At 42.1% G+C, this 71,463-nt stretch overlaps 5 protein-coding genes across 23 annotated transcripts in view; 1 reads left to right on the forward strand and 4 right to left on the reverse strand.

The window, feature by feature from the left end:
• The window catches only part of ppfia1 (PTPRF interacting protein alpha 1), a 38,390-nt gene extending 35,251 nt beyond the window's left edge, over positions 1-3,139 (reverse strand). For all 17 annotated transcript variants that reach the window (XM_079157819.1, XM_079157818.1, XM_079157814.1 and 14 more), the window contains exons 1-2: positions 2,165-3,139; positions 350-607 (exon numbers count right to left, since the gene is read on the reverse strand). In XM_079157819.1, the coding sequence (XP_079013945.1) occupies positions 350-607 (258 nt within the window). In that variant the 5' untranslated portion in view covers positions 2,165-3,139. The remainder of the gene's footprint in view (positions 1-349; positions 608-2,164) is intronic.
• Positions 3,140-6,377: 3,238 nt separating this feature from the next.
• On the reverse strand, positions 6,378-14,048 carry LOC306696488 (uncharacterized protein). Of its 3 annotated transcripts, XM_079160120.1 has the most exons (17): positions 13,903-14,048; positions 13,000-13,205; positions 12,735-12,872; positions 12,036-12,174; positions 11,675-11,947; positions 11,477-11,491; positions 11,219-11,236; positions 11,008-11,056; positions 10,405-10,546; positions 10,150-10,299; positions 9,952-10,005; positions 9,734-9,792; positions 8,961-9,145; positions 8,456-8,856; positions 8,071-8,170; positions 7,059-7,260; positions 6,378-6,957 (listed from the first exon to the last, which is right to left on the reverse strand). In XM_079160120.1, exons 1-17 carry the CDS (start codon positions 14,017-14,019, stop codon positions 6,821-6,823), a joined length of 2,385 nt encoding a protein of 794 aa, XP_079016246.1. In that variant the 5' UTR covers positions 14,020-14,048; the 3' UTR covers positions 6,378-6,820. The 3 variants fall into 3 exon arrangements, with proteins under 3 accessions (XP_079016246.1, XP_079016245.1, XP_079016244.1); XM_079160119.1 differs by lacking the exon at positions 11,477-11,491 and having other exon boundaries at positions 11,008-11,385; positions 11,782-11,947; XM_079160118.1 differs by having other exon boundaries at positions 11,008-11,947.
• Positions 14,049-22,573: 8,525 nt separating this feature from the next.
• On the reverse strand, positions 22,574-36,919 carry LOC306700168 (uncharacterized protein). Its single transcript, XM_079165097.1, has 13 exons — positions 36,792-36,919; positions 36,140-36,342; positions 33,784-33,921; positions 31,079-31,196; positions 30,723-30,909; positions 30,383-30,524; positions 29,692-29,847; positions 29,270-29,325; positions 28,437-28,612; positions 27,372-27,772; positions 27,192-27,288; positions 26,054-26,279; positions 22,574-24,868 (listed from the first exon to the last, which is right to left on the reverse strand). The coding sequence occupies exons 1-13, from the start codon at positions 36,915-36,917 to the stop codon at positions 24,660-24,662; spliced, it is 2,235 nt and encodes a 744-aa protein (XP_079021223.1). The 5' UTR covers positions 36,918-36,919; the 3' UTR covers positions 22,574-24,659.
• Positions 36,920-40,099: 3,180 nt separating this feature from the next.
• On the reverse strand, positions 40,100-46,886 carry dhcr7 (7-dehydrocholesterol reductase). The gene is made up of 8 exons (XM_079163795.1): positions 46,800-46,886; positions 45,939-46,047; positions 44,881-45,103; positions 44,652-44,742; positions 44,317-44,530; positions 43,300-43,504; positions 42,181-42,312; positions 40,100-41,854 (listed from the first exon to the last, which is right to left on the reverse strand). Exons 2-8 carry the CDS (start codon positions 46,043-46,045, stop codon positions 41,390-41,392), a joined length of 1,437 nt encoding a protein of 478 aa, XP_079019921.1. The 5' UTR covers positions 46,046-46,047; positions 46,800-46,886; the 3' UTR covers positions 40,100-41,389.
• A 15,062-nt stretch (positions 46,887-61,948) lies between these two features.
• The window catches only part of mtss1lb (MTSS I-BAR domain containing 2b), a gene marked incomplete at its 5' end in the record, with an annotated part of 60,380 nt that continues 50,865 nt past the window's right edge, over positions 61,949-71,463 (forward strand). The window contains one exon of the mRNA XM_079164449.1: positions 61,949-62,035. Within this exon, the coding sequence (XP_079020575.1) occupies positions 61,949-62,035 (87 nt within the window). The remainder of the gene's footprint in view (positions 62,036-71,463) is intronic.

Here is a 71,463-nt window from a genome sequence, read left to right on the forward strand (position 1 = left end):
CTTCAAATGTTTACATTACAAATGCACAGACACAGACTTGACAAGTATTACAGTTTTGTATTTTTCTTTTGCTACGTTTTGCGCCTCGCGTCCACGCTACTTTTAGAACCCTTTAAACAAAGACGTTTGAAAAAACGCTGCAGAGAACGCTTTAGTTTGAAACCTTCAGGGCTGCGTTTTTATTTTACGGAGACCTTTGAAAACACCAACGTCGGCTACTTGATCGGGTTGATTATCGAGCGACTACGAGAGGTTAATTCAACATGGAAAACAGATTACAGGTGCTGCTGCTCTCGTATCATCTCACTGTATATAATACATCATCACATCATCGGTCTCTCTCACTCACCTGTGGTAAAGCAGTGTTAAGTTGTCGCTGGAGCGAGTCCCTTTCGTGGCTGACTTCGTGCAGTTTGCCCTGAGTCAGGCCCAGATTCTCCTGCGTCTCTCTCAGGGTCTCCAGCAGACGATCCCTCTCCTCCAGCATGGACACCATCAGCGACTCAAAGTGACCCTCGGAGTCCGACTGCAGCGGGGAGCCGGAGCCCCGACGACCGCCGCCGGGCCCCTCGGCCTCGCTGATGGTGGGCATCACCTCGCACATCATCTACAACATATGGAAAAGTATGGAGCTGTCAGTACAAACAGGTTGTGAACAGCAACAACACTGAAAACTCTTTATAACGAGGTCAATGGATTGTCCAGCGTAACACACACCTTCTTTCTGAATAATGTGCGTTATGTAAATGTCAATTATCAGTACATTGACAACCACAAGCAACATTTTACAGCAACTGTAGTTTGCCACCCAAAATACATCCGCTGTAGCTGGGTGGTAGGAAAAAAAGATCTCATTTCAAATCCAAAGCCACTGTCATCTCCTAATTCATGCTCAATATTCAATTTAAAGCACAAGTTTAATGGACTTGGAAAAAACATTATTCCTCCCAAGAGTTCAGTTTGTATTGGTTGTCTTTCAGTCGTTCTCCTGTTCAAAAGACAAACCACTGTACACCAGTAAAAGTGTTAAAAGATGGTAACCAAATAATTAAACATCCTTTCCTCAGAATTATAAATATATCTGACTATAGAGCTCAACAGGCAGTAAGAAACACTGGGGCCGAATTGGACATTTAAGTGGTATTACATCTGGTGTTAAAGCTCTAAAGTTGACAGATCTGAGATGAAACAGAAGACAAGTTTAAAGTCACCTCTGTGGTGATTTAATCAGCATTCTTTACAGACACCAAAGCATCGGCCGTTACAACAGTTTATTGACAAAGCAGAAGGGACAACAGAGCCAAATCAGCTGAGCCTGCTAACTGATTACTACTACCAATGGTTAACTACCACTGGAATATGAAGTAGAGACTAGATAGATACTTTATTAGACTAGTACAGCTGTGTTGTCTGGACCTCATTGAGCTACGCTGCATCTAACAGCAGCTGTGCAGGAAGGTCTAGAGCGTTAGAGCCACTCTCCACACCAAGGAGCTTAGGTCCTGTGGACGGACTGCCAGACAAAAAAAAGCCAAAGAATCATGTGAGCTGGATTTAACATACCTACAAAAGGAACAACAACTTACAAACTGGAACACGTCGAGTAGGAACTAAGCATCAGCCGGTAGCTGTAACCCCCTTCCTCTTGTTCTTTGCATCGCCAGAGATGCCAAAAAGCCATTTGCTTTTAGAAAACTACTGTACTACTGGTGGACAGAGGCGAACTCATTTATCAGAAGCAAATGAAAATACAAAAGCAACGCTGCACATCGAGGTCAAGCCATGTTTATGAGGTCACACAGCATCCACGGAGGAGAGTGACAGATGGTGACATCACATACGTCAACAACAACAATAAATAAAAGTAAAGATGACAAACCAACCCCTGGAGGCGGGACACTTGAATACAACTTTTAAATCTCTTTAGTATTTCTTCACATGACACAAAAACAACAGCAGTTTGTGAAAATATAATTAGCAAATTAATCAAATGGACTTTTGGAATAGTTTGACCAATTACATTTCCTGTAATGGAGAATAAAGTATTTTTTGAGAGAGAGAGAGAGAGAGAGCGAGAGAGAGATCAGTGTTATCCTCTTTGATGCATAACTTCTTAAGTTATAGCTTTAAAGTTGTGTAATGGTCACGTGCGTCTGTACCTCACCTTTGACGGATATTGTAATCCACGTTACTTTATGACGTAAACGTCAACACAGCCCAAGAACTCCAACAGTTTGTTACAACGTCGTCAAAACTTGACAAATATATCCAGAATTATTCAGAATATAAATTCCATTCAGAGACTCTGAGATGCATTAAGGCTGTAAAAAAAAAAAAAAGGTCTTCCCGGTGAAAAAAAAAAAGTGGTATAGTTTCCTAAAGGCCTCAAAGCCGGGGGGTAGATTTCCAAAGTTTGTCCTGCTAACTCAACGTTAGCATTGGCTAGCATTAGCTAGCATTAAGTAAGCTGGTGATTCGATGTTTGCATATCTAGATTTTGGAAGAAAAGTGTGTTTACTCAGCGACAATAACATGTCACAACAGGTAGCGATAGGTGACGTGGAAACAGATGTAGCATAGTGCTAGCGTTAGCTAATTTGAAGCAGAACTCTTTGGCTTGAAGTCTGTTTAAAGTCGTCGGCTAGCTAACGTTAGCTAACTAGCCTGCTAGGTAGCTAACGCTCGCTAGTTTCATACGTTACTAATGTAGCTAAGATAACGCCAGGTTGTCTTAGCATTCGCTCTATTCTATATAAAAAGTAGACAACATGACACAATATCTCATTTCTATTTAAATTACATTATCGAAAAACACTAAAAACAAGTTTAAGAAAAAGCACTCCAAAAAAAGCTCTGCTGAAATAATTAACGTTAATCTATCAAGTATCGTTAGCTCATCGGCTAGCGTTAGCTAGCGTTAGCTTCCAGAGTCGCGTCAACACATCGCTCTGCTCGACTCGTAAAACTTCCAGCTAACATTGAACGTTTAGCGACGTTTTGATCCATTTGGTTAAAAAATAAAAAATAAAAAAACCCAAACCGCTAAACGTTATATTCCCTTTCGTTCTTTCGGTATTTCCTCCAGTTTAAAAAAAAAAAAAAAGAGGCGTCTGTCGGTCCTTTCCTCGTCTCCACTACCAGACAGCCTCGACGGTCGGGACAACCAATGGTGGGTTAGTGTAGCGAGCTAGCTCCTCTCGTTAGCATGGGAGGAGAGGGGAGGGAGAGGGAGAGAGAGAGAGAGAGAGCGAGAGAGAGAGACATTATATTTATCGTATTGACTGTTTTTTAAAATGTTTTTCTGTTTAATCTGTTGTGTTTTATCAGGTTTAACTCTCACTATAGTTGTGTTGCTTTGTTGATCCTCACTGTATTGTCGCCTTAAAGGTGTTATACATAAATAAAGTTATTATTATTATTATTATTACAATTCATTTCTTCCTACAACAAAAAATACAATATAATTTTACTGAAAATCAAATTTTACATTTCCCTTCTTTTTGGATTAACATTGAAATAACAAAAAGTATGAATTCATCCTCAAATCCACAAGTGACACTAAACTAATTATGTGAGGGAATAAAGAATGTATTATTATAATATTTGTAATACAATATTTGAATTATTTCACAGAGTGACCTACATTCAGCTGTTGCAGATGAAATTGCTGATGTTGGACTCACAATAAACATAATAGCTGCGCCACCTTGTGGTGTATCAACGCAACTACACTTTATTAATTATGCAGAATATACAGTAGCATATTATAACGTGATGCTTACCAGATTAATACAACTTTCTTTATAACTTAAAATATACTCAATAAGTGTGGGACAACATTATGATAATTTCTTTTAATGTACACATATTTTTAATTGTCACTCAATTATTTTCCTTTTGACTGCTTTTGTTCCAGAGCCATGAATAAATGTATTCTAAAGGTGATTGAATGTAATCTCATTACATGTAGGGATGTTGAAAGAGACTTTATGATTAATAATACACAAGTTAAAGGAGCACAAAAAATACAAGAATACATATTTTGTTGACAATATGGAGAAGACTTTAAAACATGTAGACCCTTAGATTAGAAAATAAAATCTAGTAAAAATGATGCTAAATATCGATGTCACTTGGACTTGGAGTGGACGACGCCATCATCTACCTGCTGCAACGAGCTCACCTGGATGAACCGCTGGCTCTGTGAGAATCTTTCTTTGATTTCTCCAGTGCATTCAACACCATCCAACCAGTGCTGCTGAGTGAGAAGCTGCGGGTGGTGGGGGTTAACGCGTCCACCGTCTCCTGGATCTCTGACTACCTCACAGGCAGACCACAGTTTGTCTGACTGGGCCTTGAGCTGTCTGATACGGTGGTCAGTGATACTGGAGTCCCACAGGGAACGGTTCTGTCTCCCTTCCTGTTCACCTTGTTCACCACTGACTTCCAGGACAACTCTGGGTCATGCCATTTGCAGAAGTTCTCTGATGACTCTGGAGGAAGACGACGGCTCCACAACCGCTGAGAGTTCTGGGAGACGACTCTTTTTCTTGAGGAAACTTCGATCCTTCAACGTGTGCAGCAAGATGTTGGAGATGTTCTGCCAGTCTGTTGTGGCCAGCAGCATCGGAGCCGGAGACACCAACAGACTTAACAAACTGGTTAAGAAGGCCGGCTCCATCATTGGCTGCAAACAAGACATTCTGGAACAGGTGGTGGAGGAGGAGGACACTGAAGAAACTATTATCCATACTGGATAACAAGGACCACCCTCTCCACCACCTACTGCAGGGACAGACTGATCCAGATACAGGAGATCATTCTGCAATAAGACTTTATAATAAATCACCTCAGGCCAGATCATTCACAAGACTATAACACCACTACACTACTGTTTAGTTTAGTTATAATATAATATTATTCTATTTCATTGTATATATCGTGCATTTTTAAATCTAATATTTTTACTCTTTTATTCTTATTTTATATATTGTGCATTTGATATTTGCATTTAAAATTTAAGATTTTTATTCTGTTATTTTTATCTGTACCACAATTACTGCTGTAGCCTCGCAGGATTAATAAAGTATCCATCCATCCATCTATTTATCCATCCATCTATCCATCCATCCATCCATCCATCTATCCATCCATCTATTTATCTATCCATCCATCTATCTATCATCCATCTATCCATCCATCTATCCATCCATCTATTTATCTATCCATCTATCATCCATCTATTTATCTATCCATCCATCCATCTATCCATCTATCCATCCATCTATCCATCCATCTATTTATCTATCCATCTATCATCCATCTATCCATCCATCTATTTATCTATCCATCCATCTATTTATCTATCCATCTATCATCCATCTATCCATCCATCTATTTATCTATCCATCTATCTATCTATCTATCCATCCATCTATCCATCTATTTATCTATCCATCCATCCATCTATCCATCCATCTATCATCCATCTATCCATCCATCTATCCATCCATCTATTTATCTATCCATCTATCTATCTATCTATCCATCCATCTATCCATCTATTTATCTATCCATCCATCCATCTATCCATCCATCTATCATCCATCTATCCATCCATCTATCCATCCATCTATTTATCTATCCATCTATCTATCTATCTATCCATCCATCTATCCATCTATTTATCTATCCATCCATCCATCTATCCATCCATCTATCATCCATCTATCCTTCTATCTATTTATCTATCCATCTATCATCCATCTATTTATCTATCCATCCATCCATCTATCCATCTATCCATCCATCTATCCATCCATCTATTTATCTATCCATCTATCTATCCATCTATCCATCCATCCATCCATCCATCCATCCATCCATCCATCCATCCATCCATCCATCTATCCATCCATCCATCCATCCATCCATCCATCCATCCATCCATCCATCCATCTATCCATCTATCCATCCATCCATCCATCCATCCATCCATCCATCCATCCATCCATCCACCCATATTTTTTGGGGCTATAGTAAAATACCCAAATCTATAATTTAAAAGATATCTTTTGTGATTCTTCAAATGTCCAGTCTGTTCTCAGAACATTAATCAGTATTTTGATGAGTGTTTCATTGTTTACGAATGGGACATTTTTTTCCGCTTTTCTCTGTTTTTAAACAAAGTGAAGTGAATATCTTTTGATTTTTGACTGCTGATCAGACAAAACGCTAGAAGTTTGATGACGTTAATCAGTGAGCTGCATGTTTGGAGCTCCAGACTTAATTTACCACTCTTGATAGATTACTGTAGTCAGAAAAAAGAGAAGTGTGTTTGTATGTAAGAGAGAAAAATGAGTTAAAGCAAAAACATATGCATGAGAATATATCTTTTTATTGATCCATTAAATGTTTCATAAATGACAAGGTCCAGCCCTGAAGGGCTTTTGACATGTGATGATAACATTTGACACAATGATTATGATTAGGGCGGCACATATTAATTAAATCATGTCATACATAATAATAGAAGAGTTTGTAAAGCTACATGATTAGATTACTGAACTGAAACCTTCTGGTTTCCTGTTTGCACGGACACAGAGTTTTCCTCGCTGAAGTATTTCCACCTATAAAGCTGTAGACATGTATAAAGGATTTAATATAAAGCTGTAGACATGTATAAAGGATTTAATATAAAACTCATTCATTTAAATGGGCACAGAATATATATGAGCACTCAATATCTGACAGCAAAACTAATCAACAGCTTTACGTAGTCAAATGTAATTAATGCAGAACTGCTATTCTGCATACTGTCTTAACGTTCCTCTGTGGACAAAGGTTGGTATTTGACCTTTGACATCCTGGCCTTGTAGATGACCACGGCACTGATCATGCCAACAGCTGCGAGAAGACATCCAGCGATGAACACCAGGTTCAGATTCAGGTGGAGCGCTGGAGAAACAACAAGCACCATGTTTTAACTTGATCTGGTCCAAAGTGGCTCAAACAAGTGAAGTGTGCTGGTAACAAATAACCTTTCTCTGTTTTCATACCTGAGCTTTCGCTGCTCTCCGCTGATCTCTTTAAGCGCAGGGGACCCTGGGAAACGAAGTGCCTGGCACTCTCCACGGCAACCTCTCTCTTTCTGTGGTGGTGATGCGGAGTGGCTGGCGTTGTGGAGCTGATGCATCCCTCAGAGAACCTGGTGTTGGGTGACCCTGCTTGACACATCAGGACTGTGCAGCTGATGTACACCTGAATGAAACAGAACACGCTGTCATCACACCAGCAGACGGAGCGACAGCAGAGCTGTGCTCAGATCCAGTTAAAACCTCCGCTCCACTTTGCATCTCCACGACAGTCAGTGACGTCCACCTCGTCCTCAAGTCCATCCGTGTCAAGTGGTTCAAGTTTATTTCTTAAAACGTCGTCAGCGCTGAGTTTATTAGAGACGCACTTTTTCTGTCACGATCGTTAGACATCAGATTCACAATGTGAAGCCACAGGTTGTAACAACCAATCAAGTTCATGATAACCACATTCAAACATGAATTTAAAAATAAATACAATGTTGTTCTATAAAAGGTGAGATGGGAAACAGAATGAGTTTCACAAAACATGTCAAAGATTACGTGTTTTTGTTGACAAGTTGCTTTTCTTGAATTGCTCAACTAATCTTTCTTGAAAAAAAGTCTATTTCATTTAATATTCTACAAAGTCTGACATTAATTTAAGTACATTTTGTTTTTGATCAATTATTGATGTGATAAGCGTCTCAGGTGTTTTCAGAGAGTTGCTTCTCCTCTCTGATTGGTTGTTATGACCTGTGGCTTCAGTACAAACATGTGTTGCTTCACATTGTGTGTTATACCTGATGAAGATCCATGACGGAAACATTGTGCCTCTAATAAAGTTCACATGACTGCACCTGTCCACCAAGTGTGCATTGATTACCACTGAGTAAAACTAGTCAGATAAATGAAAGGACATCATGAAGTGGACCTATTCGTTGAAGCATTGAGAGATTTCCCAGAGACATGAACAGTCCTCTGCTCCGTTCTTTACCTGATCATACATGCCGATGAACTTGAAGGCCTTCATGCTGAACCTGAATTGTCTCGGGTGGGAGGGGGAATGGGTCTGAACGGTCGGGTCCACGTTACACCTAGTCAGAGCAAAACACAACCAAAAGATGAGACATGTTGCCTTTGTTACTCTATGCCTTACAGCGGATGCTGCTATAGGGGCAGAGGTATTGTTCTATTGGTATTCACACAATAAGAAAAGTACTATAGGTTATACAAAAGATGAAGTCAGTGAAGCATTGACTTCTACATCCTGACAGGGTGACATTACACAGAAGAGCCTCTAAAGCAACAATCAAAGAACTCATCTTTACAAGTGCTTTGTTATGCCCTCTATTGCCACTAGGGGGTGTGTCCATGCCTACCCATTCTCAATGATGGAGTAGGTCCGCTGGGAGTTCTGGTTGTCATATGGTGAAGCTCTGCAGGACTCCACAAACAGCACGGTGTTGTTGACGGAGGAGGTGGCCTCTATCTGCATGTAGATCCTGCTCCCTATTTCATACACCACCGGGTATGACGTTGGATTAACCATGGTTTGGTATTGGTCGTTAGGATAGAACTCAAACTGGTAGGTGAACCTGCCGAAGCCCTTGTCCCACACTGAGACGACGGGCCTGTGTGCTGTGAAGGCCAGTGTCACGTTTCCACGTTTGGGGTACTGGCAGTAGAACTGCACCTCCAGCAGGTGTTTCCTGGTGATCACGTCGGCTATGTTGTCAAACGTGCTGATTTCATTCTTGAACCTGAGGTAATCCCCGTCTTCCTGCAGAGTGAAAAAAGGTTATGTATTCAGTCCTCATACTGCGAGATAAAGGCAACACCAACGACTGAGAGAGAAGAGCAGCCGGTAACACAAGCCTGCGTTACCTCGAGCTCGGTGCCACAACCGCTGAGGGGGATGTCGGCGAAGACGTAAGTGCTGTTGGAGCGCAGCCTGCAGGCGGTGTTGGCGGCGTCGTTGAGCCGCAAATGATCCTCATGGAGTCCATGGAATGAAGATTTCTCAACCTCTACTCTCATCGTGGACTCGGTGCAGATCACATGGGAATTAACTAGAAGAAGAGAGTGTTAGAAAATACACATTATATACCAATGGTGTACTTATTTACAGGGGGCAGTAATGCCAACAAGAAATTCAGCAACGTTCCAGCAGACAAAGACGGCGAGCTGGTAAACATTGATGTGAACAGTTCATGATTTAAAATACTTTGTATGAGGAAGGAAAGGCACCCAAGGCCACGATACACACAACGTGTTCTAATGAATGTAAAGATGGCTTTTGTTGGTATACTAGGAAACTCCACAGGACACCTTCAGGTTGTGTTTCCATCAACAAGAAAGTGAAGTTTCTTTACAGTTCTGCTGGTTTGGTTTCACTGTGTATGAACAGTGAACGTGGTATTTTTGTGTAGAGCAAGAATTTTTCGCATCCAATGACAGCACTGAATTCTGTCTGGTAGGAAGGTTTAACCAATCACAGCACTTTATAGAAGTGCACGTCTGGTGGCTTTTTAAACTCGCCAGCCATGCAGCCAATATTTAACTTTAACTGAGCATTTAGCGTGTGGTATACTTGGTGAAAATACACACCATTACAGCTGTACTCAAACAACAAAATGTTGACATTAAAGTAGACTCACCTTGCACCCTCCGAACTTCTACCAGAACACACCTCATCTCGGACTGATAGACGCCAGACCTGAGAAGCATCAGTGAACGCTGATTTAATGCCGGTTACTCTTTCGGTTAGGCCGATAGGTCATGTTCAAATTATTACTGGTGGTTTTGGCTCCTAATTGTTTAATCTCTACCTTGTTGCTTCAGAGAAAAACACCAAACACAGAGAAATGTCACTCACTGTGGAGATGGGGTGGCGTGGTGATTGTGACTGTGATGTTGTGTGGTGGCAGACCTGCAAAAAAATGTGTTACAAAGTCAAACCATGGCTTCACACACACACACACACACACACACACACACTCACACACACACACACACACACATACACACACACACACACACATACAAATTCTCTCTCAAGGAAGCCAAAGCTTACCATCGGTTAGTCACCGCTTCAACAGCAAAGCAGATCGGGAAAAAGTCCCCCAGGTTATCTTGGATAGGCGTCCACCTGATGACGAACTCCCCATGTGTGTTCCTCTCCTTGGTGATGTTCAGTGGGCCGCTGATGATGATGTCATGTATTCTGTGTGATAACAAAGCAAAGAAAGCAGAGATTTATTGACTCTTTCCGCTCTGATGTTATCTCACGCGCCTCAAGGCAACACCGTTCACGTCGGCTCTCACTCACGTTGCTTGTGACGCTCGTGCTCTGACTCTGATCTCCACTTCTCTGTCGACCTCTGCATGGAGGCGAGCTCCGTTTAAAGGTGTTGGGGGCAAAAACTCTGGCAAGTAGAGTCCATCCTGACACGAGGGAGCAGGTGGGTCCACTGGAGTTAAAACATAGAAGATTCATTTAAGTTCCAAAGTGCAATAAGTAACTTATACTTAAAAACGACACTTTGCTGCTGTCTGTTGATCAGAACTTCAAAGCTGTCTCAGTAAGTATCGCTGATTTCTATCAAAGACAAATGGTCTGCTGGCTGTAGCTGTTCATGTTGTTCATGAAGAGAGTTTAAGGAGACATGTTTTTACAGGACAGAGACGTTCAATGTTGGGAAACTACATTCACAGGCAATAGTTTAGTGAATAAATAAAATGTTAAAAATCTAAAGCTAGTTTCTGGTCAAACTGTTCTCAGAGACTCCTGACTTTAAGCTTTCTAAAATAATGTCTTCTGCCACGTGTAACATCTCATTAAAGTGTTGCAGAGCTGCAACATGAAGCAGCTTTTAGTCTTTTTTGTGGATTGGCTCATTGAAGATGCTGTCACACAATAAAAAGAACTCACCAAGAAAGGAGAACTGCAAAGGTAGTTTACTGAGTGCTGCTGTTGTTGGTGGTGCTTCTGTTGTTGTTGGTGCTGCTGTTGTCGTTGGTGCTGCTGTTGTTGGTGGTGCTTCTGTTGTTGTTGGTGCTGCTGTTGTCGTTGGTGCTGCTGTTGTTGTTGGTGCTGCTGTTGTTGGTGGTGCTTCTGTTGTTGTTGGTGCTGCTGTTGTTGTTGGTGCTGCTGTTGTTGGTGGTGCTTCTGTTGTCGTTGGTGCTGCTGTTGTTGTTGGTGCTGCTGTTGTTGGTGGTGCTTCTGTTGTTGTTGGTGCTGCTGTTGTCGTTGGTGCTGCTGTTGTTGTTGGTGCTGCTGTTGTTGTTGCTGCTGCTGTTGTTGTTGGTGCTGCTGTTGTCGTTGGTGCTGCTGTTGTCGTTGGTGCTGCTGTTGTTGTTGGTGCTGCTGTTGTTGTTGGTGCTGCTGTTGTTGTTGGTGCTGCTGTTGTTGTTGGTGCTGCTGTTGTCGTTGGTGCTGCTGTTGTCGTTGGTGCTGCTGTTGTCGTTGGTGCTGCTGTTGTCGTTGGTGCTGCTGTTGTCGTTGGTGCTGCTGTTGTCGTTGGTGCTGCTGTTGTCGTTGGTGCTGCTGTTGTCGTTGGTGCTGCTGTTGTCGTTGGTGCTGCTGTTGTCGTTGGTGCTGCTGTTGTTGTTGGTGCTGCTGTTGTTGTTGGTGCTGCTGTTGTCGTTGGTGCTGCTGTTGTCGTTGGTGCTGCTGTTGTTCTTGCTGCTTCTGTTGTTGTTGCTACTGCGACCCATCTCTTACGCCTCACAACCAGTGGAGCCTTGATTGATTGGGTTCCATCAGTGTAGCCCAGAGTGATGGGCCTTTGCGGGAAGTCCTCCACCACCATCTCAAATCCAAAAACTTTGGGGTTGGCAGTGGATCGATTGTAGTGTAATGTGCAAGAGTCCTGACGATGTGAACATTTTGAAGTTAAGTGAAGCAAAGCATCAGTGAAGTATTGAACAATGTATTAGGACATTTACTTTTCAACTAACCTGATCTAAGGTGAAGCCTGAAGGTCGTTCACACCGGCCACATTCTACATTTCTGATATTTCCATATCTGCATCGAACTTTGTCGCCATCAGGATCAAAGGACATCAGCTCATATGTCCGTGGGCAGTTCTGAGGAACTCTTGAGTGGACACATGAACATGAGTCATTAACATGAGTCATTAACACAAGTCAGTAACACGAGTCAGTAACAGTCTTCTAGGCCAACAATCAGCTGGATAGCTACACAAATGAAAGAAGTAATAAACCAGTGACATGCTGGTAGAGGTGCAGTTCATAACATTTTAATATTTGTAATTATACTGTAATTAATAATTAAAATAGAAGAATACAATTTGATTATTTATTTTGGCTGGAATGTCATACAAATGTTAAAGTAAGTGAACATTCTTATTATTGGAAGAAATCATTGAATTAAAATCATTTTTTTACGAATACACTATTTTCCAAATGATTCTGATATGTTATGATATCATATTTTTGTGTTGGCAGACAAACTGTAGGATACAGATTGCAGACCATGTTTGGCTTTCAGCCCCTAAATGTATTTGAGGACTGCCACGGTGTCTGTTTAGTTTTTGTCCCACTGGGAGGCGGTGAAGTAGGACATTATCCACAGTTTCTTTAACAAACGGATTGTAGCTTAGCCTAGCTGTTTCATGCTAACTGCAGAGGACTTACCTTAGGAAAGGTAGAATGGCAATGTCTGGTGACCTGTTTGGTTTTCCAGTGTCAGATCTTGATCCCAAATCCACAAAGGTCTGTAGTCTCCATTGTGATGCCCAGTTACGCGTTGGGATCCAACAGCAGCTAGCAGCCCTGGTATGTGCATCAATCAAAGACACTCTTGAAATACTGCACCGAACACTGGCTGCTTTTTATGATAAGATCAAGAAATACAATATTCAGCATTGATAGGATTTAAGGGAAGAAGAATAAAACTCACCTTAATTGAAAAGGTTTGTCACTCCAGACGATTCTTGTGTCGACTGTTTCAGTTTCACGCCATTGTCTGTTGTTTTGTGGTGCATTGGTGCTGTTGTCAATCGCACCTCTCACACTGCTGGAGACAGATCCACAGTTGCCTCCGGAACAACTCCAGTAGTGGGAGGACTGAAACCAATCAAAGGTCGCCCTGTTGCGAAATTCCACCTGTGGAAAAAGATCCTCGAGTTAAAGACGGTTGCTCTGCTGAAGATAAGGACATTCTAATGAATTACATTTCTGTGTATTTTACTCTATAGTGATATCCATTTAAAGAAGGGTGTTCATCTGTAATAATCATTTCAACAAATCAACAAATGTAGTTCAAGTTCATATCTTAGGTTTTTATTTGAAATCATAAAGAACAATATTATTGCAATATGTCCTCGGATCTTGAGATGAGTTAAAGAAAACGTGAATGGAAACCATAATGACAACAATAATGATGGAATGTTCACGTCTAGATTAATAAAATCATTGTTCTCATCAAGCTTTTATGATTTCTTCTTCTTCTCTTGGTGAAATAATTATTATTTAAAGGTTAAAGGTCATCCCTTTCAGCCACGGGGGAATTCCACATTATTCTCTTTTTACCTGAACAAGTTATAGATCACATATTAATCATAAACTGGACTCGGTTATTTTACATATTATTTTTTTCCTGTGATTTAAATAAAATGTGGATGTGAAGTTGTTTTTTCCGGCATGTAAAATATCAAAATATCTTGTAAGCAACATCCGGGAGAATTTAACTGTTTCAGAAAGGAAGATAGTTTTTAATAAAGTAATAAGTAATCATGATAAGTAACAATAATACATTTCATGTAAATATCTTTTATGTACTCAAAATCTGAGCATCTCTCACCCGAAATGATCCGTCAGGGTTTCTGTCTTTGACGCTGAACGTCACGGTTCCCCCAAAGTAATGAGACGCAGACACCAGTGGGACCAGGAGCAGCTGAAGCAGGAGCACTGAAGCCATGATGCCCTCAACTCAGTATGTCTGGAGGTTCTCTACCACTCACATCCACCTGCAGCATCATTATATATACGCTCTAGCAGGCTGATCGGATGATGGCAGTCCTTTCAAGTTTCATGGAATGCACACGATGTGCCGGAATAGGCTGCAAAACTGGTTTCACAACGTATTTTACTGTCAACGCCTGGAACGGTGCCAAGTTGCCCGAAAACGGTACAACAATACAATAATATACCTTCCTCTTCCTGTAACAACCCAAACAACCAGATTCTCTACATCTCTCATCACAGAGGAATGATATTGTGCAATCAAAGCGTTTGGCTTCTGTCTTCCTCTCAGCAGCATCACGTACATGTAAGCAGCTGCTTTTAGTGCTAAAGAGACAATTAACCCCAAAAACCTAAAACACACATATTTCCTCTCAGCTGTGTGCTATTTATCAATCTAGATTGTTTTGGTGTGAGTTGCCCAGTGTTGTAGAAATTGTCCGTAGAGATGTCTGCCTTCTCTCCAATATAAAGGAACAACATGACACTCTGCTCACAACAAGAACTGTGGAATATCTCGAGTAACTGATTTCTGCACAGAGACTTTGCTGTTGAGTTTTCCAAATGTAAGCTGTGTGTCCGGTGCAGCGCCTGCTTTACTGCTGCAGCCGCACCGATCCGCCTGTTGATCTCCTGCTCCATCTTACCCTCACTCGTGAACAAGATCCCGAGATACTTAAACTCCTTCGCTTGAGGTAGGCTCTCCGTCCCCACCTGGAGGGAGCAATCCACCGGTTTCCCGGCAGAGCACCATGGCCTCAGATTTGGAGGCGCTAACTCTCATCCGCCGCTTCACACTCGGCTGCAAACCGCCCCAGTGAACGCTGGAGGTCACGATCCGAGGAGGCAAACAGGACCACATCATCTGCAAACAGCAGAGAGGTGATCCCGAGACCCCCGAACCTGACGTTCTCCACCCCCCAGCTGTGCCTAGAAATCCTGTCCATGAAAGTCACGAACAGGACCGGTGACAAAGGGCAGCCCTGGCGGAGGCCAACACCCACCGGGAACGTGTCTGACTTATTGCCGAGAATGCGGACACAGCTCCTACTGCAGTCGTAACGGGTCTGGCACCCCATACTCCCGCAGCACCCCCCACAAGAACCCCCGAGGAACCCGGTCGAAAGCCTTCTCGAAGTCCACAAAGCACATGTAGACTGGTTGGGCAAACTCCCAGAACCCCTCCAGTAGTCTTGCGAGGGTAAAGAGCTGGTCCACTGTTCCACGGCCGGGACGGAATCCGCACTGCTCCTCTTGAATCCGAGGTTCGACAAACGGTCGGAACCTCCTTTCCAGCACCCTGGCATAAGCTTTCCCCGGGAGGCTGAGTAGTGTGGTACCCCGATAATTCGAGCACACTCTCCGGTCCCCCTTTTTGAAAATGGGAACCACCACCCCGGTCTGCCATTCCATGGGCACTGATCCCGACCCCCATGCGACACTGAAGAGGCGTGTCAGCCAAGACAGCCCAACAGTGTCCAGCGCCTTCAGCATCTCAGGGCGGATCTCATCCATCCCCGGCGCCTTGCCACCAAGGAGCTTTTTGACTACCTTAGCGACCTCTGCCAGGGATATGGGTGAGCCCCCCCTAAGGTCTTCAGGCTTCAGTCTCCTAGCACCCACGTCCACAATAGAGGCTTTGAACATGGTCCATTCGGATTCCATGTCCCCAGCCTCCCTCGGATGTGTGAGAAGTTCTTCCGGAGGTGGGAGTTAAAGACCTCCCGGACAGGGTCCTCCGCTAGACACCCCCAGTTCACCCTCTCTATACGTTTGGGCTTGCCGGGTCTTTCCAACCGGTTCCCCCGCCATCTGATCCAACTCACCACCAGGTGGTGATCAGTTGACAGCTCTGCTCCTCTCTTCACCCGAGTGTCCAAGACATATGGCCAAAGATACGATTCCAAAGTCGATCATTGATCTCCGGCCTAAGGTGTTCTGGTACCAGGTACACTTATGAACCACCTTATGTTCGAACATGGTGTTCGTTATGGCCAAACCGTGGCTACCACAGAAGTCCAATAACGAGACACCACTCGGGTTCAGATCGGGCAAGCTGTTCCTCCCAATCACCCCCCGCCAGGTTTCTCCGTCATTGCCCACGTGAGCGTTGAAGTCCCCCAGGAGAACTATGGAGTCGGGAGGTGACGCCCTTTCCAGGACCCCTCCCACCGACTCCAAGAATGCCGGATACTCCGAACTGCTGTTTGGTGCATCAGCACAAACCACAGTTAGAGCCTTACTCCCCGCAACCCGTAGGCGCATGGAGGCGACCCCGATGCTTGTCCCTGCGGGTGGTGGGTCCACAGGGCGGCTGCTCCATGTTGTTTCTTCGGGCTGAGCATGGCCCGGCCACCAGACGCTCGCCGACGAGCTCCCCTCCTGGGTCTGGGTCTGGGAGGGTGCCCTGGTTTCCCTGGTCCGGGCGAGGTGGCTGAAGACCATGGGCTGCTTATCATCAGGGTTATATTGAACCACTCTTAGTCTGGGCTCTCCCCTGAGACCTGTTTGCCTTGGGAGACCCTACCAGGGGCTACTGCCCCGGACAACATAGCTCCCAGGATCACTGAGCCACTCAAACTCCTCCACCACGTTAAGGTGGCGATTCGCGGAATTATTTCTTTCTAAATAAATAATGTAATTATTATGATGTGATGTTTATACAGTAATGAATAATCTCCTTCTTTTGACTCTAACTGTAAAATCATTTCTGAATATAATAAGGTAGCTGTGTTTAGCGTATAAAACAATTGTTATTTAGCAGCTCTCTCACGGTAGAAATAATCTACAAATATGTCGTAGGTGAATTAAAGATGTGCTGTTGGAGATGTGCCTTTGACAGAAGCTAAACATAATAAATCAGGAGGTTTAGTTTCCTGTAACAGTGAGTTGGTGACTGGAAACCTCGCCTATGTTCTTTAAACAAACACTGAAGTGATGCCAGATCACAATCCAACCCAGTTTTCACCTGCAGATGTATGTAGCTTTGAAGGATGAGGGAAGTTCCATCACTTAAGTTTATTTATGTATATGAGTCACTGAAGTTTGATGATTCATATTTATATGAACTTTTGTTCTTCACAACACAAATAATTTCAAATAATTTAATAATAAAGTGACACCAAAAAGCCTTAATCAATTTGACATTTACACTAAATGTGTGTTTCAAACCTCGGAGGTAACAGAATGTGAATATGGCGTGTTGACCTTCACCTGATAATAAACAGGGTCAAGAAGCAAGTCATTGCACTAATGCACAAACAGCCGAGAACAGTCGTTCAATCAGATCCTTCATCAGCACGTTCTTATCTTGTGTCACGAAAAGTAATATTCAAAGGCGTTTAAAAGAAGTATTTTTATTTTATTTTTGATTGTATGAAGAGAACACAACACACTTCTGAGCACTTCAGATCATTTTGACTATTTGGATGGTTTTACTTGACTGTGTCACAATCTCATATTTTGTATATTTCCAGTTATACAAGAAGTAATAATGTTTCATGTTCTTTCATTTCCTCCTCCAGTTGATGCCAAAATGCACATTGTCACATTCTCATGTCAGGAGTGAAACGTTTTTAATTATTAATAATAATTACAAAATGTCCTTGTGATTACTGCCATAAGCATGCTCCACCAGTGCACACACACGCACACACACACACACACACACACACACACACACACACACACACACACACACACACACACACACACACACACAATGTTCCACTGAGACCTTGCCAGGAATATTTGTCAAATTGTACTTGCGAGCTGTTTACTGTGAACGTCTGCTGCAAATCACCTGCTGGGCCTGTTTTCTGTCACGATAAGAAGTACCGTCACTGCACCTTAACTAAGTACATGTACTGAGCCGAAGTACATTTTCAACTACTTATTCTGTATTTAAGCTGTGCAGTTTTATGCTACTATATACTTCTACTACACTCCATGCTAGAGGAAAATAGTGTTCTTTTTACTCCGCAATCTGACATCTGGAGTTACTTTACAGATTAAGATTTTAAAAACAAAACAGATGATGAAGAACATATGATATATATGTATATATGTATATATATGTATATACATATATACACTCCATCTTTTCATCATGACATTTGATGTGCCAGTAACACACAACGTACGCAACTTACACATAGAAGAAGTCCACAAGGGGCGGCAGCCGGTATTTGCCTATCCGGGGAGTTGTTAAGTATATTGCTAAATGCCGATGTAGTTCTTCTTCATTGTTTGGATGCATTGATTGGAAGAATAAAAGCCCACTTTGGAGAATTGGTGGCACAAACACTAAAACTGTGTTCCACTTTGTGAACTGAATGCATGCTCAGAAGTGTGTTGTGTTCTCTTCATACAATCAACAATAAAATAAAAATACTTCTTTTAAACGCCTTTGAATATTACTTTTCGTGACACAAGATAAGAACGTGCTGATGAAGGATCTGATTGATCGACTGTTCTCGGCTGTTTGTGCATTAGTGCAATGACTTGCTTCTTGACCCTGTTTATTATCAGGTGAAGGTCAACACGCCATATTCACATTCTGTTACCTCCGAGGTTTGAAACACACATTTAGTGTAAATGTCAAATTGATTAAGGCTTTTTGGTGTCACTTTATTATTAAATTATTTTAAATTATTTGTGTTGTGAAGAACAAAAGGTCATATAAATATGAATCATCAAACTTCAGTGACTCATATATATAAATAAACTTAAGTGATGGAACTTTCCTCATCCTTCAAAGCTACATACATCTGCAGGTGAAAACTGGGTTGGATTGTGATCTGGCATCACTTCAGTGTGTGTTTAAAGAACATAGGCGAGGTTTCCAGTCACCAACTCACTGTTACAGGAAACTAAACCTCCTGATTTATTATGTTTAGCTTCTGTCAAAGGCACATCTCCAACAGCACATCTTTAATTCACCTACGACATATTTGTAGATTATTTCTACCGTGAGAGAGCTGCTAAATAACAATTGTTTTGTACGCTAAACACAGCTACCCTATTATATTCAGAAATGATTTTACAGTTAGAGTCAAAAGAAGGAGATTATTCATTACTGTATAAACATCACATCATAATAATGACATTATTTATTTAGAAAATGATGAGGGAATAAAACAAGACAAAGTTGCCCAATGTTGACACGACATTAGCAACACGTCCTGAGTCTTTTGACTCCAGAGAACTGAGCATGAACATGAAGGATTATTTGAACATGAAGTAAATATTGGACCCAAATTTCAATGTCTTCCATACATTCTGACACTAAAATTGCATTTTTCAGACACAAGAAATACAAAAGGAAAAGAAAATGAACTTTGTTTGAGACCTTTACTCTGGTACACAAAGAGGACGGCATGTGTGAATATTAAATGTACACAGAAACATTAAGGATTTAAGATGAAATCAGAGGATATTCATGTATTTATTCAGGTGACCTCAGGTGACTGCTAGCAGGTGACCTCATCCATAATCACGTGTGAAAGACGCAGAGAGTCAAAAGACATGACAGTTCAAAACGAACACACTGAACTGATTGACGAGATATGTTGCAGAGAAAATCATGTAATACATACATATATATATATATATATATATATGTATATATACATATTATATATGTATGCATATGTGTGTATATACACATATATATATATATACACACATATTGTAGCCGACCCCTCTCACCCTGGACACAAACTCTTCGTGTCCCTTCCATCTGCAGGAGGCTGAGGTCCATCAGGACCAAGACCTCACACACACGAACAGCTTCTTCCCGTCAGCAGTCGGGCTCATTAGCAGAGCCCGGGTCCCCCACTGACTCTGTCTTCCTCAGGACAATCTCCTACCGGTCACTCCCCTGCACATCCCTGCTGTTCTTATTTAACGCCGTTCTTGCTTTTGCATGTAATGTTACGTCATGTAGTCTGTACTGACTGCAACGTCAACACATGTGCGTTCATATGCTTCGTGTTGAGTTATTTTGAAGTTCCGTTAGTGATGTCTGTGACGTGATTTCTGTACTTGTGTTTTTCTCAAACCTAACTGTGGCCGTTTAACTGTAACGATGATTTTGTGTTGAATTCTATCAAATATCCCACTATGCCCGACGCTGTTTACTGGGCAGTGAGGTTTGGATGTTTGTGGTCATGATGGAACAAGCGGCCGTGACTCACCAAAATCTAGAGAGTGGACTTGAAGGTCTTAGGACTTCAAGTGGGTTGTTCTTGAACACACTGCATTTCATGCAGACACAGGTTCTTGCAGCCTTTGAGCCGGGTTGTAACAGATGATGCTGCGGCTAGAGTCTCACCTTTCCTATGAAACAGCCGACTTCATTCGCTGGTTTCTATACCCAGATAAAAACAGAATCCCAGTGCTGTGATATATATTTCTATTTTCTGTTTTGATGCCTCAGCGTTGGTGATAGCAGTCCGTCCATTCGACACAAAATGCACCTTATCACATTCTCATGTCATGAGTGGATTTAATAATATTTACAAAATGTCCTTGTGATTACTGCCATCAGCATGCTCCACCGGTGCACACCCACACAGACATTCTGATGTCTTTGAGTGAGTGATTGATTGTTTAGCATATTTTGAAAGTGTCACACCCAATGTGCCACTGACACCTTGCCAGGGTTTGTTACTCGCTTAAATAAACACATTCCATACCTGGGTGAGGTTCTAATCCTGCCACCCGTGGTCAACCTGAGGTAGTTGGAGTTTGATTTATCATTATAGCATCATCAACTATATCTATTTGTTTCAATATATCTAATTGAATATGTCTCTCCACTGCAGGCTCGAGTGTGAATTGGTGCGCCCAAAGTGTCACTTTTGACAAGGACCGTGTCAGTTTAGAAAAATCTTCATTATCATAAACATGAATATAAGTTGTGTTGTGTGTTTTTGTAGTTTTTTTTTGTGTGTCTTTGTAGTTGTTCTGTGTCTCTTTGTGGTCATTTATTGTCCCTTTGTCTTTGCCGTGTGTCTCTGCAGCTGTTGTTTTAGTCTCTTTGTGGTTGTTTTGAGTCTCTTCCTGAATGCTATGTGTCTCTTTGAGGGACATTTTGCAGGTGGAGCGTCAGGGGGCCCCCTGACGCTTGGGGCCCTCTGGGCCTGTGCTCGGTAGGCCTGTTTAGTATTTCACGCATGTGTTCAATTCATGGAAAATGTATGTTAAAAAAAGTTGCTTTTGCTGGTGTGTACAATACATTACGCTTTGCACAACTACTCTATATATTGTGCAAAATGTCAAGTGAGTAACACGCGTGGCTCGGTGCTCATGTACCTATCCTTTGCTGCGGTCTTTCGAGACCCCCTCCATCATTCCGGGATCTGTTGAAATCGATTCTGTTCTATCCGGTTCTGCGGTTCTATCTAGTCTATCCCTTGCTTTGGTTAATTTGACCTCTCTTAACTCTGGTTTAACATCAACTCATGAAATATCACCCGAACAAGTTCTACCCTTCAACTTTCTCTCATGACTCATTTTCTATTTTGCTTAGGAATTCTCTGCGGCGGCAGGTAAAGTATATGTTTTATTTATTCATATAAAATAAATCTCTTTTGGAGGATGAGGCTTCATCTGACCTCAGCATCACTACCCTTGGTTATCCTATTTCAGGATGGAGTCCAGTAGCCAAGGACTGTCCACTCTTCCTATTTTATGCATGTATAATAAATGATTGTTAAATTCTGATAGAGTATCTCCTGATTGAAATGGAATCGATATTTATGTGTGAATTAACACAAGTTGAACTGGTATTTTCGGGATGGTCATGCAGGTTCCTGAACCTGCTCCGGATCTCCATGTTTGCGCCCTTTCTCAATGTTTATACTAATAATAAGAATAATGAGAACATGTTTCTGTAAACAGCCACATGATGGCGATAATCTGTACAAAAGAAAATCAGTTCCTTGGAATCCATCCCAACTCTTCAGCAAACTGCACTGAAATGTGTGAAGGATTCTTAAGATATCATTACCGAACAGACAGACATCACCCTCATGTCTTTGGAAGACGAAATAATCATCATGAAGATAATATTTAGATTTTAAGCAGCGATTATCTGTTGTTGGCCGTTTCTGACAGATAAGCTTATTAATCAAGAATAAAACATTTACACCTGTTATAAATTGCATACTAATGAGTATTAATGTGGGAACAATGCTTTATAAATGATGAATTAAGTGTATACTCATACTTCACTAATGCTTCATAGTTTAAACATAATCGTGCATGTGCAAGCATAAGTTTAGTATGACGTTGAACTGCTCATCGTGTGTACACATATTTAGTATCTACAGTAATGTTAAGTTGATGATCTGACAGCAGATGTCGCCACTAGTCAGCGTTCAGGCGGTTGAAGGTTAAGGGGTTAAGTAATGACAGAGGAGAGCGAGGAGAGCTTGGTCTTGGCTGGTCTGGTTCCGTGTTGGGACTTGACTAAAGTTATGAGGAAAACCCAGAATGTGTTGGACTGACTTATTCCTTATCATACACCCACGTCGCTACATTAGCATGCTGACGTCAGCCCCGAATAATGACATCGCACACATACACAACAAACCACAGACACACAAAGCATTGCTTATTATGTAATGAAGACATCAAATGGAAGGTTGATATAATGCACATTTCCCCTTTTATTGTAAATTAAAATCCCATTTAAAAGACACAAATGCATTACGTCACCATGATTACAGGTGGTGAAGGATCCAGCAGAGTTGGTTAGGCCATCCGATCAGGATTACTTGTGGACACCTCCCTTTACAGGGTTTCTCAGGTAAACCCAGAAATATCATATATCTCATCTGGAAAGGTTGCTGTGGAGAGGTACGTCTAGAATACCCTGCTAAACCTACTGCGCCTGCAACCCAGCCCGAGTCAGCAGAAGGGAACGGAATAAAGGTTTCAAAGTGTGGAAAGTTTTATAGTTACACAAACTGAACTGCACGTCTAACGGCACATATTGTCAAGCTACAGATGTAACAAATGCAGGTAAATGTTTTGTAATTATAATGGAAAATTATTTTATCTAAATGTAGACCATTGGGTCTCCACACAGTAAGATTTAAAGATGCTATCGGGGTTTGTTTACAGCATTTAGACAGGCCTATACTGTACTTCAAATGATGTCTCTTGGATCAAATAAAATAATATGCAAATGAGTCTAACTCTTCAATTACATAAGTGAACACCTGAACCTTTTGGCAAGAAGTTGACAACAGAACAGCGGCATCGGAAAAATCCTGCAAAACCAGACGGAGTGGAATTTTGTTTTCACAGCAGTAGAAATGTACGCCTGTTTTTAAGTTCTATCTAGAACGGGTTAAGTGAACACTGTACTGCGTGTGACGGTGTGATTGGTTTCCTGGCCTTGGGGCAAACAACCATAAATAGAAATCAAAACCAATTCCAGGAAATAATTCATTCGCTTTGTTCTGTATGATGCAATGCACTAACAATTTCCTTAGTACAAAGGTTTTGTTTTTCTGGTTTTTTATCTTCCAGTAAACAGGAATCAAGGGAGAGATAGTGACAACATGCCACTCTTGCCAGATTCTAAAGTTTATTTGAAGTAGAGCTATGATCATGAATGCACATAGTTTCTGTCTGAGCTGGAGTTTCGATTAAAAACAATTCCCGCTGTCATGTGCCATTGCACAATATATTGTATGTAAATAGAGACTGTAAGAGAGATTTTGTGGTACGAGTTAAAAACAGCAGCGAAAAATCAATGAGACAAATAGTCAAATTGGCGCAAACACGACCCGATTTGATCCCGACGGTCTGGCAGAGAATCAAATCTCTAATCTGAAGGCCGAGATGAGGCTTAAGCAGTCTGAGTTGGACAAATCAAGTGTTTGCCTTTTAAAGTTACTGTTGTTCTCGTGCAAAATGTATTGCTGTCCCACCACTCCACTAAAAAGACTTTAGAAGATATGGACTTTATTTGTCTTACTCAGACTGTTAAAGCCTCAAATTAGCTTCAGATACATTAACAGAGGAGGAGGGTTGTGTGGATTTTGACTGGGACAGTGGATATGGAGAAAAGGCCTGAAGGGACGGGCTGTCAGTGTTGCAGACTTACCGACCTTCTAGCTAGTTTAAGAGACCTTCCGAGCTAGCGTGAGCTAGGTAGGTAGGTCAATTTGTAGGTTGGTAGGTCGTTGGTAAGGCAGGAAGGTATGTGGGTAGGTAGGAAGGTAGGTATGTGGGTAGGTAGGAAGGTAGGTATGTGGGTAGATAGGAAGGTCGATTGGTAGGTACGAAAGTCGTTGGTAAGTTAAGTAGGTAGGTAGGTTTCATCAAAAAAGAGTTGGCAACACTAGGCTGGGTTTTTAGGCTTGGATCATTTTAAAATGTTGCGTACTCTTGCTAGTTTCTCATTACTACCAACTCTAGCTTTAAAAAGTGATCTTTTAAATAGCATTATGATCTGGAGGGATGATGAAGGAACGTACATATGGACACGTGAGTATTGTTTTAGTAAGACAGACCTCTAAAGAAGGTGAACCAATCCTTTGACAAAATGAAACCAATAGTAAAAGAGATTAGTTGGGTTTAGTTATCCCAAGCTGAAACTAAAAGAGATTTGCGGTCTTCAGCTTTTCTCTTCCTTATGAAGTAACCGACAAACACAGCCATGAACACCAGTGACACGAAGAAGGCGCTGGCAAAGACCACGGTGCTGATGTTGGTGTTGAGGGTCTCCCTGATTCCCCAAGCTCCTTCGCTGGATTTAACGTCTGGATGAACTGGTGGAAGATTCACTGAAAGACAACAGCGCATTTGTTTTTAAGTTGGTTGGTTGGTTGGTAAATAGATAGGTTGGTAGGTAAGTAGGTAAGTAGGTAGGTAGGACGGTAGATAGGTCGTTAGGGAAGTGGGTTGATAGATAGATAGATAGATAGATGGATACAAAAGTTATTGGTAAGGTAGGTAGGTCAGTAGGTGGGTAGGTAGGTAGCTAGGTAGGAAAGTTGTTGGTGAGGTAGGTAGGTCAGTAGGTGGGTAGGTAGGTAGCTAGGTAGGAAAGTTGTTGGTGAGGTAGGTCAATAGGTCAGTAGGTCAGTAGGTGGGTAAGTTGTTAGTAAGTAGGGACGTGTGGTCAGGGGATGCAGGTGAGATCATGAAAAGTAAAAAACAAATAATGATAAAATAAAATAAATATTAATATGTCTCTACTGATCTGTGCTATAAATGTAATTTCTGTATGATTCCAATCATTTCAAGCATTTTTATAATCACAATCGCCGAATTTGCGCATGTCCTGTCCAAACAGCTGTGCCCTCATCTCAGATTGCGCAATCCCTCACAAACTGGGTTGAGCGCCGCGTGCCTTTTGGCTTTCTCCTTGTTTGTCACCACTGTAATATTTGTTGACACTTGTATTATATGTCCTTTCTTTCCATAGAACAGGTCGTGTATTTCACGTGTGTGGTAGAACATATTCAGTCCTGCTGATCTGACATTAAAGGAGCACAGAGGGGAGGCAAACAGCACATCTGCCTCAATGAAGGGGGGCGTGCGAGAGCCCACGGGTCGGGTTCATGCTTGTTCTGCAGTTGCTCTTCTTCTACACTTCTCTTCTTCTTCTTCTTATATTTTGCTTTGACCGCAAAAATGGAAGATTCTATATCTAAGCTTAAAAATGTCTCAAATATGACCAAATCAACAGCAATTCAACGTCGGACTGGTAAAGTAACCATTTATGTGTTTGTGTTCTCTTTATACATCCGTGGTCGTTACACAGATTTGCTTCTGAAACGCTCCCAGTGGGGCAGGATTGCGGCTAGGTAGGAAAATTGTTGGAAAGGTAGGTAGGTAGGTCATTAGGTCAGTAGGTAGGTAGGTAGATAAGTAGTGGATAAGGTAGGTAGGTAGGTATGTCATTGTTAGGAAGGTAGATAGTTAGGTAGCTAGCTAATAAATGAATTGATAGATCACATATTCACCTGCAGCGGACGGGTCACTCTTTTTAATCACAGGGCTGCCATCATCCACAGTTCCACTGGCAACAGCCTGAACGCCAAACCGCAAAGGACCCTGGGTAATGTAGTGTCCGACTGTCTCCCTGTTCAGCGAACGCTTGCGCCGGGATGGATTCCTCAGACAACCCTGGGCACATCTGGAAAAGGCACTCCCAGGCTCGCACAGGATGACGGAGCAGGTGATGTACACCTGTAAGATTTAGTAAAAACAGAAGACAAGACATCCTTTAATAACAAGAAACTGTAGCTCATGCTTTGCTTCAGTTTGCATTTTCACAAAAATCTAATTTCATCTGGTCTTTGGTGACATGATATATGTAGTATAACCGGATGCCTTTGACACAGGTGTCTGCAGTTCTAGATGAATCAGTCAGTATTAAACTGTAAAGACAGTAGGGCTTAGCTAAAGATCTTGGAGCTACTGTTATTTGTGCTAACACCACCAACAACCAAAAAACAGATAAATAGCTACCAGATGGCAACCTCCAGTTCTGAAAAATGAAGCCAAAGCTTCACGTGTTAAAGCTGCATTCTCTCTAATGTCCACCAGGGGGCGACTCCTCTGGTTGTATAGAAGTCTATGAGAAAATGACTCTACTTCTCTCTTGATTTATTACCTCAGTAAACATTGTAAACATGAGTTTATGGTCTCAATCTCTAGTTTCAAGTCTTTCTTCAATACAGCATGATGTTCATTTAGTACATTATGGTCCATTTAGAGTCAAACAGACCATAAAGCAGGGGATGCTGTGATTGAAATGGCGTTGTCCAGTCTGGAAGTTGTACGTGTTTTTGTCTTTGAACTTGAGCCCTTTCACAGTGTGTTTTCACTTCATGAAAGTTGATTGTAACATGTTGGTCGCTAAAAAAATGTCTTGGAAAAAGCCATTCTCTCATGTCACTTCTGGTTGCAAAAAAACAGCGATGGCCAAAATACAGAACTCGAGGCTTCCAAACGACAAACCAATGAGTGACGTCAGGTGACAATGTCCAACTCTTACATGCAGTCTATGATTGTACACTGTCTCACCCATACCACAGCCTGTATAAATAATATTTCTGGCATAAGTTTTTTATAATTTAATATTCATTTTTTTTTTACCTGGTCAAGGTTTCCTGTAAATTTGAAGGCTTGAACCTCAAAGTTGAATGAAGTTTGACTAGATGGGTGGATTTTAAGTGTCTCGTCCATTTGACACCTGTCAGAAAAATGGAAAATGAAGTGAGAAATTAAAAGCCAAAAGCATTTTTGTTTATGATCCCAGAGAGCATCAGCACTCACCCGTTCTTGATGAGGTCATAGGCTAAGGTGTTTTCCGGGTTGTCGTCGGGAGTGGCTTTGCATGATTCGACAAACAAATTCACGTTTGGTAGATCTGATTCCGCCTGAATGCCCATGTAAATCATTTCCAACAGCTTGACCTCCACTGGATAGGCGCTGGCAGCCACCTTGCTTGTAAAGTTGCTGTCTGTGAATATCTCAAAAGTGTAGCCGAAGCTGCCGAAGCTGGACTCGGTGAAAATGTAGTCGGACTTGTGGAGGTTGAAGTAGCTGGAGATGCTGATGGTTTTCAGAAACTGGCAGGAGAAGTCAATCTTAACTTTATTCCTTCGGGTTATGACCTCGGTGGGCTTCAGGAAGGAGTTTATCTCATTCTTGAAAACGAGAAAGTCGCCTTGATCCTTTATTTGAGACCAAAAAAGAAAGCGGTATGAGAGGAAAATGATCAGGAAGTTCTGAGTTCACAAAATGCAGAATTGTTTTTTTATGGCATAGAGTGCTGCAGGAATGAGTCCGACAACCCCGTGACTGAGTCAGCATGTTTGCACTTCCGATTCCCTCGTCTACATGTCAATGTGTTACTTTTATCATGGTTACATGTGCGAAATCAGGTTTGTGTTTAACTCAAGCTGAAGAGATTTTTAACGTTTGGTTCTATGATGTAAAATATGTCAGTAAATGAATTTAGAAGCGGGTTGCTAACAAGTGGCTAAATGAGAACGACGTCACGTCAACTAGCCCGCCTTCACGGCCTTGTGTTGTGTGTTCAGTTCCTTTACAGCCTCACGTTAGCTTTTTACTTTACACTTCAAAAATCACAAAAGCCGTGTTCATTTGTGAAGATGAACAAAACCTGTGCGTATCATAAACATTTGTTTTCTGCAATAATCGAGAATCCAATGGAAGATTCTTATTGGCTTTATGTCGAGGAAACCAGTGATGCTAACTTCCTGTTGGATTTTTTTTTTTAAATAACGCATCCCTGCAGCTCTGTTTCGCAATTTGATCAGTGAGAAAAGAATTCCTGATTTTGATTTTTAAAAAAATGGAGATTTTTTTGCACACCTCAAGTTTTGTGCCGCAGGTGCTGAACGACATCGAGCCCACGATGTGAGTGCCGTTGGAGGAGAGGGAGCACGACGAGTCTCTCAGCTGCAGGTAGTTCTCGTCGATGCCGGGCATGGAGGCTTTCTCCACGGCCACCATCATCTTGTTGGGTGAGCACGTGACACTGGCCTTGCCTGTAAATCACGTTTCATGTTCAACTTCCACGTCAACGAGGACGGCACGGCTTCAGAGTGCAACTCATGCCGTCTCCAACATTAAAACATTAAAACACTGCTCACATGGTAAACTTGGAGAAGTAAGTAAAACAACTTTGGTTGTGTTCATTGTTGAACTCCGTGGGAGGACAGCACACTGATTGCATTGTGTGCTTTTATACCTGCAGTAAGAAGACTTGTCGTCTGCATACAGTGCCGTACAAAGAGGAACTAAATTGTGTTTCTCTTGGGTCCCAAAACAAAAAGAATAAATGATGCAACATTCAGACGACTATACACGAGTCATAGAAATAGAAAAGTATAAATACTAAAGCCAGCTGTAAATGTGGGCTCTACCACACAATTGGGCCCTCACTATGCAAATCAGTCCAATTCACAACGATCTCTCCAGTGACCACGGCAGCGCTGAAGGATGTCTTTTCTCCCAGACTGGGATGTTGAATCACAAACAGGGTTTCTTGACCTGACGTTTTCGAGGAACGCCGTCTCAACGTGTCGTTTTTTTCTCTCAGTCGACATTTATTCTACAGGTCGGCTCTGTCGCTGTTCTTTCTACTGTGACCACGATCTTTTGTTTTCATGGTGTTTAACAGAGACGACTGACGATCAACACACCTTGAATGACGGCCCCCTGGGTCACCACGACAACGACGCACCTCATATCCGATTGTCTGAATGTTGAAACAGAGAAAAATCTATTATAGTAGTATATAGCCCCTACTATCAGTCACAGTAGGGGCTATATACTACTCATAGTCATGTTTATGATAAACTGATATTATCTAACGCATCTTCACACATACAGTGGTAAAACATTTTGAGATCATCAGAGAAGATTTAAAGCGAATGTTACAGAAACCAGAAATAAATAATCTCCTAAAACCAATAGAGGCTCGTGTCTTTGTTAGTCCTCGTCGGTTCCTCCTCCACTTCATAGAAAGAAACAAAAGATGTCCGCTCTGCTGACGTGACACAAAGCAGCGAGGAGGACATACCGTGCTGTACTTTCCCCGTGAAGGCGGATTAAAAGGACTCACGTTTCTTTTGTCTCTGCGGTGAAGCAGAACGGCACGGATCTGTACAGGTCGGCGGGCTGAGGCTGCCACCTCACAGTCACTTCAGCTTTTCCATTCTGATCGTCTTTGAACGTTTTGGTGGAGTTCATGGGGCCGCTCACCTGGAAGCCGTGAATGCTACGGGACAAAATGTGGGACAAGTGTCAAATAATTTGGCATTATCTTCTTCTGGGCAACCAGAAATGAGGTGTTCTTGGTTACATGTGCATATATTATCTTTATTTAGCCAGGCTAATGGACATTATTTAATTAACGGGCCAACCGGGAACAGGTCCAGGGGCCCAAAGTGTCCCATCCTAGACTTTACTTACAAATGTCCCTCACAGAAACTCAAAATGAACACAAAGACACAAAACAACGACGACAAAAAGGGGAAAAACAAGCACAGACAAGAAATAACTAAGCTACACGACTACAAAGAGACACAAAACGGCTACAATTAGGGGCAAAACAACTACAGATACACAAAGTGACCACAAGGAGATGCAAAACAACTACAAAGAGACCAAACACGACAAAAAAAAGTTTAAAAAACAGCCACGTAAAATGAATAACTCAGACTAAAACTTCAACAAAGAGACTCAAAAGGTACATCAGAAGGTCTGTGAGTGTCCTCCTGTGTACGGGGTCGACAGATTTAAGAGGTAAATACCTGGTATGGTGAGCTTGTGCTTGGGCAGAAAGCTGGAACTCCTGACCCACAGCAGCATAAAGAACATCACCATGAGAAGGAGTCTGGGACAAGAACATGGGCCGACTGTGACCCGCTTCACAGGTCGGAATCGGAGGAACGACTGAAACACAGACAGGAGAGTTTCATCGGGACATCAGGAAGTAACATTAGACTCCAGTAGGTCGTAGTGGTTTCTAGTACTTTATGCTTTATGCAGTTATGCTTGTTGGTGTTAGATTTGGTTGGTCAGCACGTGTCCAGTCAAGTTGGTTTCCTTGAGGGTCAGACATTCACTCCACTGTTCCTGCAGCCTACTTACTCTCCATGGAGAACTGCAGCCTCACTCTGCAGAGGGGCGGTGCGTTCACGTCGGAGGCCTCCCGCAGCACCGACGATCCATCTGCGTAGGTCAACGTGATGTTTTTGCGCGGAAAGTCGTCCAGCTGCAGCTCAAACACGTGGACACCGACGGCGACTGGACCTGCAGCCGTCAGCGCACAAGCAGTCTGGGAGGAGAATTAAACGAAGATGGTTCAATCATTTTGTCTCTTCGGGGTTTTTGAAGTTATAGAAAACATTTTTGGAGCTTCATTTAGGACACCTGTGAACAGACGTAATAAAAAGCTAAATATATGAGGAACATGATGTCGCTGGCTCCCTGTTGAAAAGCATTACCTCGTCCATAGTGAAGTTTGCAGGAGCCGAAGCGTCTGCAGCAAAGCGACATCTCACGTCATCTCCGTCCGGATCGTGTGCCAGAAGTCGAAACCTTGAAAAGCAGTTCTGAGGCACGCTGCAAGAAAATCACAACACATCATGTTCACACTTACACGTGTAACATATTCTGATCTTTATGCCACTATAGTTCTCCACCCCAAGATTAAACTCATTATGGACGAGAAAGTCATGTAAAAGAAAATTCTATATGTTTTCTCTCTTTAACATATTTTATTTATTTGTGAAATACTGGACGCTTCCACCATTTCAGACCTATACAATCCTAATCCTCAATAATAATGACATTTAATTTAAAATCCCATAGAAGGGAGTCGTCTCTGATGAGACAGGAAGTCTTACTGAGTAAATATGAAGATGCATATGTGTGTATGTATGTGAACAGGAATATAAACGCAATCTTTTTTCTTTTTGTTTCCATTTTTCAAAGATTTAAGTCTCTATCTATGCACACAATATTATTTCTCTCAAATAAGGACACAGTCTTACAGCAGTTTGTGAAATACTCACAAAATGTTTTTCTTAGCACGACTTTCAAACTAATGTGTTTCACTTGCAAGTATCTTTCGTGCTGTTTTTTGCACATCGACAGTTGGACGACATTAAGCAACAAAACTAACGTAACCAAAATGAAATTGATATTCCATGTACACAATTCACCGGATTTAAATTGCTGTATCTATATACAGTATACAGGACTGTCTCAGAAAATTAGAATATTGTGATAAAGTTCTTTATTTTGTGTAATGCAATTAAAAAAACAAAAATGTCATGTATTCTGGATTCATTACAAATCAACTGAAATATTGCAAGCCTTTTATTCTTTTAATATTGCTGATTATGGCTTACAGCTTAAGAAAACTCAAATATCCTATCTCTAAATATTAGAATATCATGAAAAAGTATACTAGTAGGGTATTCAACTAATCACTTGAATCGTCTAATTAACTCGAAACACCTGCAAGGGTTTCCTGAGCCTTGAAAAACACTCAGCTTGGTTCAGTAAACTAAATCACACGTATGGGGATTATCACAATATTCTAATTTTCTGAGACAGTCCTGTATGTATATACATATTGTACAAACCTGGGTGAAGCCTTGTGTTTTTAACCTCTTCCTTACACAGACTTCCCTATTTCCCTCCAAACATATACTTCTCAATGCAGTTTTGTTGTTTGGGAATGTAATAGTTTGGGGTTACAGGTCAGGTCTCGCAAGAATTGTATAACGTGCAGTAACTTATGTGCAACATCTCAGATGTCATAGTAATGTCATTTCCCGGTTTGTATAATTTAAATTCATGTTATTTGATCGGGACGATGCATTTCAACAAAGTTCCAATACAGAGCACAGAGCTGATTTACAACTTTACATTTAGTGTGTTTGAACAAAGAAAGGGTGTTTGGTCCAGGTGGTGCTGATGTAAACACCAACATTAAATGTCACAGTTCCCAGAGTTGATTGGATGATTATTAAAATCACCTGTTGGCTCCTGATTAAGGACTGAGAGGTGATGGAGTGAATATTAAAGCTGACACCAGACTTTAAACCACAACAGTGAACCCAGTTTAAGCTCCATTGGCTCTGTTTTAGTTTTTAAAGCGTCTACATTGCAGACTTTGTTATTTTATAATCCTTCATGAGCAGTTTTTAAATAAGAAAACAGGCACCGCAGCTCCAAAATGATGGAATCCTCCAGAAGCTACAAGAGACGGAGGCTCTGGACATGTTTCAACAACAGATGAAAACTTATTTATTTGATTTACTTCGTCTACGATTAATGTTTTTTCTACTCATTTTTTTATTTTTATTATTTTTATTGGTCTCTGTTTTTATATATATTTTAGCTTTTACTGTCTTTTTAATGTCTACTGTTGTGGAAATTTATCATATCGTTCTTTTAGGTATAACTTGTATCGCTTAAACCTGCATATATGTAGATGAGGCCAACCAGGCTCATTTAAAACCTAACGATAAATGAGTTCATCGGTATTTTAGCATTTCTGACTTGCTGTAGTGTTATTTCACCACCTAACCCTCTTCCCACGAAAAGACTGGGAACTGGCCTTGGTCTGTGCAGCGGCAGACAGAGGAGGACGACATCTGCGAAGGGAGGGTGAAGGGAGGAGACGAGATAACGTACATATACTCTGTTTTTGTCTATTCCTTGTTGTTAGACCTCCGAACCATCTGTGGGGAAAGAGCTCTATCCATTCAGCTGAATTATCATTAGTGTCTGTTAAATAAATATGTTTTTATATTTTAAGAGTTTTCTCATCTCGATTATTTCTCACCGGGAGGTTAAAAAGATTATTTTCCACGACATCTACCTTTTATTTTTTTTAAGTTTGAGCTACAGCTCTTGTCATTATCATTATTATTATTAAGGAGGTTTTTTTTCATTTGTTTGTTCATATTTCTGTATTATGTGGTTGAGAACTGGTCCTCAGGCTTCTTCCCGATCCGCTGAAATCTGGAGGTCCAGTAGCGCCACAGTGATGTTGCACAATGCGCAGTATGGTTTCCATTCCTCCCGCACTGCCTGACAGACTGATCTCTTACTGGTGTGTGTGTGTGTGTGTGTTCTGCTTGACCTGCAGAGCTCTGCTTCGTGTCTTTATCCCAGTTAAAGAGAAGGTTCGTACCGTAGAGAAGACACCGTGGTGGTGACGGGACAGCCATTGAGGCCGTGAGAGTCGGATCGGGTTCCCAGGTCCAGTTCTGCGTGAGAAGTCCAGTTAGTCTTTTCTTCCACATTGGACGTCCAGCAGCAGCCCGAGTCCCTGAGGAGAACAGGATGAAATGGGTTAAATAAACACACACACACACACACACACACACACACACACACACACACACACACACACACACACACACACACACACACACACACACACACACACACACACACACACACAATGTGCCTTTGTTACCCTCCTCTTATTCATCATTTCCCCGTATTACACCCACATATGTCATGTATTGTGTTCTATGAACTGCTGGATCCCGAACAGAAAATGAAAGAGAAGGAGACAGAAAAACGATTCAGAGAATTCTTTATTTTTTCTCCCTTTTAACAAATTTTTCTTGTGAAATACTGGACGCCTTTCATCAGACCTACTAAAATCAAATCAAACTAATTAAGGTGGACAGTAATAATTTCATTATAGAAAATGAAAATCAATCTCAAATTAGTGCGATTCACGTTATTATCTCAATAATCATCGAAATAATGCCCTTAAAATAAACGTACTACTCACAGTCTTTTTCTGTGAAAAACAAAATGATGTTAAACAATGGAATCAAATCATAAGGTTTCCCTGCATAAATACAGGATGAATAATATCTACATGTGAGCGGGTTTTCTACAGGATAATTCCTCTGCTTTAGTGTTTTTTAATTCACAATTATTTACCTGGATCCACTTGTTGTGGGTGTTTTTATTTTGTATCACGCAGTAAAATCACGTTTCTCTTCACGATGATACGCAGCTTCAACACGCAACATCTGAGGCGTTTTGTGGTCAAACGGCACATTTCAGAGTTTACTCTGATTCAGCTGTTTAATCAGCCTCTTGGTCTGCCACACCTGTGAGACGGACAACTTATCTTAGCAATGGAGTTTTCTTTCCATCTGAACAAAGAGAATGTCTTCAGAATGAGGCGAAACCTCCACGCTTGAAAAAGTGTTCCTGTTAACATACCGACTCCTGGCAGCGTGACGGTGAGCCATCAACCCACCGTCATGTCAATGTCACCTGGGCTGCATTCAACATATAATTAAGATATAATGTTCACGTTGTTTAGTATTTTCTTCTTCTCTTCTCTGACAGCGATTGTGTTACCAGAACATCGAAGCAGATCTCTTCCATCTGGAAACCTGAAAACAGGTTCTGAAGTCTAACTCGTCATTGTTTTTAAGAAGAACTTAATATGAATCCCTCCAAATATTAAAAATAAAAACTAGGCCCTTGATGTTATTTCAACTTTAACAGTGTTTAAGGAAACACTGAGCCCACCAGTCTTGGAGCATCATTTTATTTCTATTTATTTAATTCTGTTTTTTATTTATTTATTCTATGTATTTATTTATTTATTCTATGTATTTATTTATTTATTCTATGTATTTGTTTATTTGTTCTATGTATGTATTTATTTATTCTATGTATTTATTTATTTATTCTATGTATTTGTTTATTTATTCTATGTATTTGTTTATTTGTTCTATGTATGTATTTATTTGTTCTATGTATTTATTTATTTGTTCTATGTATGTATTTATTTGTTCTATGTATTTATTTATTTGTTCTATGTATTTATTTATTTGTTCTATGTATTTATTTATTTGTTCTATGTATTTATTTATTTATTCTATGTATTTATTTATTTATTCTATGTATTTGTTTATTTGTTCTATGTATGTATTTATTTATTCTATGTATTTATTTATTTATTCTATGTATTTGTTTATTTATTCTATGTATTTGTTTATTTGTTCTATGTATGTATTTATTTGTTCTATGTATTTATTTATTTGTTCTATGTATTTATTTATTTGTTCTATGTATTTATTTATTTATTCTATGTATTTGTTTATTTATTCTATGTATTTATTTATTTGTTCTATGTATTTATTTATTTGTTCTATGTATTTATTTATTTGTTCTATGTATTTATTTATTTGTTCTATGTATTTATTAAAGCATTTCTAAATAATTTCCTTTGTTTACATGCGATACATGTTTATGTCGTCATAATTGTTGTTTTTTGGGCTCATGTCGAATATCTAATGTTGTAATCATTTTCTGAAAACTTAAAAAAATATATAAATCATAAAAAAATAAAAATATTGAGCCTTCATAATGAACTTTAAAAGTCTTTACAGACATGTTTTCGTGTTATAACCGAGGCTTCTTTACTAACACTCTATTACATTGATTTCTCCCCACGACAGATGAAGCACTGATGCCTGCGGAGAAGAAGACCTTTGTGTTCACGTCACCTCAGAGAGAAGGAGGTTTTATTGGTGAAGATGGTCGCTGCTGTGCGCCTCTCAGACTGGCACCAGCGCCCCTGTCCGGTGGCGTCCTCGTCCGTTTGCAGGACAGCTGACTCGGTGAAGCTCGTGCACACCCCTTCCTCACAGTGGTGGGATGACTGACTCTCACATTTGTTTATTCCGTTCTGTCTGCGATGATAGGTCACCTGCAAAAAACACACACACGCACTGCATTCATTCCATGAGTTTTAAAGCGATTCAGGTTTCCCTTTTGTGTTTCGTCTCGGCGGGTTGTAAAGGTGTCTACATCAGTTAAGATGACAGCAGCAGGTATGAATGACATGCAGGTGTTACACAAGCCGAGGATCACTCCCTCAACGCTCTGAGTTCAGGTCATGTGTCCTAAATATGTTTTTATGTTTGTTCTTCTGACTCTTTAGTCATAGTTTACTCAGACAGGATGTGTTTTTAAACTGTAAAGCTTGATTATGAAATAAAACATTATAAATCCTTTAAGGTACAGTAGACTTACTTTTTTGTTTGTTTTCCTTTTAATCCTTTTGGTAAACTTTCAATGTTATAACATTGAAAAACAAATTACATATATACATATAATAAAATATGATGATGATGATTAAAAAAAACGACACAATACCATGAATGTCCCATCCGCCTTCCTCCTCAGAGGCATGAACGTGATGCTGTCTCCGTAAAAGCTGAGCGTGGAAGAAACCCCCACGAGCGCGAGCGCGAGCAGCAGCAGGAGTGCAGCGGCCTCCATGATGTCTGACACAATCTGAATCGGAAGAGAAGCTTGTTCAGTCGGTAGTAACGTGAGAGGCGGCTCCATCTCCATCACCCAACAGGACCAACCAGATCTGTGCTGATGTGTCACAGTTGATGGTGCTTTCTTTTTGGCATTCTGGCTTTTTGTTCCAGTCATCAGTCATCGGGGCCTAATGGACGGACAGTGAAGTGGCGGGAATGAATCTGTCGAGTCGGACGAGCTTTAGAGTCACAGTCGGTCAACTCCATTCTTTAATTGGACATTTGTGACATTGTTTCCTGGTTGATTCATTACTGATGGTGACTCTACAAAACAAGTAGCATACAAACAATTGAAATGTGCTGATGGGAAGCCTGTACTCAAAATGGATGTTTCTTTGGTAACCGTAAGTCGGGGGCTGACCTCAGTTGCTCTGTCCTGTTTTTTTTTCTTGGATTTGCGAAAGTTTAGACCGCAGCAACCCCAGCCACCTTCTGTGAAGTTAGTTTTAAAAACCCCTTTCTCTTTTGTTTTATCTGCTAAATGTGAATCATCATCATACTAAGATGAATCGGCTCTACCCTGTGTAAAGGACTCTTAAGAGGTTATGTGATTATTTCCTACAAACCTTTTACTTTGTATGTTACCCAAGTTAATCACTTGCTGCTAGCTTTTATTTTGTAAGTGCCTTTTTACGTTTTGGGTCTTTTATTTTGAAGTCCTTTTGGCCAGCGGAAGCAGAGCCATATCTCGTCTGAGTATGGTAGCTTGACTTCGCTTCAAGCTAAGAACGAAATTTACGGTACAGACTGAAAGGAAAAGTGACATGAAATATATTACTCTGCAATATATTTTCATAATTAACGTTTAAGCACCTAGCTGGAACGGGAACAAGGTATTGTGTGTTTATTGTGTTTTATTGTATTACTGTTTCAACTAGATGCTAATGTTAGCTTAACGGGTATAGCTAAATGACTCAGCTGTAATTTTAAGCTAATACTATATTTCGGTTTTACATATGCTGTTGATAAGTATACATGAGAAAATGTTTGATTAATGCTCCCATGTATTTACATGTAAGCCACTGAATGTTTAAACTCGTAAGAGTTCACTCATGTTTTATCTGTTTCGTAGTTCTTAAGGTGTTTTCTGGAGAAAGGTATATTTCTGTTCATCAAAGTAAGGATGAAGGTTGAACAAAAATAAAGGCCTCTGGAAATATCAGTAAGCTTCACCATTGTCCGGCTGGGGTCCGCTACACCCTGCTTTACAAGAACAAAGTTCTGAATTAATTTCCACGTCTTCTCTACAGTATAAACCATGAACTGGAGAGGGATACTTTTTATCTGGAACATGCAGCTTCAGCCTCAGTCTTTTGGCACAATACCACATTATGTAGCCATCAAGTGCATAGTTTTCAACCAGCTCATGTTAGATTATTATTATCATTATTATCTCTGATCAAATCTGACAGCCACAGTTGTATATCGATTGTCGCTAGCTAGAAATGAGAAGCTGCTGTTGTCTACTCTCTGTCAGAAATTAAAAATGAAAAATATTTATAAGTGGTAAATTGCATTTTCAACCTGCATGTGTGTCATGGGAGAATGAAAAGCAAAACACATGTTTGTATCTCTTTTTGTATTCCAGCAATTGTCTGAAATGACAAGACAAACTTTCGCTACTTTCTAAGCATGCTGTGTCCGAATTCCAATAGCAATTCCTTGCAATAGCAAGAAGGCTTTGGAGTCTTGGATAACTGGGACCTCCATCCATCTGACTCCCAAGTTTCTGTCAGCGGCTGTCATTGCTCACCTTCAGGGATAATTTGGGAATCAATTCACTTGGGAATGATTGGTGATTTGGTTCCATGTAGTGCAATGCAATGAACCTGGTGCATATTGCATTATGTTGAACAAAGGCAAGGGGAATCAATGAGTCTTTCATTATGATAACTGCTTACATCCATAACTTGTATCATTACAGTGATAGGGGAGCCGCTGATGGGGAGGTTCAGGGAGCAGGCCGGTGCTCACATGGTGTAATGGGCCCACGGGCGTGATGGATTACTGACAACACTTGAGCACAAGCTGTCAAATCATATATGGCGGCGTCTTTACCTACTCTGATCCACCTAAAAGGGTATTTCGGATTTTGTGATATTAACGTTGCAAGTAGAATTTCAAGACTTACAGATTTCTTGAACGCTTGGGTTCATCCCTGACCTCGGAAAGTTGAGAGAACTATCCCACACAAGTTCAATTTAGAAGCTGTTCTGGAGCTTTTGATCATATCACATGATCTTCATAAACCGAAATATATATTTTCTTTATAAATAGTGTATCCAACGGGTTCCTTTCCTTTCCTGGTGTACAAACATTCCTTCCAACATCAAGTCTAGACAAATTATTTTTTTCATTTATTTTTCAAACAACCTCCTCAAATCAGGAATCTCTGCGTGTACACTAATTGTACTAAGTGTTTCTACAAAAAAAGAGCGAGCGCATTGACATAATAATGCAGTGGTTTGGGTATTGGTTGGCTAAATGACAAAAAGCTTTGAGGAAAAAAAAGCTTTGAATGGTTCGTCAGCTGTTGGTTTCCTATTTAAAATGGGCTGACGACACATGACGACACTAACGATTATGCTTTTGTGTAAACCCGCTCCAACTGTGGAGATATGAACACAAGTACAACTCTCTCCATATACTGAGCTGAACCCTGGGATTAGCTGCCATCTGCTCCCCCCAGTGTTGAACATTAGAAACATCAGTGTCTTTCAAAACCCTTATATACTGTTGATGCTGCTGCATGAGCTGCTTCAGCCTTCACATTCACAAATAGATGTACTTCTGTACATTATTTATATATACACAGGTGAATAGAAAAATCTCACTGCATCAGTGAATATTTCTAAAAGAAGTCGCATTGCGTGTAAATAGAAAAAACAAAACATTTTTTCTTAACTTTATTGCTATAAGAAAGGCAGTGCTGGCATTAGGAAATACTAACAGACATGATGGTTGGACATTTCTATCAGCATAGAACTTAAGACACGGCATGATCTACTCAACATGTTGGTTCAACACAAAGCAAACACAACAGAACAGAAGACTCTAAACTGTTCAGGAACCGTTGTTGCGGTTAAATTTGAGTGTTTTTATGAGTCAATAACGAGGCTGATTTATGTGAACATGCTGCTCTCAACCACAATGAAGGAAACAAGACAAGCAATTACCAAACCTAACCCACATCTCTCGTAACATTCACCGGCAGTTAGTTATGAAAAGGAGTGAATCAATCGGAACGTTCAGACAACCTTCAAACAAAGATTACATCACTTTGTAATGAGGCAGCAGAGCCATCAAAACATTATGGACAGATTGAATAATAAATATATCTCCCATTCATTTATAATCAGTCATTTAGTCTAAGAATGCAGAGTAATGAACAGCCCTTGTCATAGGCTACCTGAGTGCTAAGTGACATCATCAAATGTGTCTTTCATAAACAGCGGCCAAAACAAATCCTGACAGGCGATGAATGTACAAAGATATAAAACAGGAAAACATAAAACTCTCCGATTTGAGAAACTGCAACATGATAAACGACTGTGAAACAGACAAAATGCACTATGGAAATGTCACAGCACGGTGTGGAATGATTCGCTGCTCCCCTCTAATAACAAGCAAAGGAACATTTTCCAGATGAGTTCCCCCGACCAGTGGCACGAGACCAACGCGTCCTCAAAGCTAGACGGCGGGGTCGGCTTTCAAACACGTGGTTAATGATGTGAAACGGTCGCAGTTAGGTTAGGTTTAGGAAAAAGATCATGGTTTGGGTTCAAATAAGTTGTGTATGTAAGTTACGTACATTAGGTAAAATAACTTAGGTACGCAAGTTAAAATAACTCAACGTTGACTTCTTCGCATAGAACCCTAACAGCGGTCTCCTGAGTCAAAGTCCTGTGTTTATTTAACCCAAACATCCACCCCCAACTCCTCTTTACACTACGTCACCTGACTTCCTCCTTTGCTCCCGTCATTATTACCACGGCCACTAGAGGTCGCCACCCAACAATAAGCCTAAATATGGGTCGTGATAAGCTGCGTGTACAAATGACCTATGGGGTTGTATTTAGTCGTAGACCACAGTCCACTACAGAACAGACCTCGTCCTGATTTTGGCCTCAGCTGGTCTAAGTTGGGCCGGGTCTTAATGGCTCCTAAAATATATTGTACTGATGAAATGTGTTTAAATGGTCTCAGCATAATGAAAGCAGCAGAACGCTGTATCAAATGACCTAAGGCAGGGAAATATAGCAATGACCAGTCTGTACCTGCACATACAGTATACATGTAAAGTTTCATGTATTAGAAATACATGAAACTTTTAGAATGTATGAAATGTGGTGTTAACTCCAATACTGTATATTTTTTAATCTCAGCCCCCCTCCCTACCTCTACGTCTCCCCCCCTCCTCCCGCTCTAAAACACCCCAGGAATCAGTCGGTAAGGCACAGCGTCCGTGTAGCGCTTCCAGTCCTTGCCGTATTTGCTGCCGCAGCGGTGCTCGTCGCGCACGCAGCGGTGCACCAGCAGGATGGTCATGTAAACGATGTAGAAGTACGGGAGGACGTGGCCGAAGCCGCAGGCGGCGCAGTAGGCCAGCGAGCCCATCAGGTCGCCCGTGTAGTTGAGGTGGCGGGCCACTCCCCAGAACCCCGAGGTCAGCAGCTTGCTCTGGTGGACGGTGCCGTCGGCCGAGCGGTAGGCGCACTCGATGTACGCCGGCTTCCTGCCCCAGATGGAACAGGAGGCCTCCGTGCGCCGGAACAGGTCCTTCTGGTGGTTGGTGGAGCGGAAGACGTAATACCCGACCAGGCCGAACAACAGCACAGCCAGGAAGTGGCCGTTGGACAGCTGGACTGGGTGGTACACCAGGTACAGGCCCTGGAGAGCCAGAACACATTCATGAATTTATACCTACTGTTGCTGAAATTAAACTATTATTTGAATGTCTATGTTAGAGTGTACAACACACTAGAGCACGCTCACACCTTCTATTCCTTTTCAAAATATAATTTCAGTCACATTCTTCCAAGTTGAAAGCAAAACTGGATCTCAAAAGTTACAATAACGCTTATGTGGAAGAAGTATTTGATCCGCCTAACTCTACACACAGCTATAGATACAGGTGAGGGCCATTCAACACTTCATCTTCATATTGATGACATAATCATTCCCGTGTGTGTTGTGCACGTGTGTGTGTGTGTTACCTGCAGTGTGTAGAGGTACGGCAGCCACACACAGTCTCCCCAGCCCAGATACCATCCAAAGTGGTCATGGCAGATATCAATGGTCTTCAGGTACCACGCCTCGTTCCAGAAGAAATCCAACACATAAATGGCCTGCGAGAGAGCAAAGAAAACAAAAACCCAACTTGTGACAACGAGCAGCGTGTAAAAAGAATGATGGAATCACTTTTGAACTCAAACCGCAGCTTCGGAGTCGAGGACTGTAAACTTAATGATGAACACTTGTGTTTAATAGGGCGGTATAATATCATGGACTTTTTACACGGGCCTCTCCTCGCAATGTTTTCTAAAATTGTGTCATCGTCACTTGTCTCCATCCTCAGAGTCTCACTAGAATGTGCTCCACTGTCTCTCTTTCATGACACTGACCCGGATGTGTTTCCACGATGAAGAGTGAACGGTGTCCTTTCTGAATCTGTTGGTAAATGCTCTTTCCTGTTCGTCCCCCCTCCTTCCTACCGTTCCGTCTGTATTCCCAATCGAGTGTGTGGTGTCCTTCTGTTGTGCTATCCCAAAACTATTGCCGCGGTCTATTATTTTTCTCAACACTATACGTCTCCCCTCTGATTCTGAAGGTCTAAAATGTCTCTTACCAATTTGTCTGCTGATTTTGGTTCCAGGGCTACCTGAATGTGCCGGGACCCACATGTAGGTCATATTCTTCCTTTTGACTAACTATTGAAGAATTCACAAAGCAGTACCTGATGAGGCGTACAGGTCTACTGAGAAAAGAAGCAAATGCAAAGATCGGTTGATTGATTGATTTTAAGAATCGATATCAGATCAAATTAAAACAGTTAAATCGATCAGCTCTGATCTTTAGCATTTAGCGGTGAATGCTAATCGAGTTGGGAAGGATTCTTGCACATCTAAGCGTAACCTCCACGCTTCAGGTGAAAGATGTAATGCTCAAGAGTATCTAAAGTTATGCAACATGTGTGAGAGAGACACATGAAGTGTCTACGGTTACACGTGATCAAGGTCAAAGGAGTTGAGTTTCATATAACATGACTACGTTTTCCCCATTCTGCAGCACTTCTGGTTTAATTATTCATAATAATTATAAATATTCTGCCTCACCTGCAGCACGTTGACCAGGATCATGGAGTTGGTGACGTGGCCGTACAGCTCCTGCTGCTTGGCCACGTAGGACAGATTGATGAGGGTCCAGGCCACGATGCCGGGCCGGCCGTTGAAGAAGAGCTTGAAGTCGAACCACTTGCCGACGCGCGGGTTGAACTCGATGCCCATCATGTAGTTGTAGAAGACGTTCCCTGTGAACTTGCTGCAGAATCACAGAAACAGGGAGGAGACGACAGGCTGATACAGTGGTGTACTAATACCTAAGACAGAACTAGTTTACCTTTAAGATATATTAAGCAGACATAAATAACGCTTCTGCTCCAACCACTTGTCATGGTCTGACATGTCAACTTGTTCAGGCAACGGCATCAGGTACATGTACGCGCTGCGGCCGGTAGCTCCCTGGAATTTAGCATTTTTTTGTCTTAATTTGTTGCTTTTTCGTGTTTATTACTGGAGCACTGATGGCATGTGAAAGAATACATTCTGGAAGGGAAGCTAAGCTAACCCAGCTAAGACCCGAGGCTACTCCACTACCCAGCCTACCGCTGGCTGTCGCAGGAAAAATAAGATGGCGGCGAAGCAACGTAGGTCTGTGACTGTTGAGCCCACATCCTCTCAGAGACCCGGCTCCAATGTTCAGCCCGGATCAAGCTGAACTTGACGGGACAGCAGGACTCCGGTGGGAGACGAGAGGATGGGGACTCTGTGTCTACGCCATGATGCTTGGTGCACCAACATATTGAAGGCTGATGGACAATGTTTTTCCTGATGTTGTGTTCTTAATGTGAAGATGTCGGCCATATTATCTGCCCAGAGGATTGTTGTTGTTGCTGCCGTTTACATTCCTTAAGATGCAAATTCATTACAGGAATGCGCTACTGTTTTTTTTTTTGTTTGTCATGTGTTTGTTGTTTTACAATTGGGCTACAACTGCATTGTGTTGTGCATCCCTGTGTTGCATAAAGACAATACATGGTCCTTGAATCCTCGAACATGTGTATCAGCACTCACCAGTCTTCAGAGTTGGTGGGGAAGAGGTAGGCTTTGATGAAAGCGAAGCTGGACACGGCGTAGCCCAGTATGTTAGCGCACCACATCAGGGGGATCCAGTTGTCGAAGACGATGGTGGGAGAGAACCAGTGGAAATGTTGGGCGTTGGCGTACCACAGAGCGTGAGTGATCAGCCAACACTGCAGCCCGTTGACCTCGTACTTGTTAATCAGGCCTGCGGTGGACAACAGGGAGACGACACGGGGGGGTCGGTAATGAATGTGAAACAATAAGTGTTTTAAATAGGGATCAAAAGTGTGTGTGTGTGTGTGTGTGTGTGTGTGTGTGTTAACTACCAGCAGGAGTTCGTGCTCCGTCCTGCACTCCACCGACGTAGCCCGGAATAAACTTATGGGTCACATCAGGAACACACATGTACAGGAACACCTAAGGGACGACGCAAGAGCAAGAGCTGAAGACAACGGACAGTTTCTGCCAGTTACAGCACCACCCCCCCCCCCACCCCCCCCCCCACCCCCCCCCCACCCCCCCCAATTTCTTCCTCTTGACTCTTCTTCCTCTTACCTGGAAGGCCACCCAGATGGCGTACATCTTGGCAGCTGACCAGGTGAAGGAGGGCGCCCGGGCCCAGATGGAGAGCAGCGTGGTCTCTCCTCGGAACAACTCCAACAGGGGCTGGCTGACGGAGCACTGGTACTGGTCGCAGGCCATCACGAAGTAGAAGACGATGAAGGGGGCGAAGCAGAGGAGGCCGACCACGCTGCTCAGGGAGAACCAGTCCACCTCCCTGAGGATGAGTCAGACATGAGCACAGACACGGTTGCGAGGGGCGGCTCCAACGTGACCGAGCAGATCCGAGCTGTGACATTGTGTGTTTTATAAACCTCGAGAACAAATTTAGTCAGATGAGCTCATGTTGGTTCTAGAAGTCCTGTGAGAGGTCCTCATGCTTCAAATGTTACTAGGAAGTCAAATTAAGTGTTAGAAGAGCACATCATAAAAAGAACATACAGACGGTTTGGTATTGACAATAAATTGTATGACTATAAAACATGCACGAATGTGTTGACAGCTGATATGTTTATTCCATATCTCAAACGTACTAGTTTTTAAATATTGAAGACTGTTACTGAGTCATTTCTCAGACTAAACAAGTAGAAACAATGAACTTTTCCTCCTTATTTTTTTTAATATACCATAACAAAAGTCGAATCGGTGCATCTTCTAACTTAAGCCCCTGTGTTGTCAGATTTAAAAGAAGGATGCAGTCATGCACAGTGTATTACAGTGTGGGCGGTGTGTGGATTCCTGGGATAGACGGGCCTTGTGTGTGGAGTTTGCATGTTTTCGCTGTACCCGCGTGGGTTCCCTCCAGGTTCTCCGGCTTCCTCCCACAGTCCACAGACTGGGTGTGAACGTGTGAGGACACTACATAAGCGCTACAGAGAGGTCTATCTGACGGGTTTTTTTTAATTTAGTCATTAATCACAATGAAACATAAAGCAAAAAGAAACGACTTTTTGGGTTCTGTTTAGTGTCTTTTCTCTGTTGCTCTCTCAAGGCCATTATTTGAGAAAGGAAGATAAAAAGACGACATTGTTTAGTACAAGTATGACACTCACCATGCTCTCCCCCACTGTGCCGGCTGCTCCTCCTGTTCAGGTGCTTTCCCGTTGGTGCTGTGCTGGGTTCGTCTCCTTGAGGCCTCCATGGCCACGGCGCCGCTCATTCCTGGTGACGGGTCAAGTTATCAGGATGAGATTGCTGACGCAGCGGCATGCTGTACTTTGTACACAGTTGGTTAAAGTCACGGCTGCACGCAGTGGAATTCATTAAATATACAATTTAAATGGCACCAGAGACATTTCGATATGAAAGTGGGTCAAAGTGAGTTATCTTCTTTTTATTTCCCCCCCACAGATTCTGTCTTTTAGCGTGCAATCTTTTAAAGTGAATGTGTTATGATGAAAACATGCAGTGCTGTTTCACAAGCCAATCATTTATAAATGATGATGAGATTAAAACACACACACACACACTCTACTAACACACTACCACACTTATGGAGCAAAGGTAATGTCAGGTGTGCTGGAATTGCAGTCGGCTATGCCCACAAAAGCTAACGTTACACAAACAATATAACAATGTCTCCTGTTCTGTCCAACATGTATCGTCTCGGGTTAGTTCCAGCAGCTTGACAGATGAAATAGAGGAGGGGGGGGGGCAACCCACCGTTGCATAACCTCAAGAAAAACGAAGCCTTTCAGTCTTTTTTTGTGTTCGATAAGCACTTGTTGTCTCTTGCACGCGCCCCTTTCTCTGCCAATTCATTGCCACGAACTACCTCGAATAACTACGGTGACGTTAAACGTCCTATATCCTTTGTATCCTGAACCGTGCGACCTGAATAGCATAACGTCTGAAGTGACGTTAAATTCACATTAAACTGCATCATAATGATTAATATAGCGCAGCTTACTCACCCGTAGATAACAGACAGACAGAGGAGGGAGGCCGGCTGCTCGTCTCTTCTTTCCTCCCCGGGTCCAGGTGCTGGTTATCACGTAACGTTGACCGCTGGACACCGTGGAGCCACAGGCTCCGCCCATAACACCACTGCTCATTACAATTCAACCAATGGTTATCGCGCAGAGGCGGGCCCCAGGGAAGTGAACTGGCCTCTGATTGGGCAACGCTAACTGGAGCCACCATCACCACACAGACCTACCCAGTGGGTGAATGGTTGATCCAGAGTAAACAAGGACCTGGCAACATTATGAAATAGCTGCCATTATTATAATGGCCTTTGGCGTTCTAGATTTTTAATAGGTTGCTATATTTCGATGATGCCAATGATAAATGCAAGAAGACATTAACAGCCCTGCAATCGACACACCCAACCAGATGTTTGAGTGGGTCTCTTGTTTCTAGGAAATCAACATTTGATAAAGTAGTATTATGCCTTCTTCAATAGCAACACTGACACTTTAACACAAAATAGCCATAAAATATATATGCAATTTCATACTTAGAAGTGTTTGAGACTTAAAACAGCGTGTAATTACACACACAACCTGGACCGAATTGCAGCTGGACATTTGATTCTGGACAAGCAGCTAATATTTGGTCAGTCTTATCTTCCACACGTTCATATACAATCAATACACAATTCTATGGCGTTTCAGATAATTCCAAATATTATTATATCAGAAATGGTCACGTCCGATTTCAGGCTTAGCAAAACTAGGAAGATACAACATCATCAATACAGAGACCAGAGCACAAAATAAGCTTTAACCTGACCAGAGAGCACACAAATTGTCAATTTGGACCCAAAATGTGTCACTTTGCTTCTGGCACTCTCTCGTGTAACCTGAATTATATGAAATTAAATTTTTCCAATATGGTTGTCACAGCTGGATGCAATGGGTACGTGTCCGTCCTTGATCATTTATTTAACACATCCTTTTATGTTTTCCAAAAAAATGCCCAATGATACCGATACATGATCGATACAACCTGCAGCACTTGTGACGCAAATGGTCTCGTGCTTCCAGGTGCACGTACATAAACTATCCACTAGAGGGTAGTACTCGGCTGTGACACAGGCAGGACACTTAAAAGGGAAAATGTGACAGCTACTGCACATGTTGAGTGGATAAAAGTCACGAAATGCTGCACAACGCCATAACACCACCTCCACTCCAACATCTTAAGAATCAAGACGGTACGGATCCGGAACATTGTGCTGGATCAGACTCTGCACATAAGCTGCTCTTCATGTGTGATTACAGTAATGATAATCAGCAGCGTGTTTATAGCGTACCATACTATGACTTGTTTTCTAATTAAATCTTTATGGCCTACTATACTATGATATTGTTATATTTTAATGGCATATAATATGATGATATTTTTAGGACATTTTATGGCATACTATCATATATTTCAGATATGTTTTGAAATATTTATAGCAAACTGTACTATAATGATTTTAATGGCATACTATAATGGCATAACATTTGTTATGTCCCTTTTATGGCAAACTGTATGATGACTTTTTATGGAATACTATGCTATGATAAATCTAATATAATATATTGTGTCATATAAGACTACATATTTTTAAGATATTTGAATGTGATGCTATATTATGACATGTTTTTATGACAGACCTCCTGGCCAGTTTAGGGTTACGGTTAAATTCTTAATTAATGTGATGAACTGTGCCAACATACCATCATATATTACCTTTCTGTCACAAAGGTGTCTGTGTGAAGTTTTCACCCGTGACAACTTACTCGAGGCTCTGGTTTTATAATAAATATATATTTTGATATATTTGTATGGCTGTGAGGGCAGATATCAGGGCACTATTAGCGCAAATCTGAACTAAATTCAAGCAATAGGTGAAACATGACATGAGATAAATACCAACACCATCGCTTTTATTCTGCACTTTTTTACCAATGGGGTGAGTCAATATATTGATACATTTCATCACTTTTTGCCATATTTTGCAGTATAAAATAATAAAAATATAAAATAAAAATATTTTTGTTACAACCATCATCATCCAAATTATGAAAAACATGCTTTTGTGCCCCCCCCCCCCCCCCCCCCCCCTTTGAAATCTAAATCCTGCTTCTGATCTGCCAAAACAAAGAAGAAAATCACCAGTGAGAGAAAATAAAATGACCCGCTGCCCACACATGAGTGTTGTATCATGTTTTATAAGAAAATCATGGAGAGGAGAGAATCCTGTTTATTTTTGTATGTCTTTTGGAATGTGTTGAAATGTGAACAGTTGATTAGCGGTGTTTCTCTCTACACGACTGGCTCTGATGTTGGGATTGGAGATAAATTGCTGTTTCACTTCTTGTGGCTTTTTTGTGCCACGTTAGACATTCCAGCTTGGTGTTATCCCCTTCATGTAATCAGCACCAAACACACTCCTTCTGAAACTCCTCAAGACTCCGGCCCTGCTGCTAAGAAATGCGTCTGTGTGCTTGTTGGACAGTACCCCAAAAAGGTTTTCAGTTTATTTCATTGCTGTGAGGAGGATACTCCTAATTTCTCGCTGAGATAAGACAAAAGAACAAAAGAACAGAGCCCCGATTTGGTTCGTCTCCACGAAATATTTGTTTCCTGCAGAAGAACTCCCCCCTAAGCATCATCTTGCATCATCACTTGACCTCCATCTTTCTTTTACTGCCCCTTTTAAACATCCTTCTCCATCTATTAATCTCCTTCATATTCCCCTCTGTGACTCCCCTTGTTTTTGTGTCTGTGTTTCTTCAGTCCTTGTTCTGTTTCCCTCGTTTCATTCCCCTCTTCTATACTCTTTGATCAGACGCTAGGCTGCATCCAGACAGTGTGATGTATCTGGGCCAAGCAGCAGACATCTCAGCGTCACAATGTGTCTGAGACAAAGACGAGATTTTGGTGGTGCTGGTTTGTTTTTGTAAAAAATGCACCAGTCTTCTACAGTTGTTAGATTCCACACCTTGCAAATGTTGGTGAACAAAGAGTGTCTGACATCTTAATGATGTACTAAGGCCTTTTTATAAAGTGAGCTGCTGAGTGTGGGTTATATAGAGCGCAGCCCTGGTGCCCTGCTCTCACTGTTTCTTTATAAAAAATCTGAACGGCAGTTAAACAGGTTTAACTAATAAAATCAAAGTGTCCCCCAGTCGGCCATTCCAGTGAGCCAGCATACACGATACCAGGTCCTAGAAGTGGTAAACTGTATTGAATTCAGTTATTATTTACGCCTGTGCTTTTCCTTCTGTGAGATGACAACATGTCTGCAATGAAAAGAAGCCCCTTGAGATGAGTCCAGGATGCATCAACCCCATGTCTCAAGCCCAACTCGTCAGTACTGACTGACGCCTGTGCACCACACTTTCCACTAACTCCAATATAAAGCCACCAGCTTCATTGCTAGATGCTCGGAGCAACTGCATGGTAAACAGTGCACGATAGCTCACACAGGGCAGGTGGAATGGGTGGTGGAAGAGTCAGACAAACACAGGACCTTCACCCAGGACACCACCGATGATGTACCGTGCAAAACTAAAAGTAATCGACACAGTTTTTCTTCCACGAGTCGTAAATCACTTGAGTTGCCAGTCACGTGACTGGTTTGTCACTCTAGTCATGTGTCAAGTTAACGACAACCACACTCTTTTCCTGAACCTTAACTAAGTGGTTTTGTTGCCTAAATGTAACGAGTGGAAACGGACCGGCCATCGCTGACACATCCAAAACTGACACTAGAGGGGAACCTAAAGCGTCCCAGTATGAAGCTTAGGGCCGCTGACCAAGCGTCAGTACGAATTGGGAGCGAGAATGTGTTGGATGTGGTGAAAAGTCCAAAAAGTCTTTATCACACTATGGTAGTTATATGGATCCAAGTCTTCTTTCTAGAATTCGGGGCCACTAGCGAGGAAAGTGTAAGGTACATTTTAAGCACGGATGTTGTTCAGAACACAAGCTGTAGAATGGAATACTAGTGAGCTAAATGTGTGCACATTATTCTTTACCATGACTTACAACGACATGGCCACAAATGCATGTCTGTCTATTCTCTTTGTTGCGATAGCCAGGTCTCTCTTTACTCCATGTTCTCAAAGCAAATGGGTCAACACAAAAGAAGTCCAGGGAGGACCGCGTGCTCTGTGTGTCAGAGCGGGCGGTGTGTGTGTGTGTGTGTGTGTGTGTGTTTGCATTGCACATATGTGTGTGTGTGTGTGGGGGCAGGTTGCATGACAAATCTTACCCTAATCAGCTCCCCTGGGATAGTGCATGTGTGTCTATATGCATAACAGTGAGTGTACGTACGTACAATTTTCTGAATTTATGAATATTGTGTGTGCATATGCTGCCATAGTTGTGCGTAGCCGTGTATGTGTGTGTGTGTGTGTCCCTCTGTTGGTGTTTAAGTGTCTTATGAATACGAGGGCCCCGTGCTGTATCAAAGACGCAGTGCAACATGGCTCTTAAATAATTGAATATAAATGAAAGTGAAAAATTAATGAGAGCAGATCCTCCCTCCTGTTGTCCTGATGTAAATGCCCCCCCCCCCCCCCCCCCCCCCCCCACCATCAGCATCGTCATCCAACATTCAAATTCAAGAATCTGCTTTTTCTTGCACGTGTCCCCATATTTTAAATAGAAAGCGTTGCCTTTGCAGCTCAACCTCCTCAGTAAAAGACGTCAGTGCTGAAGCCTCGGTGTCGGAGATAGAAGTGTGAAACGGCCGGCTGACAGTTGGAGGTACGGGTGAAGAGAATACATCAGAGACTGATGAGAAGTCTCAGCTGACACATTCTGCTGCTGTGTTTCTGATTTCAGTCACAGCTTTAGCGTCACAATCAAACATTTTCAGCCCTCGGTGGATGTTTTTCTGACCTTTAAAGTTTTCTAAAGGAACTCTACGTTATCAGTCAGAATAAAAGCTTTTCATCAAGATACGGTATCAGTAGAAGCCGACCGATGGCTGTGCGAGTACCAAAACACATTATTAGGGAATGTTGTTTGTTGAAGATTGGATTGAAATGAATGAAAATCTTAATTGCTTTCTTCAATGTTCTTTGAGGAATAATCAAGGTTATTTGCGACTGCACAACCTTTCGTGGATAAAGCGAGAAGAGAAAATGATTGTCTCTGTTTCACGAAACGCATGCTGTTCTGCTCATATTTCTCTCAGTGTAGAATTGCTTAAGTCAGTTTGAACTGTTTTCTGAAAATAAGATGTGACCAGAAAAGAAGAGAGTATTCATGAAGTACATGCTTCTAAACACCATACATGTGTCTCAGTTGGACCACAAACAATATATCAAAAATAATCTGGTATCATGAACAGAATGAATGAGAACGTGGAGCAACACTGTTGCCAAGTTATGTGTGACCATGTTGACAGGAAGTAATGAAACCAAAACACAGAGCGTCTCATGGGACCTTTAGAAAGCAGCCCAGATGGGCATCGGGATGAGTCACAATGATTTATTCAGATTAAATACATTCCAACAGTGAGGACCTTTAATTACAGCTCAGGATGTTTGGGACAAAGTGCGTCATATAATAAGATGACCTGTTGTTTTATTTTTACCAACGCTTCACAGTAAGCTTGGCTTGTGTTGGGTTTCACGCTCAAAGAACATGTTTGCCAGATGAGGATGGGTTCATCAGGGGCTGGTACTGATCAATAGTGCCCTGAATAACTAAGGTAGTGGCTGTCCACCATGATTGTTCTGCCCTCAGCATATGTGCTATAAGCGCAACCAATCCAACATGCAGCTGAAGGAAATTAGCCTCAAGAGGCACAATAAGATGCTTTTACAGTGTACTGTATTTTGCTTTAAAGGGAAAGTTTAAGGAGGACCACAACTTGTTGTTCTTGTCCAACAACTGACCTGGAAGCAGGTCCACTGGTCCAGGGTTCATTTCCTGGTTTGTGAATTAATAAAAAGCAGTGCAACGCCCTCTGTACTCCATGTTACCTTTGATGTCATGAGTGGACTCTATGCATATAGCTGGCCTTTGAGCCCGAGGGGAACGCTCATGAGGAGAATTAGACCAACACACTAACTGAATCAACACACAGTTTTTAGATGCCCGGAGTAATAAACAGTACATTGTGGCCAAAGTCAGTAATATTAGCGTCTGTGAGATGTCCAACAACAAACATCGATCTGTCAGCCAGGAGACCGCTGTCCGTTCACCGTGTGAAATAAAAAGTCAACGTTGATTTGTTTGTCTTGTAACTTGCGTACTTCAGTGATGGCACTTCATTAGTTATTTCAACCCGATTGACAATCTTTTCCTAAACCTTTCTAAGTAGTGATTTCGTGGATCACATATGAAGTGATTTCGTGGGATATCTACAGTGCATGGATTTTGGTAGGTATAGCCTCAAACGCTGTAGGAGAACAGCCTCATTGGGTAAAGTGTTCATGGCAGCTATTATAAAATAACAATTGTTGGAGTGGTACCATTTAAAGATACTTACCTTAAAAGGCCTGCACTATGTCAGCCGTCACAGCTGTGATCTAAAAATGTTTTTCTCTGAATCAGATTCTTTTAAATGCAATACTCTGTAAAATCCCCATTCTTCACATTTCAGCAGTTAACTTCAGCAGAATCAGTCAGCAGGTTAAGTCTGCATCGCATACATATGCACGATAATAGCAATATTTCAATCAGAAATATATCAAACGCTCTCTCTGTTACAGTGTGACACATGATCCTCCTCAGATGTCTGCATGTGTCTCTGCAGGCATGTTGCAGATCATGCCTCTGTATGCCAGCGTGTGTGTGTGTGTGTGTGTGTGTTCTTCTGACACACTGCTCCCTTTGTGTGTGTTTCCGCAAAGCATATTGTAAGCACGTCTGTTTCTATGTGCATTTGCGTGTGTACGTCTGCGTGTTGTAACGTGTGTGTGTGTGTGTGTGTGTGTGTGTTTAGTCTGTGAGATGCGTCAGTAACTGGGGCAGAACTGATTGTTGCTGATGGCTTTAGGCAAGCGCAGACCTACATTCTGCTCTGCCATACAGAGGAGATGAAGGAGGAGGAGGAGGAGGAGGGGTGAAGTACGGGAATACAAATTGGGGTCTCTCCTGTACTCCTTCATTTATCTCCCCTCTTCTATGGCGACCTCCCACACTCCTTTCCTTGATCTTTGTTTCTTCTCTCCTCTTCCCCTCGCACGTCTCTCCATCCGTCTGGTCCTGACACTTGACAGACGCGGAGACTTACTCAGCACACAGAGAGGAAGAGACTCTGGAAGCGAGGGAGAGACAAAAAGCGTGACCGAAGGGGAAAGAAGAAGGAGGGAGAGAGATAGAGGAGAGCAAGTGAATGACACCGATGGAGGGGTGAAGTAACAGAAATATTGTATATTTTTTGTTTGTGATGAACACAGTACACAGATATAAACACAACTCATTTTAATACTGTACTGCAGCAGATCATACATCAATTTAATGTAAAGGGAATTCAGTTATAGTTGGTGTTTAGTTTGTTGTTTTGAGTTTGGCAGCAATAGTTCACCTCAGTATCTCTAAAGTACTGACGAAGCCTACTGGAGCCTTCTCAGTGGTGCCGGATCACAAATGGATTTTGTTTTTGTAACAGTGATTTGTTAAAAGGAAGGAGTTGGTCGATATTGGACCAACACCCTGGGGTGCGTTCAAGGACAACCTTTTTAAAGCGCTGTGCCAAAGTTTTTCAAATTCCGCAAATGGCAAGTTACAATGTGGTTAGATTGAGGGAAAGACTTTGGTTATTGCAGTTGATTAGACAACTAAAACACTTAACGTTCAGAAAAGATTGTGTTTATGGCTGATAAAGACAAAATAAACATTTACTGCAGGTCTGCAGCAGCATGGAAACACGGGTCTGTTGTAAGAAGCTGGGACTTGAGACACACTCCACCTCCCCTCCCTCCACATCTCCTCCGCCACGCTACATAAAAGGGCCCATTGCTTTCTGCATGGCACTGAATGATGGACTGGATGTAAACCATGTTAGCCTTTCCTGCTGTAGGATACTGAGCTGCCGATAGAATCGCAAACATCTTTTGCAAACAAGAAGATTTAAATCAACAAAACTCTTCAGTAACCAGTCGAAGTTGTCTGTAATTTGCTGGTAAGTGCTGCAGTAGCAAGTGTCGCTGCTGGTTTTAGTTCCACTTTGGTCAAAACAGAACAAAATGTCCTCGTTATCTCTCTTTCAAAGAACTTCCAGCTGAAGATCAAATCAGCAGCCGGCCCGATGACACCGGCTCAAGTTCACATACGTCTGTGCACCGTTGGTTTGGGAACGGCTCAGATCTGCTTTCGGAATGGGAAACATCAGTTGCTCAAGTTCTGCTGCTTCCTCTCAAAAGAAACGCCGAGCCAGCAGATTCTACGGTCAGCTGACATCTGACCCCTGACCCCACCCAGGGACCGGCACAGAGTCCACCGCACCACAGAGGCTTCAACCGGCTTTCACTCCAAAATACATTGAGGAATGACATGAATTCTAAAAGCATATAGACTCACACTAAACGAGACGACATCTATGAGTGTTCTAACGCCTGAACGGTTGTCACAAGTATTAGAAAATATTACAATAAAACCGCTCAATTATTTTAATTATTTAGAAACATTCTGATTTGTTTTCATCTATGATGTACAGTGTGAGAGGACCGCTCCATGTGTTTGAAGAACTTTAAGATTATGCATTCAGGTTGTAGAAAGTCTATTCTAGTCACACTAGAAGGCTCGTCTAGGGTTAGTTTATGTTGGATTATCAGATGAACATATTTTGGAGTGTCAGATCACAGTTTAACCTATTTAATCTGGGACAGTAAAACCAAAGAAAAATGGCTCCCCAACATATCTAGAGACAAATGTGCATAAAATGTCATCCAACACTGTCGGGACATCGACTAAACGTAAGTTTCGACGATTTAATTCTTCTTCTTTTGGGGTCAAACTATTTCAAATGTAAGTAATATATCTGGTGTCTAATGATACTGTTTTATCTTTGTTAAAACAGCCGTTTGTGAGGAAAATAAGAAAAACATCAATACGACTCCAAACAATTAATTCAGTTAAAGTGTACTTTAATTTCAAGTGTGGAGGGAAAAAATATGATTTCAATCACCAGCCACAAAATATGAAAGAAAACATTTATCACATAAATATTCATGAAGATAATAGAAGTGCAGACAGCTGGATCTGGTGTGGGGATTTAAAACATGTGAAGCCTCTTGTGACAATAACGTTTGAAATCATTTCTACATTAAATCATGTGAGAAATCTGCAGTCGGCACTTTAAAATGACAGCAAGAGGTAGGCCGATGCTTTCTCTCTGCTGGATGTGACTCAGCCTCTTTTATTAGACTTCCATCTCCTGAAACATGTTCATCATCAGTTGCTTGTGTGAGGAAGGCGTCTGTTCTTTTCAGCCGTGCTGCCCATTGAGAGTCTGCAACCCTTTCACAGTTAATTTCACGACTTCTTCGACTTGGTGACCAAGTGTTATTAAAGCTACCTACTGCAATTCCTCACTGGAATTCTATATGTCATCTTAGCTAGCAAAAGCTAACAGGTGTCTTATCACTGTGTGCTGTGCAGTTAAACAGTTCTGGAAATACTAGGATGAGTGTTACATACAAATCTAATAATCTATCTACATCACATTACATTACAGTCATTTAGCAGACGCTTTTATCCAAAGCGACTTACAGTAAGTGTGTTCAACATCGGTATTCAAGAGAACTACTAGTCACCAGAAGTCATGAGTGCATCTCCTTTAAACAAGCATCTAAGAGCATAAACCAGAGCAAACGTACAGTGCAGAAACAAACAAATACAATGAGTGCAACAAACTAATATGAATACAATCAGTGCTGAGTGGAAGGCTCAGGGTAGTTCTTCTTGAAGAGGTGAGTCTTCAGCCTGATGAAAGATGGGCAGCGACTCTGCTGTCCTGACGTCAGTGGGGAGTTCATTCCACCATCGTGGGGCCAGGACAGAGAACAGAGACCGGGTCCATCGGCCGCAGGGACCTCTGAGCGACGGGGAACCAATCACCCCGAGGCAGCAGAGTGAAGTGGTCGGGCGGGGGTGTAGGGCTAGACCATGGCCTGGAGATAGGAAGGAGCTGTTCCTTTCACTGCCCTGTAGGCTAGCACCAGAGTCTGAACCTGTAGACTAGCACCAGAGTCTGAACCTGTAGGCTAGCACCAGAGTCTGAACCTGTAGGCTAGCACCACAGTCTGAACCTGTAGGCTAGCACCAGAGTCTGAACCTGTAGGCTAGCACCAGAGTCTGAACCTGTAGGCTAGCACCACAGTCTGAAACTGGATACGAGCTCTTACAGGGAGCCTGGCATAATAGAAATGGCATGTCTATTATGCAAGTATAAATTGTTCACAGATATCGGAACGCAAAATAAAATCCTGAATGTCTGCGACAGTGACAATGACAAAATGCACAGTTGGTGGTCCACTTTTTCTCAGAAATTGTGTGTTTCTAGGTTCAATACCAAGAGGATACTGGGAGAAAACTGAGACCGTCTGGCCCTCCAGTAACTGTGTGTGAGTTATCTTTAAATAGAAACCAGGTCCACAGTCAGGAATGCAGTAAAACCTTGTCAAATTGATTTAACCTGGCTGGAATCTGTCACTTCAACACACACAGCTGTTAATACACCCAGACTGTTTACTTTCTACACTGATCGGACCGTTTTCAGGAACAGGCCTCGTGGGAGATAATGAGGAAGGAGGATTTCGTTGCGCCTGAACACGTGGTCTTCAGTTTTCTGCCAAGTTCGAGGGTTAGGGTCAATCTGCCGGGTGTTAAGGTGGCCAGAGAGTGTGTGTGTGTGTGTGTGTGTGTGTGTGTGTGTGTCTGTGAACCAACTGTGAACAGGACACACTCAAACACACAGGAAGGGTTAGGACTAAGGCAAGAAAAAACACTGGCTCTGTGATATCTATGACATCCTTCCTTCTGTCAAGGTCGCTTTAGAGGACCAACGTAGCCACATGAATGCTCACAAACACATAGAGTGCACATATGGTGTTCACACACACACACACACACACACACACACACACACACACACACACACACACACACACACACACACACACACACACTGGAGATGCTCACCTCGGCGTGTTTTCTCCTGTATTCACATACATAGAGCATAGAGATGAGCATGTGTGTGAACATTAGTGCCTCTATATAAACCAGTGTGATGTGTCTGTTGTCACCTGCTCTCTAAAGATACAAAGAAACCAAAATGGTAACAAATATCTCTGTTTTTTAGTCATATTACAGAAAAAAACACATCACAACATATGTTCACTATTTTGAGTAGAGTTCGTGACTTCTAGCCTCGCCACAAAGACTGTTCCAATGAAAGTAAAATATGAAAGACGCCACGCTCTGAAATCATCATGCAGTTATCACATGACAGTGACATCTCACTGCCTGAAACCGATACAAGAAAACAAGATCCCATCTACCCCCTCCATTGCTGTCTGATTTCCCAGCACCTCTCCCTGACATGATCCATCTGTGGTCACAGGAATATCCTGGGCTCTGTGACCTTTGACCTGTGAACCATCACTCTGGTCGCTTACAGTATCGTGTTACTTGAATACTCTGCACTGTAAGTACAGTGCATGTTGCGTACGAACACAAAAAACTGCACTTTTTTCACTCCAGATTAAGACCGATACACAACCGTGTGTTTTCTTATTCTCCGCTCTCTTAGTTTTATCCAAACCAATCAAACTATGATGTTTAAAGCCAGAGCTTTGTTCAGGAGGAAGGACACAAAAACTGATTCGCAACTGCCTCGCAAAACATGTTTATAGTTTGCAGAATCACATAAATTCCTACACTGCAGGCATAGTTTCATAATAGGAGTTACTATGAAACTTATGACCACGGTCATCGAAATACATTCATCCACAAAAATTGTTAAAGGTGCAGTGAGTAAGATCTGGCCAGAATTTAAGTTTAAAACATTAAAAGTGAACTGACAGTACCAACAGAATGTGAAGAGGTTACAGTGTTGACATGAAGTCAGAGATATCTACTGTGATGAGATCCGGTAGCCTGTCCTGTCTTGTAGTACCACTTGTACCTGGAGAGGCGATAGTGAGTCTCTTAATTCAGTTTGTTTAATTCAGTAAACAAAATATCGAAACTTCCCAGGTTCGAGGCATGGTAAACACAAAAAGGTCTAACGTAAGGCCGATGCCACAAGTAAAGATGTAAGATAGAGTTATTTTTGACCGGCTCTCAAATGTTTGCGTATTCTTGTCCCGCTGTTAGTTAGAAGTTGGCTTTTTAGTTGGCAGGTTTAAGTCGAGTAACTGTTTTGTATCTTTTCATAAAGGAAATTGTGAAAGTATCAATAGCTGTCTCACATGAGATATCTTACCACAGGAGTTGCAAAGGGAGTAGACTTGTGTGCTTCTACTGAGGATAATATATTCAACTTTATTTCAGACGCATGGGTCCATATACAGTACGAGGACACTAAGACACAGGTAATCATTGCAGTTCAAAGGTCAACAGTGGTTAAAGACATAGAGACATTTGTCTACCTTGTATCCAGAGATGGGCAAAAATACATCAAAATGTATTTTGATACAAAATACCCCTCAAATAAATCTATTAAAGTAAAATAGAAAATACTGAAAATGTAACAAAATACAATACATTTTGTATTTAAAATATAGGAAATACTTTTTCTGGATTTTCTGTTTTCTCACCATGTGGTATATCAGAGCATTCAGGTTTATATAATGTACACAAAGCTCTGGTGAACTAAGCAAAGCTATTAAAAGACAACAACTTGATTGATTATGTAGCCTATATATATATTTGTATTAATGGGACTTAACAGCCCATAAACTTTGGCTTTGTATCAACAAGAAAATATTCATCACATATGACATACAAGCTCCCAATCTGATAAGTTAACTTGCTAAACACTGGCTATGCACTATCCTAGACAGCATGCTAGCGTCATTAGCATGTTAGCATCGATCGCTAGCTTGATATTATAACCATCACCATGCATATACAATAGGCTATGTAGCCAGACCCAGACATAAATTATACATCAAGCTAGTTGACATCTGTCACACTCAGATAATATTTAACTTGACAGACAATCCGCTGAACTTGAAGATCTGAAGACTGAACTCGTGAACTGTTTTTTGATTCTTGGAGAAAATATTTTGAGTATTTTAAATACTAAATGACTCCACTCTAAAGTATTTTGTTATAAATTACGTAAGATTTTTAATCGGCCCTATCAAATACAAATTACAAAATACTCAAAAATAATTGAAATACGTATTTCAAATACAAGTAATAGAAATACTGCCCATCTCTGCTTGTATCTCTTTGTGTCAGCTCAGTTGAGGCTACTATTCAATCAATCAACATATCAATTTGTACATAAAATTCCTCAACACAGCATGAACGGTGGGAACCTTACTTGTCACAAACATATGACTTGAGCAAGAATATCTTAGCTTTTTGCTTTACTATAACTGCACAGCAAGTGGGCTGTACACAGTGGAGTACAGTAGGCTCTGAAGAGAGCTGTTTTAACTTCATCTGTACACATGAAATTTACGTGTCAGTATATTGGCTTGTGCATACAGTTTGCAGCACTGGCGCTGCACGTCATTAATAAAAGCCCTGAAAGAAGATCATTTTGACATGGTCAAGGAGAGAACCTCTGCTTTTTCATACAAACTGACTCAGAAGTTATACTAACACCCATAGTTACATTTGGCGGTTACATTTCATGACATTGTGTTTCATGGTGAGGGGCTGGTGAACCGATGAACACTGAGGTCACAGGCCAAGTTAAAAATTCACAACAGAAACACTGACATACTACCACAAACATAACCCTCCTCCGTTTGCTGTGTTGCATCCTTGCTGGCGGATGAATCTTATGGAACTATATTTTCCATATCAATAAGCCAGATAGATTTATCTTAGAAATGTCTGGACAATCAATACCTCCTCGTTTTGAAAGAAGGGTCATATAATAGTACCTCAAATATGAGTCCTTATAGGTCACGGAAAGGTCATGGGAGTGATACATTAAAAAAAAAGAAAAGTGATTCATCAGGGTCATAAGAACATTCCTATACACACTGCACTCTTCTTGTAGCTAATTCTATTTGACATTTACCCTCTGCAGAATTTGTTTTATGGTGGTCCACGGTGTGTGTGTGGGTGTGTGTGTGCGCGTGCGTTTTGCCATGTGACAGGTCCGTCCGGAGTTGTCCAGCCTCTTTTTTTTGGACTCCTTTGCAGTCGCACGGATCGTATTACTGGCTGCTCTGCCCGTGCCGCTGAGCCCACCACCTCTGCACCAATCACAGCCTTGCGTTTAACCAACAACGCGCACGTGCACGCACGACCGCACGCACGGAACGCACAGACACAGATCCTGACATACACGGTGATCCATCGCTCCGGTTCTCCGCTGCCTTCACATGCGTCCCCCGCCGACACCGCGTAGCACTGGCTGCGCCAAGATGAGCGGTCGTCCCGGTGCCATCTGAACCCCCGCTACGCCTGACTGACCCGGAACCGGGGAGAGAGAGAGAGAGAGAGAGAGAGAGAGAGAGAGAGAGAGAGAGAGAGAGAGAGAGAGAGAGAGAGAGAGAGACTGAGACACACACACAGAGAGAGAGAGAGAGAGAGAGAGAGAGAGAGAGACTGAGACACACACACAGAGAGAGAGAGAGACAGACTGAGATACACACACACACAGAGAGAGAGAGAGAGAGAGAGAGAGAGAGAGAGAGAGAGAACCCATCTTCTATCACAACCCATCTTCCGTTTCGTTTTGGTATAGACCGCAGCGCAAGCCGTTTCTTTCGGCATCTTTTTTTTCACCCTCCTCCTCTTCCTCCCGTTCTTACCGCACCCCGCCGTTATTGTCGGTCTCCAGGTCTAAATGAGAAGGTGAAGAGCCCGGTCGTGATTTTTGTGGAAATACATTTTGCCATTTATTTTTTATTTTTTTCCTGCTGAGTGTTGGTAGCGCGCAGTTGGTGCGCGCCTTTGCAAATTCCGGTGAATGGTGGATTTGGCAAACATGGAGTCCGTGGAGAAGGAATGCGGGGCCCTCGGGGGTCTATTCCAGGCGATTGTCAACGACATGAAGGTAAATAAAAGCTTGAGTTTTTTTTAACGTTTCACTGGATCCGTGCTCGTGGTTCCTCACGCGCTTCCTCAAGCAGCCTAATCAGAATGGAGCAGGGTGACTCGGTTTGAAATGCCTGGACACACTCCTCTTTTTAGCAGCAATGCACTGATGATGATTGTGATGGTATTTTAACGTTAACATGGAGTAGTGGCACCGTTATACTGACAGTCGTGCAGCGGTTGTCGGCGCGAAGCCCCCCCCCCCCCCCCATCTTAGAATATTGAATGCATGTAAAAGCACATGCACCCGTTATCGGACACATCATCGCTCAGCGTAAGTGCGGATATTCTAATGAAAGTGTCCGGTGCCTAGATTAACCAGGAACTCTATTCAACTCGATGGGTTTATGGAGCCAGCCGGTAATGGACGCACATGTCGGGTTGGACACATTCCGTTACATACGCATGTAGACCTGGTCGGGTAATGCTTCATCATCATCATCATCATCATCATCAGCAGCAGCAGCAGCATCACCGTCGCCTTGTTGTTGTTTTTCCTGTATGAGACACAGACACAGACATGATGACCATCGCATGTTCAGGCTTCATTTTTTTCTTTTACTGTGCGTCTCCATGAGAGTGCAGCGTCATTGATTTTCTGTCAGGCCGATCCGGCAGGAAAACATGAAGGCGTGAGAAGCCTCGCAGCCGTCAGACACCCAGCCTCCCTGCCTCCTCTGTCTGTCTGTCTGCCCGTCTGTCTGCCAGTGTGATCGGTCCGTCTGTCTGTCAGTCTGCGGCGTGACGGCTCCGGCATGGTCACTGACAGCGGCTGGTGCCGTGGCTTTCGTGGTTCTGTACCCACCCATGCAGAGGCTTTGGATAAAAGCGTCCCTCTAAATGGTTCACGGTACAGTCTCTGTCAATGTGTCTGCCTGTCAGACGCCCATGCAGCTCTGCATGCCTGTCTGTCTGTCCGTCTGTCTGTCAATTCAATTCAATTTGGCTTTATTGGCATGAACGTTTTAAAGAACAATATTGCCAAAGCATTAAAAAATAAACATACAATAACATAAACATACTTAAACATGCTGTCTGTCTCTCTCTTTGTCTCTCATTCCCCCTATTAAAGATGAATTCTCAATTCTCCTCCATACTCTGCCCATTGTCTGTCATCTGTACGACCATACTGGTCATAGAGGTCAAGGAGAGATTATTGGTTGTGCAGTGAGTACGTGTGGGTGTATAAGTGATACACAGGTATGATCCTGGATATCAAGTACATACTAATCTAACACATGATACACTGACCAGAGAATACTTCCAATAGTCAATACATCGCCTCGTGAAATGACTCAATAAAAAAATGAATAAAGTTGATTTAAAGGGTAATTTAAAGGTGTATTCCAGTGATTTACGTTTTCGCCTCCATACTGTCGGGGAACTGATGAGAGCAAGATTTTTAAAAAAGAATGGTCCAAATTGAACCGGTGGACGCTAAGATGACTGACTGTTAAGCTTAGCTTATACCCGCCGCAGTGACGCTGGCGCACTCACCAGACGTGATCGCGGTCGGCGCGTTGGGCTCTGCAAGTGGCCGCGGCGCTTGGTTATGCTCTTCTGAATTTTTGTAACTTGGCATGCGATCACGTGACCGTCACAAATAGTTCACTGATAAAAGCTCCATTTACATGTGTAGGGAGGCCAATTCACTTTTAAATGCTGTAGGAACAGGAGGTCTTAAAAATCTACATTGGAGTAAATATTTTGCAGCCAAATCAAAGAAGTGATATTATATTCAACCTTTGTTTTTTTAGAATGCATGTAATACTTGACTTGTTTCTTTTCAGGGCTTGTATAAAGGTAATAAAGTAGTCCGTGAATATGAGGTATGACTTTAAAGATAATGATAATCCCTCGGCATTACGGAGGTTGGTTCATTACACCTGCAGTCTATGGGCCATATATGGGCATATCTCTGGGTTACACTCGTTGTGTTCTTTTTGTTTGTCCTCAGCGCATGTACTATAAACGCCTCCGTTCATGCTCGGCGAACGCCGCACAGTCTGCGGAGGCTCACACTACGGCGCCAAGAGTATAAACAAAGCTTTAGTTCCAAGTGTGGGTCACACTCCAAATTCCCATAATGCATCCTGATATCATCTTTTGCTCCCCTTCCACGTTTTCATGTTACCTGAAGGCCGCCGTAGGTTCTTCTATAGCTCGGAAATGGGACGGATGAACAAAAGGATGTTCAGTTTGTTCGCAATCTGCAACCTCAGCGCTAGATGCCACTAAGTCCTACACACGGGTCCTTTAAGCGTTAAAGCAATTATTCAAGGATATATGCCTATACTTCCCTTGTTCCAGATTCTGCATTGTTTTGGAGGATTTGCTGCTTTTATTTGTGTTATATAATGGTCAACTAAATATATTTTCAGGTCTTGTCCGTTGTTCAGAGAAAAACAAGCAAATTCACGACATCTCATTGAGTTCTGGGGAATTTCAAAGGAAACGGTGCATTATTTTATGACTTTACAATAAATCGTTTGACTTCAAATTAGGCACTGGGAACGATTTCCTGGGTGTAACAGTAACTAAACACGTCTAAATGCAGTCTAAACCAATGGCAGACTCAATAGCATGGGTGTTATTGTCTATGTGGCAGTGATGGAAATATTTAGCGTTTCTCGTCCTGTGATAGGACATTAGCAGTTCCAGAAGCACAGGCCGTTCAGCTGTACTTTGTTCTACGGAATGAGACGCACTGACCATGCAGATCATAAATCAAGACAGTTTGGACGGTTCCTGCTAAAGGGAATTCATTATTCCCGCCAAAACCCAAGCATTTTTAGAGGATAACAGATTTGTAATGATGTTCAACCCTCGGAAAAGCATTCGGGGTTGGTCGCATAGCAACATCAGCACCTATGACACAGCATCTGTGCTGTTTGTCGACAGAATACACAAATGAAGCTATAAAGTGAGACGTCAGAGACTTTTCAGCACATGTTTCTATTGGGACAGTAAGTTGCATCTCAGATTCTTCTTGTCAAACGAGGCCACGCGATAATGGTCCATCGGCAGCAGTGGTAGTCTTGTGAATAGGTTAGACATGGCTGACGTGCCCTCTGGGCTACAGAGCAGCATGGTGTCACATTGTAGTTTAGAGAAAGCTGTGGTTTCAGCTGACGCTTTGACTTTTCCCAGAATCATCACCAAACATGAATATTACTGAAGCTTCACGATGTTATTATATCGTATCTATCTGTATATCGTACTTCTCTTGTTCTCTCAGACACTGACGCTCAAGAAAGGCTAATCGATGTTCGAGGAATACCCCTTTAAAGGCATCTCGCTGCTTCTCTTTCTCCCTCTGTTTTCATCTATTATTCATTGGCTTCCTAATGCTCGTCTTGTTTATGTTATCCAGCGCACTCTGATATATGTGGGTCACTACAACCTGTGCCAAAAAACACTACTGCTCTGTCTCAATTCCCCGAATCCCCAAGGAGGCAGTGAATGAACATCAGAGAGTGGATGCGAATCATTGAGTCATCGGCCCTCATACGCATTCAACAGGAAACAATGTGGCTTTGATCCATGTTTATAAAGAAGAAGCCATTTGTCAGAAAGAGCAAGTGGATTAACAGTTTTTTATTCATTGGTTCTTAGAAACGTTTGTTTTTGACAGCTTCGGTTATTAAGCGGATGCATAAGTTGAGACGAGGGAACGAGACAGTAACTGTAGATGAGACCACTATATATATATATATATATATATATATGCACGCTTTCTTCCTCAGCTGTTACAGTCCACATGCTCCATGTTAAAATGCACTGTGTTCACCTAAAGGCCACAATGCAGAACACATGGAGGCTATTGGCTGCTGTACACTAAAAACTGATTTGTGATGCGACTGTTCAAATATCTACACGGTAGTTAACTGAACATTTGTTTGGACAAAACAATCAATTTCAATAATTCATGGTTGTTTTAAACAATGAGTGTTTCCACTATTTTCTAACATCTAACATAATTTCTAACAGAAAATAATCTGCAGAATAACTGACGATGAATTGATGTCATTGGCCTGGAGGTGAATCAAATCAAATGACTTAATTAATTGTATTATTTATTAACTGGTTTCATCTCTACGAGTGGACCTACATCAGTCCGTGGTGGTTTTAGGTGTCATGGCTCATGTTTAGTACGAGAGCTAAATGCTGCTGTCTGCCGGTGTCAGCAGATGGAATCCTGTTTAGAAAGCACTTTTTCTTCCTCTTTCTCCATCATCTTTCTCTTCCTCCTTCTCCTCCCCGGGTCCTCCCTTCCTCTTTATATCATCAGCAGATCCTCCACCCAATGAAGCCAGTCCCTCCGTGTGTGTCTGCTTTATGTGTGTGTGTGTGTGTGTGTGTGTGTGTGTGTGTGTGTGTGTGTGTGTGTGTGTGTGTGTGTGCGTGTGTGTGTGTGCGTGTGTGTGTGTGTGCGTGTGTGCATGCTACATGTAAATTGGCCTTGGTCTCTCTGGTGTTGCATAGACCTGATCATTGTAAATATGTAATGGTGTACATTGGGAGCTGCAATGTAAGATCTTCCCATATGCTCTTACATTTTGTGTGTGTGTGTGTGTGTGTGTGTGTGTAAGGACATTATATTGTTGTCTGCCAACGTGTATCCCTGGAGGCTATGTCTTGCAACTCTAGTGAATTACACACACACACACACACACACACACACACACACACACACACACACACACACACACACACACACACACACACACACAGGTCACAGAGGGGTAATATGATGAGACGCAGAGTCAGCCGGTTATATGGACCGGTGGCTGCTGTAAAAAAACAGTACACACACGTGCACATATGTAAATCTGAGGTATTGCAGTTATGTAGGTATCCACATTATTATATGTAGTTAAAATACTGCAGACACTGCATTTAAATGGAATAAATCATGTAAAAGTCACCTTTTTAGTGCTGGTATCTGGAGTGCCTGCCAACATACAAACTGTGAAATTAGACAATCAGTCAGTTTTTTTAGTGGGCCGGCGACATCAGTAAAACATGTGATTGAACAAGCCGTTCCGGTTTGGCCCATTAGAATGTACCACATTGATCTGAGTATCCCCTCCAACAGACTGAGAACTTCCTTTGCAAAGGTGCGTCACCAAGTCGATCCGAGCACACTTGGTTTAAAGAGACAGGCGCAAAAACGGAGCGTTTCAGACAGAGGGTGAATACTCAGAAAGACGACATGAGAAAAATCATTAAAGCATGTCAATATTTTCTGGTAGAAACCCAAAATACAAGTATGAACCTGTAAATGAGCGTGATATGAGCCCTTTAAAGGCTAAAGGGAACATGTATCGTGAGCTAGCCTACACTATTTGCGAGGGCTGCACAATTAATCGAATATTAATCGCGATCACGATTTTGGCTGCCACGATTAAATGAGCATGATCGTCAGCGATATTGATGTTTAAAATGATCTGCTACATATCAAATCAAGCGCTTCCTCAATTAACAGTCAGCCGACCACCAGGGGGCGAACGAGATTGGAGGAGTCATGCGCGCACCCTGTAGAAGTAGAAGAGCAGAGAGACGGGAGCTTGAAGGACGAGTACTTAATTTATTTACACGCCGGCATGTCACGTCTGTCACTACATGGTCGCGCGTTTACAATTCCCCTGCCATAATGTTCACTGGTTGATTCATAGCAATGGCTGCTATACAGCTATGGGATATGAGGATTTCAATGATCCAATGAACACATATCAGTCATAAATGGAGGCCTTGTTTTGCCTTGAAGACTTTTTTTTTATCTCCAGTCGTGCAGAGTTAAATCCTCAGCTCAGTTATGGTGGGAACCAGGAAGGAACTCCGGCTTGTGTTTGCCACATCTGCTTAGCTTGTATCCTCCTACCTTGACCATGCTTCACACTGCAGTGTGTGTAGTCTACCATAGAACACCAATGAATACACGCAACCTCACATGTGCACGTGGGTTTAGTGTCTCTACAGCCTCGCAGCAGTGCTTTCGTGCAGATGACCGCCCCGTGGCGTGACTCTTTATACATTTTGGCGTACAATTACTATTTATGACAAGTTCAATTCCAAAAAGATGCTGTTAAAACGTTGGTTCAGGTCTGTCCTGGTGGGTCTGTTTTTAAGACCACTACCAATATGCCTTGAGGGTCTCTGCTTCGACGCCAGGAAATCTTAGTTGCAGTTTTTTCTATTTGTTTCCTTTCATTTCCGCTCAATGTTTACATGTGTGTGAGTAATCAGATTAAGACAATAGTTTGACGACACTGGAGGAGTCTCACAAGCAGAATTCTTATCAATTCACATTTTCGGAGACATTTTTAGTATGTGTTGTGTTGTTATCATACACTGTATATAAGAAGTGGGCTTATAGATGTCGCGACGTCAACCTTTGGTTTGTGAACTGCCGTTTCGAAGCCTCGAGTTTGGGGTTTTGGCCGTGGCCATCTTGGATTTTTGCAACCAGTGAACAGAAGTGAACATCACCAGGTAGCCCCGCCCTAAAGCATACTCTGCTCTATGGTCTATTCTACTCTATGGTCTATATGACTATAATTCACTAAATGAACATCATGCTGTATTAAAGAAGACTTGAAACTATTACTGAGGTAACAAACCAAGTGAGAAGCAGGGGCATTTTCTCATATTTCTATACAATCGGACTTCTGTCCCCTGATGGCTGTTAGAGAGAATGCAAGTTTAAGAAACCTACGCAATAGCTTCGCTTTTCATAAACGGAGCTTGCCGTATATGTGTATCATATCATGATATCTCATTATATGATTTCATAACTTGTTTTTCTTGCTGCTCCAAAAAAACGCGTCCAAAACATGAATCTGCCGCCATTCCTCATAGCGACGGTATGAGTGACGAGTGGCAGCCATTTCTATAGATTTCCTGTCCAGTAGCACCGGGCATTCAGGCCACAAAGAACACATTTAGTCTCAACAGAGACTTGATGTCCCCAAAGTCCACAGTTTGACAAACTCCAGGTGAGTTGTCACTCACACATAAAGGCTTTAACTGCTGCACCGTTGCCCCAATTGTCACCTCACCTCAATTAGCCTGTTGAAAACAAATTTACATTTAAAAAAAGCATCAAAACAACACGAGACTCAATGCTCACTGTAAAATGCATCGAACGCTTTCCTTTAGCGATTGATGAAGAGTGGTGAATGTGTATGTTTGCATGTATGTACAACTGGAAGAAGCAAATTCCATCAGTGGAAACAATGTCTGTGGCCTGTCTGCCTCCTCATTACATAAAGTAGAAAGCTGGAAAACAACAACATCAACGGAGAACTGGAAGTGAACTGGTCAGTGTCCTCACAGAGACTGCCCGTTGTTGTCCGGCCCTTTACAAAGCCTGTGACAATTATGTCCTATGACTCCTGGCCATGCTGCAGAACTGAAGATGCTCTGTGGAAGCATATAATTAGTGGTGTGTTTGTGTCTGTGTGGTCCATGGGGACTTCCCACCGCCGAGCTGTCGTAAACCAGAGGCCCCGGGATGCGTGTCAAAGAGACAGAGGCTGCTCACTCGTCGTCATGGCTCCTGTATGTCCATGCAGCCTTGGTTCCGTCGGTCCAACGGGCCTTCTTCACAGCAGACATTTTGACCTGTCGTAGAAGAAAGAACTCAGGGGCTACTATTAGCACAAACCATGACTCAGCTTTGCTCAAGTGTCCCAGTAAGCCACAGCAGCCTGACAGTGAGCCAGCATGCATGATAGCAGAAAACCAAAGCAGAAAACCTGAATGTGACATTTTTAAATGTCGTCCACGATAAATGTCTCTTTCTCCAGAGACAACAGGAAGCTACTAAAACAGCTTAACTGAGCACATTTGTTCTGAATTAACGCTAGCTTTAACAACTCGGTAAGATGTGTTTGTATCTATCTTTGTCTGTATCATGCAGTGAATGTGCAGTTGGAGGATTGCTGTGTTTCTGCAATCGTTTAATGCTGAAACCTTACTTATCAGACTTGTTAAGTCAAGCATGATTTTGAGTGAACGTCAGCTATTTAAAAAGACATTATGTATTGCAACATCCTGCGACATCATGCCAAATGTTGAAGCTAAGCCCAGACTGTTCTCATACAATTTGTGTTTCTCTATCTACGAAAAGTGAAGCACTTTAATCAGTATCAGGACGGGTTTACTGCATAGCACGTTACACATACGAGGAATCTGGCTCGGTGATTGGTGCTTAACAATAAACACAGTGCAAATCTCTCAGACACAGACATCATTTAAAATAGAGATGACAATTTACAATAAAATATGGTAAACAAACAAATAAGTGCATTAAAACAAGTATGCTATCAAAGTGTCAAGTGTGTATTAATAGAGAAGAGTTGTGCAGGGTGTGTAGCTGTAAAAAATTGTCCTGGGAATTTGTTTACAACCCATGTAAGAGGGGTGGACGGGTGTAAACCACCAGACGCGTATGGCGTAAGATAAGGTGAAGAAGGAGGCTAGTTTGTGGAGGAGATGATGTGTAAAGTCACAGAAGCAGGAGCGAGTGGAGGGTAGGTTTGGTGTGTTTTGCAGCTGAAGGGAAATTAATGAATGATTCCGATGACCTTGAAACTTTTTCAATGCAAAAACAACCACGTCAAAATCTTCAGTTCAGTTTCAGTATAAGGTGCCAGCCCAATCAAGGGAGGCTTAAAGGAGCATCTCCCTCGTTAGAACTCGTTAAAATCTCAGCGGTGGCCTGGGCCCCGGGGCTCGTTAGGGCCGGCACAGATGAATAGGGAGAACTGGCCGTGAGAGGCGTGGAGGCTGCTGGGAGCCAGCCAAGACAGCCTCTCTCACTGAGCCCTTTGTCAGGCCTGTCAAAGCCTTCTCATCACACTCAGCTGTTCACTGTAAAACACACTGATCATTATGAACAGGCCAGAGACAGAGAATAACAATGAATGTGGCAAATCCATATTCTCTTGTTCGTTTTCAGAAAGGAGCGACTGAATGAGCAGAACGTTTTTCTTCTCTTCATGCTCTACATATCACGTCTTCATTTTAGAGAGAGGCGTGTTTGATTCGATGTGCTTACTTGGGTGGGGGCTTGCACGGTCGTGGTATCAGACTACAGCAAGCGTTAATGCATCAGTTTATGCAGTTCAAATGCTCGTTTCCTCTTTCGTGCCAGAAGCTGCAGAATTGAGTAGAAAGAAAGGTACAGCTGTAGAGAAATGGAAAAATGACAATGCAGCATCTGCATTCAGTCATGAAGAAACTCCGCTCCCTCCTCTCCATCAGCAATGACAGCCTCTTCATCTCCCAGCATCCTGTGGTGCTGCTGTCTCCGCCTGCTTCCTGTCATGTGTTTACAAAGCTTTACATTAGATGCTTCTCCCACATTACACGTTGGCCAAG

This window comes from Pholis gunnellus (genome assembly GCF_910591455.1).
Source record: "Pholis gunnellus genome assembly, chromosome: 1".
NCBI lineage: Eukaryota > Metazoa > Chordata > Actinopteri > Perciformes > Pholidae > Pholis > Pholis gunnellus.

Bases quoted from the DNA above. Each gene is read 5' to 3' on its own strand.
- LOC306696488 (XM_079160118.1), bottom strand. From the start codon at position 14,019: ATGGCTTCAGTGCTCCTGCTTCAGCTGCTCCTGGTCCCACTGGTGTCT. The intron at 12,873-12,999 runs GTGAGTTTTATT...TGCACATACCAG, and splicing joins GACAAACCTTTTCAATTAAG to GGCTGCTAGCTGCTGTTGGA. The intron at 9,793-9,951 runs GTGAGTGACATT...GATGCTTCTCAG, and splicing joins CACGCCACCCCATCTCCACA to GTCTGGCGTCTATCAGTCCG.
- LOC306700168 (XM_079165097.1), bottom strand. From the start codon at position 36,917: ATGGAGGCCGCTGCACTCCTGCTGCTGCTCGCGCTCGCGCTCGTGGGG. The intron at 33,922-36,139 runs GTGACGTGAACA...TGTTCTCCTCAG, and splicing joins AAAACCTCCTTCTCTCTGAG to GGACTCGGGCTGCTGCTGGA. The intron at 27,289-27,371 runs GTGAGTGCTGAT...TTTTTCTGACAG, and splicing joins TATGACCTCATCAAGAACGG to GTGTCAAATGGACGAGACAC.
- dhcr7 (XM_079163795.1), bottom strand. From the start codon at position 46,045: ATGAGCGGCGCCGTGGCCATGGAGGCCTCAAGGAGACGAACCCAGCAC. The intron at 44,743-44,880 runs GTAAGAGGAAGA...GTCGTCCCTTAG, and splicing joins CCATCTGGGTGGCCTTCCAG to GTGTTCCTGTACATGTGTGT. The intron at 42,313-43,299 runs GTGAGGCAGAAT...GCTCTCTCGCAG, and splicing joins TCCTGGTCAACGTGCTGCAG to GCCATTTATGTGTTGGATTT.